At 45.4% G+C, this 71,404-nt stretch overlaps 1 protein-coding gene across 1 annotated transcript; it reads right to left on the minus strand.

The window, feature by feature from the left end:
* Positions 1–8,470: 8,470 nt before the first annotated feature.
* trim44 (tripartite motif containing 44) lies at positions 8,471–59,658 on the minus strand. Its single transcript, XM_080002802.1, has 7 exons — positions 59,521–59,658; positions 58,136–58,463; positions 57,695–58,054; positions 54,324–54,401; positions 47,173–47,466; positions 37,695–37,717; positions 8,471–10,396 (listed from the first exon to the last, which is right to left on the minus strand). Exons 2-7 carry the CDS (start codon positions 58,424–58,426, stop codon positions 10,312–10,314), a joined length of 1,131 nt encoding a protein of 376 aa, XP_079858928.1. The 5' UTR covers positions 58,427–58,463; positions 59,521–59,658; the 3' UTR covers positions 8,471–10,311.
* Between the last annotated feature and the right edge of the window lie 11,746 nt (positions 59,659–71,404).

Consider the following 71,404-nt stretch of genomic DNA (forward strand, 5'->3'; position numbering starts at 1 on the left):
GTCACGGTCCGTTAACCGGATACATGAAAAATGACGGGAGCGTGACCCGGTAACAAGAAACCGTCGCGACGGTCGTGAATGATAAAATAGCGCTGAGCAGATGTGGCGGCTCACCCCCGTCTTAGGATGTAGCTCAGCGCCAATAATTTAGCTCCCCAATTTACCTAAAGATCCCGGGCTTCAAACTAGATGGTCGGATGATGTCTTTAAAGATTGCATTGATGTGAACGCCACATTATTGGATTTGTGCTTTCGTTCCGCACATTGCGCAGACAACCAGAATCCCACGCAGGAGTAGTCGGGTTTTGCAGGGTTTTGCAAAAAGGTTGACCCCGCAGCCAGATGCCGCTGCGAGCATATGTCGCAGGAACACAGCGGCAAGTGGGCTACTTCGCCTGCTCACCAAGCTTTGGCGCCGGTAACTGCTACTTCATTTTTGCGATACCCTCGAACCTCCTTGTGTAGCTACCTGGAGTTACAGGTCGTAACTGATCACAAGCAATGTCGTGTAATTCTCGTCTAATTGACGAATTTGGATGTTCATGGTTTGATGAACATCCAGGAGGTAGAGCTGGTGGTCTAGTGATCCAAAGGTCGCTGGTTCGATCCCAGGCTCCTCCTGCTAGCATGCTGTAGTGTCCTTGAGCAAGACACTTAACCCCTAATTGCTCCTGATGGCTGCGTCCGTCGGTGTTTGAATAATTGTAAGTCGCTTTGGATAAAAGCGTCTGATAAATGACTAAATGTAATGTAATGTAAATGATGAGGCTGTAGAGATGCTGTTAGGCGATTAGTTGTAGTTTGTCAAATAATTTTGAAGTAAAATCCTTATTAAATAACGTATTCAAGGTTTAACAGTTTTAACAGTTATAGTCAAAATACGGGGACTCAATCCACTCAACGATGACAAAAAATGTTGGTAATGTTCTCAATGTATGGATCATAATATTGAGGCTCAGAGGTGAGCTTTATCTCCGTGCACTCAAAGTTTTCTTGATCCGGGAGTCTCATTTGGCAGTTTGCATGCACACAGGCAACCAAAAGCTGATGCATGGTTGCCAACTTGGCGACCACTTCTAAAAGTTGGAGTCGGGCTCTGTGGATGTTGTTGTCGTCTTTGTGATTTATCTTGGATTTTTCAGAGTCAGGGATAAAATGACACCGCACCTTGCCGTTATTCCAACTGCATTCTTTCCTTCTAAATTTCCTCCTCTCTCTCTCTCTCTCTCTCATCTATTCAAAGCAAGTGCAAAAGCTGTCACTTCCCCTCGCCCTGACATTTTTAAACATCGCACTGTATATAGAAGAGGCATCGAGATAGATGGAAAATACGAAGCCAATCCCCCAAAGCTGCGACTAAAAATGACTTGAGAAATAAAAACATTTAAAAAAAGAACAACCGCAACGTCTTGAGTTGAATTCAAAATAGCTTTTAATAACTCTTAAAGGCGCCAAATCATCCATCTGCACTGGGCAAGGAGCCTGGTGCTTGTTCAGGTTGAATTTTTGGAAACACGCACACACTTTCTCATCCTTTTTATTTTTTTAGTTTCGGGGTGTGCCGTACGTCACGCGTTATTTATCCTTTCTCTCACCTTCGGATGCAGTTCTGACTGTTGCTAAAGAGTCAGCGACCCCTCGAGACAACGCCTACAGTGCCAACAGCGTGAAAGGCAAGGAGCAGAAATGAAACATGCTGCATGTAGCACCTTTCACCAGCTTAGAAAAGTAGAATGTACTGTGTCAAGCTTTGTGAATGTCAGCCTTGTTAATGTCACCTTGTTATCCACATACTGTACGCGACCAGGTTGAAGACCCCATGTCTACGAGCAGAATGACCCAGGTCAGCTAAAGCAATCCATTTCCTGGCGTAGAAGTTCTGTAGCAATGGCTTCCCACGGCAGTGGTGATGGTTCAGTCCGTCTCCATATGTGCTGGTAGTAGACGCACATCCGCCGGGACCAGAAGGTGACGACACATCAGCAGGCGTAAAGAACAGACACTCAGGCCGTAACAGACAGAGAAAACAATAAATAAATAAATATATATATATATATATTTTTTAAGTATTTTGTCGTATTGCCACTCTTCTCAGAGTTAAAGCTCTTAAAGCGTCTGTAAAGCAACAATAAATGCGTTCTGAGTTTGTCACACCGCAGAAGAATCAAAATTGTGGGGAAGAAAAGGGCAGTTCCCTCTGTTCCGAGACGCTCGGGTGCGTCCACTGAAGACGCTGAAACCACGGCCAATGGCGGGAGAGGCGCAGCCTCTCAAGCGTCAAAAACCGCTAATCCAATACATACTTAAACACATCCAAAACCAGAAAAACCAATAACGGGCGGTTTCTCGTTGGTTTTGATTTTGTTCTGAAGTTAAAAATGGAACATGAGATAACAGGATGCTGGGATATAGGGAAAATGGCTTATTTGTTGCGGGGAGCGTGGCGGCTCCCCCAGCTCCGTGCCCCCCCTCTGTTCCAACTCCGTACGCCCCCGCCTCCCGGACAGCGGGGCTCTGTTCCGGCTCCTTGTGAGCGGGGCCCCCGGGGTCCACCGGGGACAGCGCCCCGCTACGACAAAGGTGCCATAACACACATAACAAACTGGCCGTAGTGACTCGTGGAGATCAACCACTGATACTGATGCACTCTACTCTTATATAGTTCTAGTTAGGGGAGGGGCCATGTATGCCTGCTCCACGTCATCGAGTCATGATTTAGCCTTGCCCCAAAAAATCCAGGACACAAAAATGGTGAGAAACAGTGAAACGGCCCAACTCCACAATTCAGTACGACATCGTTCACGGTCTTTTCACATTATTAGAAAGAGAGAAGAGAAGAATCTTTAATTATCACGCAACACACCACCACTTTATATTAAATTTACAATTCACAATATAACAGTTTGTATGATGTGTTTAGAAACAAATCTGGGAATTGGCTTTACAGACGTTAACATAGTGATCTTCCAAAGCTGAGCAGAGAAAAAATGTAATGGGTTCAAGATTATTGAAATAGGAAATTACGTTTAGTCGATGTCCTCTCATCGACCCTAAACTGAACGAGCGTCCGGTGATGTCCAATCGGAGCGCCATCTTGTTCGAGCAGCTGCCACGGAAGGACGGCCAAAGAAAAACCTGTGAGTAGGTGGGCGAACACAAGAGGAGAGAAAACGCTCCATGACAGAGAACAACCCCTTCGCAAATTGACCTTGCCCTCTCCATCCTTTCCATTTGGAGTCACATAACTCATCGAAACCCAAATGGTGTAATTTGGACTTTGCTCGTTTATTTCCAATCAGCTGCAGGGGCTTTGTGCACGGAAATGTCCATCTTACTTAATGGAGCATTGAATATAGCGCTCTTCAGTCAGACTGCCCTGCTTTGAATCTTACTGCATTTCATAAATCTTGAGGGTGGGGGAGGAGAAAAGCCAAGGTACCAGAAGATGTTGTTCTATTTCTGTGACACCCAAGAAGGGAACAGGCTATAGGAGTTGCAATTGCTGTGATTCACTTCTCATCAATTAAACCACTGACGAGAGGTCCCTTGAATTTCGAGGCAGATTTACAGCGCCGTTTTTTTTTTTTGAGCCTGTCGCTGCTCTCACAGCTGCTCTCACAGGAAGGAAATGTCGTCTGCCCGGGGCTTAGGGCGCCGTCTAAATCACGACACGCAGAAATAAAAATCACCCAGTTCAAGTACAATATACGCTAACGCACTGAGAAACTCCCAAACGCTGTACCTCACCAATACAAACTCGAGCCTGCTCTTTTAGACCTAGAGCAATGATTCGATGAGACTTAAAAGATAAGTTCCCAATTTTGGCAAGCCGGTCCTTATTCACATGCTGGTTCCCATCATTTGTCACGGTTTACAGCACAACCTCACCTCTTTACTCACGAGAAACCGACCTCTCTGCTGCAGCTCATCACCGTGCTTCAATGCAGGTCCAATGGGGCAAAAAAAGCCTTCCTGTCTTCCAAAATGAAAGGTAACTTTTTTTTTTTTTTTTTTTTTTAAGGCTGAAACATCTGCCCTGTTGGTTTGCATTTCAGCACAGTGAGAAGCTGCAGCAGAGTGGTAAGTTTCTCGATAGTGAAGCCTTCGGCGAGTTTGTGCTATGAAGCTGGAAATGATGGGATCTGACATATCATACCAACCATAACAACCATACCTACCATATCAACCATACCTACCATACCAACCATACTTACCATACCAATCCATACCTACCATATCAACCATACCTACCATACCAACCATACTTACCATACCAATCCATACCTACCATATCAACCATACCTACCATATCAACCATACTTACCATACCAACCATAACTACCATAACAACCATACCTACCATAACAACCATACCTACTATACCTACCATACCAACCACATCTACCATACCAACCATACCTACCATAACAACCATACCAACCATATCTACTATACCTACCATACCAACCACATCTACCATACTAACCATACCTTCGATACCGATCCATACCTACCATACCAACCATAGCTACCATACCAACCATACCTACCATACCTACCAACCATATCCACCATACCAACAATACCTACCATACCAACCATTCATACCATACCAACCATACTTACCATACCTACCATACTTACCATACCTACCATACCATACCTACCATACCAACCATACCTACTATACCAACCATACCTACCATATCAACCATACCTACCATACCAACCATACCTACCAACCATATCCACCATACCAACCATACCTACCATAGCTACCATACCAACCATACCAACCATACCTACTATACCTTCCATACCTACCATACCAACCATACCTACCATATCAACCATACCTACCAACCATATCCACCATACCAACCATACCTACCATACCAACCATACCTACCAACCATATCCACCATACCAACCATACCTACAATAGCTACCATACCTACCATACCAACCATACCTACTATACCTTCCATACCTACCATACCAACCATACCTACCATATCAACCATATCCACCATACCAACCATACCTACCATAGCTACCATACCAACCATTCATACCATACCAACCATACTTACCATACCTACCATACCATACCTACCATACCAACCATACCTACCATACCAACCATACCTATTATACCTTCCATACCTACCATACCAACCATACCAACTACACCTTCCATACCAACCATACCTAATATACCTACCATACCAACCATACCTACCATACCAACCATTCATACCATACCTACCATACCAACTTATCCTTCAAAAACCAACCATTACCAGCACAAAGGTTGACAATATGTCCCCACCATTTAATTATTAGGCTCTCATCTTATGCCATCCCCACCCCGGGGTGCAAATGGAGCATTTGATGTGACAAATCGGGTTTCAGGTGAAAGCTCTGACGCCTCCTCCCCTTTAATCAAATGAGGAAGAATCCATCTAATGCGGTAGCAGGGAGATCAAGGCCGCGGGGCAGACCCAGAGGACGGGTGGCCGCAACCCCCCCTCCCCGAGCCGGGCCAGAGCAATTACCGCCACGCATCACACACGGACCTGTGTCACCGCGGCAATTAACAAGCTCCAGAGGAGCCCTGGCAACCGGCAGCGGACAGACCGGACACAGCATGAGTGATGAGCGAGGGAGCCCAGAGAAACCAGAGAAGGAAAACAAGCATCGAAAGGAGACCGCGTCGTGCCGACAGCTGGCGTAGGCTAATCACCAGATATGTGTCGTAAACCGAACTTCTTGGCTGACACGCGGCGTCAAGTTTGTGTCACTCATACACAATGGCGGATATTTCCTCCGAGAGCCAGTTACAATCCGCATGCGCCATGAAACCGCGAATGTAATTTCTCCTCTCACCTACGCCGCGTGTTGCAAAGATGATTCATCACCGCCGGCGGCGGAGGGAGAGAGAGAGGGAGAGCGGCGCCGCGGCTCCGAGATGGAGCGCCGCAAGATTGTTATCCGTGGAGGACGCTCATTTTATTCAGCGACACGTTCTGCCATCAACTTCAAGGAAGCCAAGCATCCCTACTCGTTGCCACCGCACACACCCACCCCATTACGCCCCGATCCCCATCTCCATTACCACGCCCGGGACCGTTTCTATGCCACACTATCTTCGGGGGGTGCCTCTCGGACGTCCCTTCTTATCACACATTTCTGTGCGGGCCGTTCCCAGTCACAGATCCTGCCGCTTGCCGTCCACGTTCAGACAGCACAAATGGCAAGACTCGGTCGACGCCGGGACAGAAGAGTGATCGATGCCGTTCAGGGAGGGAAGATGGATTCTCTGGCCCCTCGTGTCTCCACCCAGTCATTGTTCATAAGCTGGGCCTGCCAAGATACCAGTCTGTAGCTGTCAGCCCTGACAGATGCCTGCTGTCAGTCAGCCTGGGACGGCCCCGCAACCTCCAACACCTCCGCGCCGGCTCTATCTCATAACCGCCAACGCTGGTTGACCGTTCATCACTCTGAAGTGTGAGCAGCAGAGACCGATGCATTCAGTCTTGGCGCTTTCTGGAGTTGCCCCAATGGTCATTGGCTTTGACTGTAGGCTAAGGCCTCTTGTAAAATAACCAATTTTATACAGCTTTACATTTTTTATTTTTCATTTTTATTTTTTAGCTTTAACTTACCATTCAGATGACACCACTTGTTCAATATCAGGTATTGTAAGTGTTCTTTAGGTTCGGTAGTTGAGCGATTCCACAGAAAAGGCAAATTCTGAGGGGGCCATATGCAGGGTGTAATATACAGTACAGATATAGAATACGGCAATGGCTGCTGTGTGTGTGTGTGTATCTAAGTGGGGAAAGATAAAATGGTGCAAGAATACAGTACTTTCCCTTGAACGGTACGGGATCATGCAATCTAGCTGAGATGGGAGGGGTCCCTACAAATAAACTGCCATCTTTCCCAAGCTAATGTGTATGTGCGCGCGCACGCACGCACGCACACACACACACACACACACCTCTAAAAGTCAATTCTGCAGTCTGCTCTCACACACTCCCCTTTCTCTCGCACGGCTCTTGCATGCCGATAAACAGAAAATTTGAGGAAAGTCGCAGTGGGAAGGTGGGGAGTGGAACCGCTCCATTCCTGTCGCCAGCCGTTGCATAAACGGCGGCAGGAAGAAATCGGCTCTATTAAATACCGCAATCAAAGCTGCACCGCCATTAGCAACCATGTCACGTAACTAATTCAATCTCACAACCCATGGAGCAATTAATTCCTGTCAATACAAACACACATATTGTCTCTGTCGCCCATCAGGGACAGGAGGTCTTACGGTTGTGCTTGTATTTGTTTGTTTGTGTGTGTGTGTGTACCGATGGACACACACGTCCATCAGTGTGTATGTGTGTGTGTGTGTTTGCTCAGCGAACTGAGCAGAACTTGAGACAGCAGGTGTAATTGGGTGTGGAAAAACGGAAACCTTGTGGTCTTCCCCTCCTCTAAATGAGATCAGACAATCTTCTGCTCCCCATTTCCTCCCGGAACAACAGGCACATTGTCTCTCAGGTTTGTTATTATTTCTTTGATCGTGTCGGACATCGGGACGGGGGGAAGACGCAAATGAAAAGGATAATAATTATGCCGCCGAGAGCCGGCCTTACTCTTCATCGCGTGATAACCCTTTTCCGCAAAATTCTCTCACTCATCGCCGGCTTAAGTCAATTTATCCACGGGTGTGCACACGCGCCACGAGAACTGAACGGCCTGGTCCACCGACAACTGCAGCGCCTTGGTGAGCGCCAAGGGATCAATGGCTCCTATAGTAAGTCATTAAGCCCCATAATTTCTTTAAGAGAACACTGGAAGGGAAAATGCAAACGTGTGTTACGACCCAGATCGCCAAGACCACCGGCCAAATGAGTTTTCTCGGAGTCGATATCTCAACGCAAAAAGAGCCGAAACTGCTGAGAAAACACTGATGGCTTAATGGAGCTTTAAGGGGGGTTAAAAGGCAACGGCGCAGCCTGGTGGGTCCATTTAAGGAAGGCGGGGACAAAGAAGCACAGCGAGGTAAAGTCTTTCTGATTGCGGCTGTGGGAGGGGTGCGAAAGTGGGCTGCGTCTTTCTGTGGTGCCGGAGCAGAGATCCATCTCAAAGCACGTCACATCCCCCTCCTCTCTCCAATTTCGTCACCCCCCTACCACCACCATCCTATCTAGAGGGTTGGGGAAGTAGTCATGAATCTTGATGAGGGAAAAACTGGCGATTCCTCCTTTTTTTTTTTTTTTTTTACCATATCCTTTCCAGTACATCTTTTCCTGTGTATATTTTCGAGGAGTTGTTATTTGGGTGTCCAGGATGATAGGTGGCCCGCGGGAGTTGCTGTTGGTTTGGGGAGAAAAAACAAAAAAAACAACAACTTAATCATAGAAATTGCACTCAAAAGTACAGAAACAGAGTTTATCTTCAGCCTCTGATCCAAGATGTTATTATTTATTAATAGTTTTAAGACAAAAATAGACAAGTGGAAGTTAGCGACGACAGCACAGTTCTGAATCGTGTCAAGAATAGACTCTCTCACTGGAATCATTCCAATGGGTTGAAGCAACATTTCAATCGGGTGGTTAAACAGCTCTTAGTGCAACGCTACAGTACAGGAGGATGATTATCTCACTTTCAAACGGGAATTTAAGGCATAACAATAATTCACATTTGTACACGTTAAGGAAATTGTGGCAAAACTACAGCGTTAAGCCACGACTGGAAGACGTGATCGACTGGACCGTCGTAGAAAGTGCATGCGCTCGTCTTTGCTGCTCTCCACCCAACACCGTGGCTCGTGAGCCTCACACACAGCGCTGGAACCATGGGAGCCTTGTTTTGAGGAGTTCAAATTCCAGCTTACATGGACCAATCAACCAATCAGCATTAACCGATCCCCGGCACATCAAGGTGACTTCTGATGTGACCTGACTAACACCCTTGTAAGAATGCATCCAAGGGTGGAAATGGAGATTTACACAAATGGCAAAATACGTTTTTAAATGCCCAATAAAAAAAACTACAGCCAGACCGATGCCACATTTTTGGGTCCGATGCCAATCCCGATATTACAGATTTCTAAGGCCAGGGATTACCGATGCTTTGACTGATATTTGTCAAAAAGCGCAAAATTTTCAAATCAGTTTGAAAAACATGACCATTAAGAACATTCACCTAATAAGCAAAAAATTTAATAAAAATGAACAGACAGTTGATAGAAAGATACCTTCAATATATGAAGAGAACATTTACCTTTAATTATGCAATGAACAAGCAAACAAGTAAATATAAAATACACATGAACTGAACTGAACGTGATAGGACAGCTGCACATATGGTCCCTCCTCTAATATTTTATGTTCTCTGTATAACATGGACTTATAATGCCTAGTCGGACTTCTGCGCTTATTCTGATGCGTGACTTAAAATTGGTGTAATAAGTAACTTATTACCTTACACGGAATCTCTGCAGACAAGCCTTGCTGTGGAGAATATTGGATGAGTGACGCTGACACAAGTCTTGTTACAGAAGTACACGTAAGCTGCTGTGGAGCATTCTAGATAGCAATTACAACACTCAAACAGACGAGCGCAGGATAAATAATGTATTTTTGTTTATTATACTTATGTAAAAATCGGGACACATCAGCTGCATAACCGCCGATCCCGATGTGGTCCAAAAAGTCGAATAATGGCCGATATATTGGCCATTATTTGATACATCGGTTGCGCCTTTGATATATCGAGCGGGCTTTATAAAATACCCTTGTAAGGCCTCTAAATGATGTGAGGTATCATAACTTCTGATAAATCTTTCCTCTTCCTTTTATAAAAAACGTCTTCAAAACACAACACAAATGAGATTTGCGGATAAATGGAAAGCAGAAGGGCGTTGTCGTATTTCAGAACCTTCCTTTTTTTTTTTTTCCTTGCTTTTTGACATCTGTCGGGCTTAGCAGATGCTCCGCTCGGCTGGCTACCCAGAATTCTCTCCGAGTCCGCCAGCCAGCCAGTCAGCCTCTGCCAGGCAGCCAAGGATCTGACTGGCCATGGAAATTGAGCCTGATGGTAATTGATTGCAGAGAACTTGCGCGCCTCAATTAAAGAAAGTTAGCGACGAGGGAAGAATCTGAAAGTCTGGGAGACGGAGAAAACATGTGGCCACCCATTTGTTGTCAGTGACGACTCCTTTTCAAGGTCGGCTCGCGACTGGAAGACGGAGCAGCCTTGAAGTTCCGCTGGACTGGGCGACGGACGTCGGCCATTAATCCGCGCCCATTAAGGGGCGTGACGCATGGACGAACCGGGCTCGTCGTCCTCCAGATCCCGCGGGTCGGCGGGGCCTCGCCTCGGCTCCGGTAACCTGGAAGGAAACAAAAACAAAAAAGAGGGAAAAGATTTTGGCGAACGCTCACCCGGGCTGCAACAATTTGTCATGCAATTTGTACATAAACAAAACTGAAATTGTTTGCAGGCACAGTCACTCTCCCACGCCCACAGACTGGAAATAGAAATATAACTCCTTGTGAAATGTAATCAAGTTCAATCAGAGGCACGGCCTAAGTAGTCATAATCCATTCTGGTTGGTTTTATATTAGCGGCTCAGGAGTGACGGAGACAAAGCGACAGCTGAATGGCGGGGACCCGCCGCGATCTGGTCTGATGGATCGCATTTCACCAGGGACAGTCGGCGCTGATCACAGCCTCTAATTGGACAACCTTGGGAGACGAGGGACGGGAGCCGACAAGTGTTTCTCTCTCTTTCCCGAACTCATATTCCTTTATAAGGATCGATCACCCGGCAACAACACCCCAGCGCTAACAGAGAACGTCTTCCGTAGAGAAGTCTGATATCCAAGTTCCTTATCCGTCATGTCGGATCAACAAAGGAGATCAACGTGATCGATGGCTTCTTTTTAACTTGAATCACGGTAGATGTCTCTAATGGATAAAAATGACCTGTCAATCATAGTAAACACAGGAGGTTTAGTGTCATTTGTGGGTCTAATGGTCCCCAAAGAAGGAATTAGTCAAATCTTTTAATGCCATAGTGATGAAAAAGACCGATCTAGAATTTTTTTATTATTCTTTTCTTGGCTTGGAGCTCTTCCCCATACTTAGCTCTCGGTTCATTGCGTTTATATAAAGATGTACTTGGAACCGATATATTGAATATTTCAGAGTCCACAGTCGGCTTTTTCAATTCTTTCGGCTGAGCGGCTGCCGAGCGCTTCTGTGTGTCAGCACACTTCAAAAGGTTGGATTCTCCGGATTCCACCTTTGTAGTGAGAGTCTCACTCATGTCGGAAAATAAAATAAAATAATGCATAGCGCGTGGACAGTTGCGGTTTGATTTTCCAACCAAGAATATATGCTTTAATGATGCGGGCCGCGAAAGTTTCCACACAAGGAAATTATCAGTCAAGGCCAAGCATGAAATTAAGTCGTAGCCATTTAATAATCCAAGTGTGCAGTCGAATATGATGTTGATAAGAAGATGTGACCCAGAATGTCTCATAACGCAAGGTTGAAATACTGGAGGAAGTTTGCTTGAAAACTAGTTTCTGGTTTGTTGTTGCCCGGCTGCTCCAGGCAACCAGATTGGTTGCCTGCGTGATATACTGTATACCTCGCCGTTTGTTTAGAAATCGACCTATCGGCCTGTCTATCGATCTCACTCAATTATAAAATCACTCAAATTCTTGGCAACCAAAAGCTGATGCATGGTTGCCAACTTGGCGACCACTTCTAAAAGTTGGAGTCGGGCTCTGTGGATGTTGTTGTCTTTGTGATTTATCTTGGATTTTTAAGAGTCCGGGATAAAATGACACCGCACCTTGCCGTTATTCCAACTGCATTCTTTCCTTCTAAATTCTCTCTCTCTCTCTCTCTCTCTCATTAATAGGCAGCAGCATCTCTTGGAGCATTCCTCCCTAAGCATCTCTCGCTGACACACTTTTGATGGCAGAAACAAAGAGCTGCTTCCTCTCTCCCATCATGCACCTCCAGGAGGAGATTCACAGTTCAGCATCGCAGAACAAGCTCACGCAAACACGGCGTCTCATCAAATGTGTGGCGCGCGCGCACACACACACACACACACACACACACACACACACACACACACACACACACACACACACACACACACACACACACACACACACACACACACACACACACACACACACACACACACACACACACACACAACTTGGCATCCAGTGTGATTTCTACATGAACCAAACATGATGATACTGGATACAACATGGTGATCATCTAGGTGCTGTATACTTAGCATGTAATGGCTGCTCGGAGATTAATAATTCCATAGACTGCTCCCAATCCACAATGTTGTTGCCATGTTATGCCATATTTTTTCCTGCTATGGCCAGTGTGCTCAGCATTCCGGTTGTCGGCAGCATTAAGACGCCCGTGTTCTCATCGGTGGAAAATAAAATATCCCTGTTGAGCTAAGCACGGATACTCTCACAGCTTCCTTATGCCTTGAGATTTGCGTTTGGGGTAAAAGCGTGGCAGACTTATTTGTGTAGGGCAATCTCATCTCGCATCTCCAGTCAAGCAAAACAGTCACCCTGCTCCTTGTGAATAAATATAATTACAAATATATTCACATAGCACAAAGCGAGGCCGCTCCTATGGAGGCAAATGCACGATTTATATTCATGTGGTCCTTGCTAAGCCTTAGGACACATGGATGTAATAACTTATTTATTCCACCCACAGGAAAAAAAAGGCCATTACTTGAGAGGGAGAGACAGAATGAGGGGCATTGGGCATGTGTGTGTGTGTGTGTGGGGGGGGGGGGGGGGGGGGGGGATAAGGAGGCGGAAAGCGACAGCATGAAAAGAGATGATCCAAAACATGCAAGGGAATGTCAGTGGGAGGGAGATACAGTCCCTTCAAGTTAAATCCCTGCTTTGTTCTCGCCGTCACCGCTTCTGTTGGGTCTTCTTTGGCGCAAAAATAAAAAAAAGAAAGAACGTGTGTGTGTGTGTGTGGCGCAACGTTTGTTACAGACAGCTCTCTTGGTTCTTTCAAGCCATGACTTATTCATCGCTCTTAATGCAGTCAATCCATTATTGATCAGGACCAATCATTGCCTACTCCCCTTGGCGTGACCGTGGCCCGTTCGGAACGGGGGATGGGAGGGGTGGACCCGGCTCAGAGAAGACCACCACAGAGAGCGCTGCCAGGGAGAGGAGGATCAGGGAGAGGCGCGAGCCCGGGCTCCACGGTGATGGATGGACGGCGGCCTCGGCACAGAGGACTTGGCCGAATGCGTGAGAGGCAGCGAGAGAGAGTAAAGTTTCCCCATAGGCTCGATAGAGAAGGATGAAGCCAATTTTCCTAATGCGTCCCTCTCCGGGAACTTTCTCCAGCGGACCCTTAAACTAAAGCCATCGCTCATGGCCCCTTTGGATTGTGACGTCTTCCCCCTCTCTCTTGTTTATTCTACCTCTCCTTTCTGGGAAGTTTCTTCGGCGCGCCCTCAAACTAAGCCATTGCTCACGGAGCAAAACCTCCGACGGCTTCTTCCACTGGAGACAGCGGGCATAGCGGCCTTTAGATTGTCACGCTTCCCCCTTTGTCTTGTTCCTTCTACCTCTCCTTCACCCGAGGCTCTCCTCTGTCTTTCGAAGGAGGAGGGAAGGGCTTGCGGCGCTGATTAAGTTTGAATTTCTTTGCTCTTGGCAGAGAAACCACGGGGCTCCCGAGTCATCGCCGACTCGTTCCCAGCTGCAGTATGAATAATTGTACCGCAGTCGCTTCGGCATGCCTGGTGGGTGGGAGGCGAGAGACGATGACGGGAGGAGGTGGGGGGTGCGGGTGTGAAGGTGGAGAAGACCTTCTTGACTAAGCCGAGAGGTCGAGCGAGAACAACTGTGTACAGAGCACCAGCGGCGAGCATTCCCCGATATAGGAAATAAGAATTACAATTTCGCATTTCTACCGGTGGCGATGCCTTCCAGGTGTTCTCAATCACACAGGGTGGCAGGGCCCATTTCTCAAGGCCCGGGGACCCATGAGGTGCTGGCCTAATGAGAGCGGATGCTTAATGGATATTGATAGAGCCCACAAGGACAGACTCTCAGCCCTTGCACTCCCATCTAAACGCCACACTCCGTCGGGACTTAATGAAGTAAAACTTGTCACTTCTCAAAGAAGATTTAACACCACAACCGCCGCCCCACCCCCCCCACCGAGAAGCGATGACAGAGTGTGACAAAGAGAAAGAGACCAAATAAAGGAGAAACAAAAGTCAAAGAAGGTAGTGGGGAGAAAGTACAGATGGGGTAAGAAGTGGAGAGCGGGTGGGGACAATCGGCGGGTGGTGATCATCTGTAGAAGAAGGACGAGCAATATAATTGCCTGCTATGAAGGATAATGTGACATCCCCCCCGCGCCAACGCTCCGCTGAATCTAATTGGCTATTGTCCTGCAGAGTTCTGGAAGCCTCCTTTGCCCCCCTTTCCCCGCCTTCTCTCGGTTGATTTATTCCCTTTCCTTTGATCTCTTTCAGGAATACGAAATTTAGAGATTCACCTTTCATTAGGAGACGCCTCCCCCCGCAGCCCAGGATGACCCTCCCACCCTGTGATCTAACGGCACTTTGCACCGTGAGCCTCCCGCCAGCCGGAATCTGAGATGAGGATACATCGTAATGAGGGGCGGAAGAAAAGAGGGAAGCCAAAGGGGGCGACGGAGTGCCAAAGAGAGGGGTGAGGTGACACAAAAGAGAGGAAATAAAAGGCGCTCGGTGCCTTGCCCGGAGGGAGGGGAACTGGACGTGGCGAGCGGTAGGAAGCGATGTCGTTGTCAAAGTGAGTGGTGGGTTTGGAAGCTGAGCGATAAACTTGGCAAAATACGGGACCTAGCACGCATTGTCCAAATGCTCTGGAGTATTAGTTGCTATGGAGTTGCAGTGTGCTAATGCAATCTGGCGTGAATAAGGAATAAGCGCTCGTCCAGTTAATCCTTGGTACATGGCTCCTCTTTAAACTCCGCAAAACACACACACACACACACACACACAATAACGTCTACATAAACAGCTAGTGCATTTTGTTTTGCTGACTATCAACTCTCTTGAGAAAAGAATGGAAAATGAGTTGGTGATGCAGAGGAAAAGATTGGACGTACAGTACATTGAATCCGTGGTAAAAATGGAGAAACAGACTTTTGCATTTTTTTTAATTAGCTCAACACAGACATGCACACAGAAAGACATATCAGACAAACGTCCCGATACTGCATGAACAAAAATACTTGATATTCCTCAAAGTCATTGATGTTGGCAATTTTATGGGATTCTAAAAGTTTTGTTTTTTTTTATCAATTCATGGATGGATAATTTGAAACAAGAAAAATTTTAATATATTCTAATTGCATTTGAGTTTTAATTTACTAGACCTCCCATTTGCTAACACACTTAAAAAGTGCAATTTGCATTTCATTATCAAGGATTGAACGTTTTCATGTTTTGGTATCTAAGTTAAATATTTCAAATTGGAAAATGCAATCCCTCACTGGCAAATTATATTTCTAGACAAGGACACATTTTTGGAGTCAGTAATGAATTGTGAAATTTGCATTAGCAGACCCACCAATAACGCCATGAATTAACATTTTGATTGACGTTAACAACCGATCAGCCAGTAACTCAATAAGGAAATTAGGAAATGTGGCAGGACACAGTTGAGAGTTTATGCCAAAAAATCTCTCAGTATAGTCCTGTTCTTTAGAAGAATAACATCAGCACAGGAAAACTATCAGCAAATTAGCTTTATTTTAATGCAACATCTAGTAAATTGTGGCGGATCTGGGGGGAGTTTTCTTTTATTTTACTAGAAAATCGATACTATATCTATAATGTTGCCATCCCTTTGGCTTTGTTTCCACTTGGATTTATTAACTACGACACAAATGTTTTTTTTCTATTTTTTGAATACAAGCATGACATATTTCAATGTGTGGATCTGTTTTTATTTCCTCATTGTTGCAAACAATGAACTTGTAATGAAGTTGTAAATTGGCTCTTTCCCTCTTCGAAGTCAGAGTGCATCGCTAAATGGCTAAATAAACCAAAATGTTATTAATCAGTCGGAGGAATAAAGAAAAACCCGCTCGGATAAGAGGATTAATCACCCTAAAGAGCCAATCGTACCCCGGTTCATTTCGTGATTTTACAATCATAGTTGCCACAGGGGCAATTGAGGAATTCATTGAGGAGTTACAGACCTCACATGCATGGAGGCCGCAGAAATCATCACTTCTTAATAAGAGTGTGGAACTAAGATTTGGCAAAAGATGAAAGATAGGAGGCGTCACTTTGGTTGTTTGATTAGTTGGAAGAAGTCCACAGCCTTAATCTGATCTCACAATACCTATTACCATAGGCATTGTGTCTTTACAAATACCTTGATATCAATAGTTTGATGATTAAGTATTTTGGGATGATTGGTGCTTTCATAGGGTAGTTATGGAAATCTATTCTCATATGACAATATTATATTATAGTATTATAATGATAGTTGTTGCCCAGCCCTAGCTCAGCTGCAAGTCACCAATAAATGATTGCCCTGAACGTAACCATATCTGACCTCCACCTTCTCCACCGTCTATGGTTGGTAGTGAATTACTTAAGAAAATCCTAGGAAGGAAAATAAATTGGAGGATAAAGGAAACACGCTAATGATTCACTTTCCTTGGTTAATAAAGAGGACCGGAGGAAGAAAACGAGAATGTTTTTCTTTTGTATTCCGGTGTGATCTTCAGGTGACACTTTTCCCTCTGTTTTGTGCCTTTATTTTACTTTCCATATTACAAAACAAAAAAAACAGAAGACACTATAGTAGTCATCTGTGAAGCCAACTGATACAGATCAAGGACCTTAAGACCCTTTGAAAGCCCCAATAGGCTTCACCAAAACAGGTCAAAAGGTCAACTAAATCTCCGCTACGCCGGCCAGCTCAGTTTTTTTCCGAAGGAATTCAAGGATCCACTGCCCGAGGATTTGTGGAGGGGAAGGTTCCGGAGCTTTGTTTGTGACAGAGGTGCAGGACCTCTGCCTGGAGGTTTGATGCTCACAACCTCCCACATGATGACTGGAGTCCAGGCCGCAGAGCCCTACTGGCGCTGTGACAGGTGTTTGGACGGTGCAAGGTTTTTCCCAGAGTGGTTCACCGAATAAAATGGACTGGATGGAGCCAATCGAGCCAATTGCAGTTGGGGTCAAACGTGAAAGTGCCTATGGAATACAACTATGATTTGACTAGTTTACGATTCTACAGCTAATACATAGTAGCTTCTAAAGCTTACATAGGTTTGTGGAGAAAAGTGTGGTTTGTAGGGACACACTTCTACCACGTTCGAAATTATTATGCAAGTTGGATTTAAGTGTCGTAAACATTTAATTTGGATGGTATTGTGTCTCAGGGCTCTATGGATCACTGAAAACAAGTTCAGACACCTGTGATAATTAGTTTGCCAGGTGAGCCCAATTAAAGGAAAACTACTTAAGAAGGACGTTCCACATTATTAAGCAGGCCACAGGTTTCAAGCAATATGGGAAAGAAAAAGGATCTCTCTGCTGCTGAAAAGCCTCAAATAGTGCAATGCCTTGGACAAGGTATGAAAACATTACATATTTCATGAAAACCTAAGTGTGATCATCGTACTGTGAAGAGATTTGTGGCTGATTCAGAGCACAGACGGGTTGGTGCAGATAAAGGCATAATGAGGAAGGTTTCTGCCAGACAAATTCATGGGATGAAGAGAGCAGCTGCTAAAATGCCATTACAAAGCAGCAAACAGGTATTTGAGGCTGCTGGTGCCTCTGGAGTCCCGCAAACCTCAAGGTGGAGGATCCTCCAGATGCTTGCAGTTGTGCATAAACCTACTCATTTTCAAACAGTATTGTTTACTGATGAGTGCCATGCAACGCTGGATGGTCCAGATGGATGGAGTAGTGGATGGTTGGTGGATGGCCACCATGTCCCAACAAGGCTGCGACGTCAGCAGGGAGGTGGCACGGTCATGTTTTGGACCGGAATCATGGGGAGAGAGCTGGTAGGACCCTTTAGGGTCCTTGAAGGTGTGAAAACGACCTCAGCAAAGTATATAGAGTTTCTGACTGACCACTTTCTTCCATGGTACAAAAAGAAGAACCGTGCCTTCCATAGCAAAATCATCTTCATGCATGACAATGCACCATCTCATGCTGCAAAGAATACCTCTGTGTCATTGGCTGCTATGGGCATAAAAGGAGAGAAACTCATGGTGCGGCCCCCATCCTCCCCTGACCTCAACCCTATTGAGAACCTTTGGAGCCTCAAGCAAAAGATCTATGAGGGTGGGAGACAGTTCACATCAAAACAGCAGCTCTGGGAGGCTGTTCTGACATCCTGCAAAGACATTCAAACAGAAACTCTTCAAAAACTCACAAGTTCAATGGATGCAAGAATTGTGAAGGCGATATCAAAGAAGGGCTCCTATGTTAACATGTAACTTGGCCTGTTAAGATGTTTTTGATTGAAATAGCTTTTGATTTCAGTAAATATGACCTTCTAATGCTGCAAATTCAACAAATGACCATTTTCAGTTCTTAACAACCTATAAAATGTTTTGAAACTCTGTTGTGCATAATAATTTGGAACAGTGCATTTTGAGTTTTTCATTAAAAAAAAAAATACTGTTATCATTGGGAGGTTTGTTCAATAACATTAGAATTATACCTTAACTGCTGATGAATTGCAAATTATACTGATTGTCATTTGCATCGACTATTTAGGAAAACCAGAGAAAAACATAATTTGCATAATAATTTGGAACGCGGTGTATATAGTTGTTGCATAAAGAGCAGCTCAACGGGTTCCAAAGACTAAAAGGCTACCAAGATGTAGACGCTTGAACATTTTCAGCACTTGAGTTCCTCCATTTTTTCCCCCCCACTCCCCTGAAGTGTCTGTTATTTACTGATCTTCCCCTACTCATCAATCCTTCATTTGAGTTATTAGCATTCTTGAGGCTTTTTTTTTTTTTTCCCATCCTCGCACATTCCCTCCCCTTTTCCCAATACATCCATTTGGGCTCTTTATTGTCACAAGAGGGGGGCCATCAATCTGGTGTTGTTGAAGGGGATCCCCTCCCGCTCTGATGTGCATACCTAATCATGTGAGCGCTGAGCTGGCTTTGTCGCAGGGCCAGACAGCCATTATGAAAACTGACTGGTCACAGCGTCGGCCCACAGAGTTGGCGGCCTGGCAGCGCTGCCGCCCGCCTGCCCCCTTCCAATCTCAACATTTCACCTCTCAATTTCACCCTCCTCCCTGCTCTGACCACAGGGTACCGGCGCCACCAATGTGCCCAGCGGTGCCCACAATTCCCCACATTTCTCTTTTTTGAGATCAGAAGTTTAGGGTTGTGCCGGTTTATTTTGGTGGACGGACGTCAGAGACACGTACGGACTCGAGCCGAGAACGTTTGCGTGAAAGTCTGTGGACGTGTTTTCAGTTCTGAACAGAACTGGGGAACAGCCCGCTATTAGGCAAAGCCTTCTGTCATGCCAGTACCAATCTCCTACCCTGCGCACAGCTCACCCTGCCCCTGCTCCCAAACCCTGTCATCCAATCCCTCTCATCCAATCCCTCAGTCTGAAGGACACCCAGTGAGACAGCTCCGAAAGCCCGGGCTCCAGTCTGTCACAGCTCTCATCTCGCCTGATAAAAGATTCAAACGCTGCATCCCTTTGGATCTCTCTTTGGATCCCTCTTCTTCCCTCTACGGAATGGAAAACACACAGCCCCCGAAATGGTGTCTTTGCCCCCAAAAGAACAACCGCAAAGTAGTGCACACTAAATGGTGAAATCTATAAATTATGATCCTGACAACCCACTCCTGGAAGAAAGTTGGAAAGTATTATTTTTGTGTGTTTCAATATTAATGCATCAGCATCAGACGTTATAGCTGGCTATGCATAAACCGAGGCTTGTTGTGATATAAGTTTAAAAGGGGAAGGTGGTGCTGGTGGTGGTATTGCCGTGGCGGCGGTTGCTAAGGTCCTAAAGCAGCCAGAGCGGCTTTACATGCGACGGGGCGAGACAGTGAAATACAGTTACAGGCGCTCGCAGCGCCGGCAGGCTAATAAACTTTTACGTGCACTAATGCATTCAGTAAAACATCCATCACTTAAAAAGCTGCCATTTGCTGAAGGCGACGTTCCCCCATAGAATTTCATCACAACAGAAGATGGAAAGGCAATTTAGGGGAATGGGAAGACTGTGCATCCTTGGCAGTGAAACATAAAAACATCACTCATGGGCGACCACGGGACAATATGTGTATTAAACTCAGTTTACATCGGAAGTCAAGGAATCCGAAAATGGAGGCAAGATATAGTCATAACACCAACACCAGGCTTAAATAGTAGGCATCACACAATATCCCCAATACAACCCACGATACCAAGAGACTTATCAAATACACAAAAGATCAAAGAAAAATGCTTTGTTGGGGTATCTCTTGCATTGAAGATGTCAGTAATTGATTATGTGAGATGTCAAAAATTGAAACGTGATGTGTCAATTATTATGTTCTAATGAAGCATTGTTACCAATGTTACTTACAGTATTTAGTATTTGTTAAAGAAATGGCACTTTCTTCCTTTTCACATGGAATTCACTAATCCAAAATATGGCTAAATGAACTACCTCCGACAAAAACATGTTTTAGCGTAGTTGTCAGTGAGACCAGGAGATCATTTTAAGGCAAGTTTCTCACCATATTGTACAAGTTTTCCAATATTAAAAATCGAAAAATATGGCCTATCATCAGGAAAAATTGTCAGGAGGTAATGTAATAGTAAATGGGCCAGAACTCAATTTGACTCCTTTAATAGCATCAGCACAGTAATAGCACGTTGATTAATTACGTAGACGAGTCACTGGATATAGATCTACGGGAAACTCATTTTGGGAATAGATTAAATACGAGACCCTGTTGGAAAAATAGCAATATATGCTTTATGGCCCGTTGCGATACATCTTTATGCCACCGAATCTTCCCTGGGCGACGCCGATGGCGGGGCCAGAGATTTCAAATGCCAGAGGAAGACATAAATCGGCACGGGGACGACAGCGCCTGTTGCATTAAACATGAATTAAAGATGGCGACAACCTTCCCAATATCCCCACGCCGTCGGGGAGAAGGAGTGACCCGGACACAGGGGCTGCGTCCCGACTACCACGAACTGCCGCGAACCGTGTGACTGTATGGAAACAGGGTAACGCTGGCTGGAAGGGTGTACGTGTGTGTTTGTGCGTGTGTGTGCGTGTGCGTGTGGACAGTGGGATTCTGCCTCTCCCTGCTGACAGTTCACTTCCAGGGCCAGAGGGGCGATAAGGCCCTGATTCATCATCCCTCGGTGCATCATCCTGGCTGAAATCAGAGCTGTAATGCAACCCCACGGCTAAACACACTGCGGTGTGTGTGTGTGTGTGTGTGTGTGTGTGTGTGTGTTCACTTTTACAGTAACTGAATTGCCTTGTGTTTACCTTTAGTTTTAGAAAGAATAATTCATGTTTATAGACAGTGACATATTTGGACTTGCTGTGCTCAGTTGCTGAGTGTGTGCGTGCGTGTGCATACAGTATATGTCTGTGTGTGTGTGTGAGCGCACCGTCTTGTTTTTACCTGCGGTATTTTATAAAGAATAATTGATGTTTATACGGAGTGTGACAATCTGCCGAAAAAGGAGAGAAAGGCAGCAACAAAAATGTACCACACTCCGACTTATTTTGACATGGAAAAGGGTAAAAATGGCAGGTCGGGGGGGGGGGGGGGGGGCGATAAAATCGGCGATCACTTGGTCGTCCTTACTTTCCCTCGAAATATCCTCGAGCTCAACCAAAAAAGGCTTGTCAGGGACGGCTCAAGTCGAGGGCTGAACGGGAGAGTAGCGACTGCTTAATCCCCTGACCGCCTGTGTTTACGCTGCGCCTCCATCTTCTCCTGGAGGCTGCTTCGTGTGGATCCGTCGCCGCGGTAACGAGGTCCCTCCAGATGGTCGTGGAGGCGCCACAGAACGAGGAGACCAAACAAACGAAATAAAATGAAAAATAAAAACACGACCGGCGCACAGACAGAGAGAGAGAGAGAGAGAGAGAAGGAAGGAAGTAAACATTATGGTTCAGATTTCAAACTTTGTTTTTGCCTCGTCAACTATTTTCTTCCATCTGTCCCCTCTCCATCTCAATCTCTTCATCTCTCTCTCTCTCCCTCCGTCTCTCTCTCAATCGATATCCTTCTCCCTCCATCTCTCCGTATCTCTCCCCCTCCATCTCTCTCCATCCCTCTCTTTATCTGTCCGTCTCGCTTCCTCTCACTCCGCCCCTCCCTTCATCTCATCCCTCTCTTTCCTTCCATCCGTCTCTCACCTGCTCTTCTCTTTCTCTGTGTCGCCATCCCTCTCCCCAACCGCCCCTCTCCATCCATCTCACTCTCCCTCCATCCATCCATCTCTCTCTTCTCTCCTTCTCCCTAGCCCCACAGCTTTCTCTCCCCTCTCCCCTCATAAATCTATATATCCACATCTTCCTCCCTCCCTCTCCATCCAACTCTCTCAGCCTTGCCTTACATCTCTCTCTCTCTCTCTCTCTCTCTCCATCTCTCGCTCTGTATCTTTCTTTCTCTCTCTCTTTCTCCCCCTATCTCCATCCCCCTATCGCTCTCTCTTTGGTTGGTGACATATGTGTTTTCTCACTCCACCGCTCCCCTGCAGCCGTCGTCTTTCAGAACCAACAAAGGAGCTGATTAGACGGTGACGGCTCGGGAAGAGAAAGCCCGATGGGTAATTTAATGAGCAGGTGCGCACGCAAACAATGAATCAGACGGGAGGAGAGAGGAGGAGAGCAGCGCGGGGAAAAAGGAAACAGCGCGTCGAGGTTTAGATTCCTAAATAATGAACCGGACGAAGGGAAGCAAGACGTTTCGCGATGAGACGCCGGCGCCGGCTCGGCGCCGTCCGTCCGTCCGTGCAGTCGACGTGCCTGGAGGAGCGCCTCGAAAAGCCTCCGAGCGGGGGCGTCGCGGAAACGGATAGAACGGGTGTCCCACCGGGAGGGATGCTGAACACAAAATATCAACCATCGCTGGAAACCGAAATATCCAGCGGACGGAGCAGATAACGAAATGTTCGCGCCGGAATGTTCTATCGCTCTGCAAGCCTCAACCGGTTGTTGGCGTCCGGCGCTCCGGAGGCTCCCGAAATATCGTTGGCTCCGCTCCCTTTTCATCTCGCACGCCTCTTCCTTTCTGGATTCCCAAGCCTGTCCGGAAAGCGTCACTGTGCCCCCTCGCCCCCCTCCCCCCGTCTCACCCCACACCCCACACCTCTCTCCGTAACCAGACAGATTTTCATCGTTTCATTCCTCAATCGTTTCTTTTGGAAAACTATCGACCAAATGACTCCGCCTTCATTCTTATTTTTTTTTTCCTGTTCATTACTAAGCTGCGCGGCTCGCCCCGAACTTTCAAAGGCGTCTTTCATTCACGCTGGCAAAACCTGGTCTCCTTGATAAGACGGGGGGGGACAAAAAAAAAACAACAAAAAAAAACAAAAAACAAGTAAAACTTAAAACCCCCCTCGAGACAGCGCTCCCTCACCTCAGACGGAGATTCAACAAACATGAATATTTAAAGCGGCGTCTCGCGTCTCTGTTTAAAAAGGTCCAATCTCTCTCGTTTCCACTTTTAAGCTGAGCAAACGTGACAAGCGCTCCTTCTCGCCCCTAATCGATGGATGAGCAGACTATGCAAAGCAGAGCGGAAAAGGCTCTTCAGACAAAATACATATTAACAGACACATGAAAGAGGGCTGGCGGCGGCGGCGGTTGAGGATTGGGAGAAAAATGAAGATAGACAGAAAGAGAGGGTGAGGGAGATGTACTTTGCACACATGGATTAACAATCCATTATTCATAGGTGCTCCGGGCTCAGGGCATCAACACAAACAGAGCAGAGACCCGATTCGGCAGCACTGTAATACTACGGGAAGCGTAGCTGTTACTTAATGCCTTTTCTTCCCCGTCGGGGGGTCGCCGACGGTAACGCGCAAAACAAAACCACAGCCGTCGTAACTTTAAGAAGACGTACATTCATACTGTGATGATCTTTTTTTTTTTTTGGGGTGGCAGAACCCGCCACCGACAGTGGAAAGAGGGCGTATAGTGGAGCGCATGCATGACGCAAATAGGCTGAATGGCTGTTTCTTATAGAAAAAGGGTTAAAAAAAAAAAACCTCAAATACGGGATTTTTTCTATTTCAAAATAAACTTGCGGATTTCTACTTTAAACACATGAAGCTCAGTACATAGAGCTAGTAATGAAGCCCTGGCTTCTGATAGAAGCGTAATACACATTTTGATTAGGTAAGAGTTTCCTGATGTTATAAATCAATCACAATCGAAAACAACATCATCCTAATGTCAAACCCCGTGCCAGTGTTGCTTTTTTTTTTTTTTTATTATTATTAACCAAGTAATGTAACAGGTTATCACTTTAACCTTCATAAGTGTCTTTGACCGGACAGGAGGAAAAACATTAATTGTGTGAGAAATTGACTATTGGAACCTGGACTAGCAGAGTGTAAATACCTACACAATAATAATAAACTCATCAAACTTGATTTGCGAGCGTTTAAGCGACAATGGCTGCTTTGAATCTCTTGGCCGTCGGCACGGTCCGGTGATTTCTGGCCCGCTGTTTGTCGACCTCAATTCATTTAGGTGGCCTCTATTTCCGCGCGCGCAACTTTAAACTGGCGTTTTGCATTTAAAGGCTCAGGTGTCCTTTAAGTAGCGCTCCCGTACAAAGGAAAAGCAAATGAGCGACGGAGAAAAAAAAAAAAATTGGGGAAAAACGCTGCCTCTGTCACAGGAAAATTACCTTATTTATATTCAGGTGAAACCGCGAGGAGCAAATAAAATAACTGCTATTAGTCATCACAGGAGACAAACGATCATCTCAGAGCTGGCGTGCAAGCGCACACACACTCATTCATTCGTTTTCATTCAGCCATTCTGGACAAACAGGCACAAAGACACTGTTTGCGATTACTGAGCATGTCATGTCTGTACCCCCTCCCCCCCCCCCCCGCCCGCCCTCCAAGAAACTAAAATGTGACGTCTCAAAATGTAAGAGCACTGAGCATGTGGTATGAATTATGCATGCCTACGGCCTTTTATCATTTGAATATGAAGTGTGTGCGTGTGTGTGTATTTGCTTTGAGTGTGTACTTATTTCAGACTCGCGACCTGAGCTCCACACCTCTAGTGGGAAAGTGGCAGAACGAGAGAGAGAGAGAGAGAGAGAGAGAGAGAGAGAAAAAAAAAAAGCTAATCTAGCAAAGCAAAGGAAGTACTGTAGCTGGACCCTACACACACACACACACGCACACAGTTATGTTTCCAGCTACAAACTTAAATAATTAAATGAGGCCACGTTGAACACACACACACACACACACACACACACACACACACACACACACACACACACACACACACACACACACACACACACACACACACACACACACACACACACACACACACACACACCAGAGAGGAGGAGGCGAGAGACCCCGTTGCGGCTTTCTCCGCCAGGGAATGTAAATATTTTATAACAGAAGCGCCAGCTCCCTCCCTCCCTCCCTCCCTCCCTCCCTCCATCGCCATCCCCACATCTCCAGGACCTGTGTCCTCTACCAACGCCCTGCCCCCCAACTCTCTTAACCCATCCTCCGTTACTCAGCCCCTGGGTTTGACCCAATAAAGGGCAGGACACTACTCAGATAGAGGATCAATACGTTTAAAAAGAGTCGACTTGCAGTGGCGTCACCGAGCGACCGGGGGGGGGGGGGGGGGGGGCGCCAGAGTGCACTTTACTTCCCCTCCATCATCATCATGGAGAGCCCCGTCAGCGCGGCGGGCTCCGTCTTTACAAAGGGACGCAGCAGGACGTCGCCGACGCCGGGCTCTCACTTCTTATGCGACGCCCGCGTCACGCCAGACATGCGCGAGGGGAAGCAGAGTGGGTGTCGCACTCTGAAGAGGGTGTTGGGCTTTCAAAACAAGACTTGTCTCAAAGAAGGAGTTAAAAAGCTCAAAGGACCCCCCGCCCCCGCCCCCCCCTCCTGATTACATCTAATTATTGCATATTTGTCACAGTTAATGGTTTCAGATCTTTTGGGAAATCGTATTGGGAAACGCATTTTTATTTATTCATTATTTCTTTGATTAAATGAAAAATGTTATCGGACGACCATAGCACCAGGGTGAAAAAAGTAATTGCCCCCTTAAACCTCTAAACTGGTTTCACCACCTCGAGCAGAAATGGCTGCAGCCAAACGCTCCCTTTAATAATGACATCACTCTTTCACATCCAGGTGGAGGAATTTTAGGAATTTTACTCTTTTTTTTGCAGAGCTGCTTTACACGTCCATGTGAATATACACGGGGTGTCGTGCATTTTTAAGACCAACTTTAATGAAACGTAAGACTGATATTTGGACTCATCTCTTTAATTCAATAAAGTATTGCAGGTAAGTAGAAAGGTAAGCACCATTTATTTGCTACAGGGCTGAAGTAAGGATTAGGCAGAAACAGACATACAAGACTGAAGAATGATTCCAGGAACTGTTACAAAAACAGCTTCCTTTAGGTCAGATACTTTCTTTCACCAAGACATTTCGGACAGGTAAGTACAAGGATCCTCTTGGATTTCTCTCCATAGGCAAGTATGAAGGGATTTGGCAAGATCTAAAAAATGAAGAACTCATGAAGTCTCTGAAGAGACTTTCAAGGCCTAACATTTGGAAAACTGAATCAAAGGTCCTCTTAGATGTTTTAAGACCTCGACACCCAATCCAAGGAGAGACTATGACTGACTGTTCAGCGGGTCTGTTTCGTGCAAACAGCGAGACGTGAGCGGTTGGAGCAATGAAGGGAGGGACCCTGTAACGTAATTAGAAGAGCAACGCTCCCCGGTGAGTCCTTATTATATTTAGTGCGATTACAGTGCGTGATTGATAAGCTCAGGAGGCCGCCCCCGTTGCTCCTCCCTGCGAAGCAAATCGTCTCATCGCGGCATGGATTTGAATTTTCATTGTTTATTTTGGGAAGCAGACGGTGAAGGAGGAGTGATATTGACTGAAGGAGCATTGAGCCAGCGGAGTTCTGCCAACCCTCCCTTTCCTCCCTTCCAGTAGTGGCCTTTTCATCATTAAAGAGAATGACGACAGCACCCTGGGAGCACTTAGGAGGATGTCATCGACTGCTGGGGAGTGATTCCGTCACGCTCTCACTTTCCCGGTGTGAGGGCCATCAGGGCCCCCCCCACACACATACACACACAGACACACACAGACACACACACACACACACACACACACACACACACAATTGTGTTATTTTTAGGGGGCGGGGCTCAATATTTTGATTATTGGATTCAGAAAAGGTACAAATAATGACTTAAAATTGAATAATGAATGCTGAGTAAGCGTTCCAGTCAGATAAAGTACTTTCTTAGTAGCACACCAGCATTTGGGCAGGGATAGCAGAGGTCAGAAGTAGAGTCAATCTGCTTTTCAACACCTGAAATTTACATCTGATGAAGCTGTTGACTCACTTTCTAAACTTCCTATACTTGCCGAAAGCAGCACAAAGAGAGACGGACAAAAAGTTCTCACCAATGAGAGAAAAACAACAAACGGAGAATTAATGAGGGCAGAGTTTTCTAACCAATAAGATAAAAGAACAAATAGAACATTAGTGAAGGAGGAACTTTCTATCCAATACAGAGCTCGACCTTAACTTTTAAAAGTGGTTTCCAGGATGGCAACCAGGCATCAGCTTTTGGTTGCCGAAACTGAAAATAAGGTTGCCATTTTTAGTCATCTTATATTTTGAGTAATCAGCTTATTAATGAAAATGTAATGAAAATGAAATTTCTCTGCATTGACCCATCCTAGTATCTGACGTATCAAGGAGCAGTGGGCTGCTATAAAGAGGAGCCTGGGGAGCAGTTTGGGGGTTAACATCTTGCTCAAGGACACATCAGCACGCTACCCAGGAGTAGCTGGGGATTGAACCGGCAACCTTCCGCTTAATAGACGACCCACTCTACCCCCTATGCAAACACATGTATGGTGCAAAAAGAGCTACCCGAAGTCCCATTACACACCCAGTGTTTCCCACAGGGTCTGAAATACACCGATCAGCCACAACATTAAAACCACCACTTATAGCCACTGATGTTATGTAGCCCCCCCCCCGTGCCACCAAAACAACTCTGACCCATCGAGGCATGGACACCATAAGACCTCTGAAGGTGTCATGTGGTATCTGGCACCAAGATGTTAGCAGCAGATCCTTTAAAATCTGTAAGTTGCAAGGTAAGGGACCCCTATGGATTGGGCTTGTTGTTCCAGCGCATCCCACAGATGCTCGATCGGATTGAAATCTGGGGAATTCGGAGGCCAAGTCAACACCTTTAACTCTTTGTCATGTTACTCAAACCAATCCTGAACAATTTTTGCAGTGTGGCAGGACACACTATCCTGCTGAAAAAGGCCACTGCCATCAGGGAATACCGTTGCCATGAAGGGCTGTACTTGGTCTGCAACAATGTTTAGGCAGGTGGTAGGTGTCGAAGTAACATCCACATGAATGCCAGGTTTCACAGCATCACACTGCCTCCACTGGCTTGCCTTCTTCCCATAGTGCATCCTGGTGCCATCTCTTCCCCAATGACGCACACGCATCCGGCCAGTCACATGATGTAAAAGAGAAGGTGATTCATCAGACCAGGCCACCTTCTTCCTTTGATCCACGGTCCAGTTCTGACACTCACGTGCCCATTGTAACGGTTTTCAGCGATGGACAGGGGTCAGCATGGGCACTCTGACCGGTCTGTGGCAATGCAGCACCATACGCAACAAGCTGTGATGCACTGTGTGTTCTGACTCTTTCTATCATAGCAGCATTAACTTTTTCAGCAACTTGTGCTACAGTAGCCTTTCTGTTGCATTGGACCAGCCGGGCTGGACTTCGCTCCCCACGCGCATAAATGAGCCTTTGGCGCCCATGACCCTGTCGCTGGTTCACCCGTTGTCCTTCCTTGGACCACTTTTGGTAGGTACTAACCACTGCATACCAGGAACACCCCACAAGTCCTGCCGTTTTTGAGATGCACTGACCCAGTCGTCTAACCATCACAATCTGGCCCTTGTCAAAGTCGCTCACGTTTGCCCATTTTGCCTGCTTGGCGCCGCCCCCTGTGGTCATCTGAACGAATACTCTGAGTAAATTACGCACATTTTTGTATTTTTTTTAGTTTTACGACATCATATCCGTCAAAATTCATCTGCAGTGATCTCCTACGACTGCGATGCACTCATATAAAAAAAATTCCCTGAAAGAACAACTTTGGGACACTTTATCCGCTGATCCAGAGTGCCCGGTGGAAATTTTACGTGCCAATATTATCAACAAAGACAACAACAACAATGGAGACCTCATTGACCCTTCTCGTCAATGTCCAGTCCCTGAAAAATAAGATGGATGACCATCCGGCAAGGATCAGATTCCAATGGGATGGAAGAAATTGTTGCATTCTCTGCCTGACAGAGACAGGGCTGAAACTGCTGGTGCCGGCCAGCACGCCATACGTCCAGCTGAGTCCTTCTCCGTGTTCCGCACAGACAGATCGGGGGATTTGGGGAAATCCAAGGGTGGCGGCTTCTGCCTCATGATCAACAGCAGCTGGTGTGACCCCAACAACATCAAGACTCTCTCCTGCTCCATCTTGCTGAACCTGGAACAGCTGACCATCCCATGCCGCCCATTCTACCTCCCCCGGAAAAGGACGGTCATCATCACAGCCGTTTATATTCCACCGCGAGAGGACACCGACACAGCAATATCGGACCTATATGATGTGTTGTGCAGAACCCGACGCAGCTGTGGTGGTGGTGCGGACTTTAACAGGGCGAACCTTAACAAAGTTCTGCCTAATTCACATCAACACATCACGTGTGCCACCAGGGGAGAAAGAACTTTGGACCACTGCTACAGACTGCACAACAATGGATACAAGACCGTCTCGCTCCCTGCAAATCATACTATGCAGCCATCTCGTTGCTTCCTGTTTACGTGCCTCGCATCATACATGGAACCGTAGTGACGAGGGACGTAAAGCGGTCGTCGGACCAATCAGAGGCCGGGCGCTACAGGACGCTCTGAGTGATGTCGACTGGGACATGTTCCAGTCGAGTTCCGGTGACGTCAACCGCTATGAGTTTCACAGCAACGTCCCTGCACTGTTTTTAATTCGGGGTGATCGGGGTGCACAGCGAGCCTTGTCCGCATCCCAAGGATTCAAACATACAAAATATATTTATGATTCCCCTTATTTATAATTTCCCATTGAAATGTTGTCCCTGTGCATTTTGTAAGCGTCTATCTGTTTTATCCTGTTATTGCAATGCACACTGACTGAAAAAAAAAACAACAAAAAAAAAAAAGACTGCTCGACTTTCAGGGGGTAGCCCGAAAAAGGTAACGTTTTTATTTGTATTTATGTGAAGTTTCTTTTTAGACAATATCCACATTGTGACTCCGTTCCATAGTTCAGTAAGTTCCTCTGTAATAAAATGCTGAGCAGGGCTTAACTTCAACCCCCTCCTGTCTCTGCATGGAACAGGCGGACGGGTCTGTCTGTTTGAGCAAACCACCATGATTACAGCAATTCCTCTTGGGCAATAACAAGCTCCAATGCTGTGCGTGCAGCCATGTTTTGCTGTCTAGTGCTCTTCTTCGTTTACTACTTCCTGCTTCACAAGCTACTTTCTCTCTGCTGCCACGCGTGGCATTTGAGAATACTGCAACGGAGAATGTGCCAGATAGAAACGCCCTGTGCTCTCTGAGCGGGCAGCGGGCAGCATGGCGGCCTTCCCGTGCCAAAGTAAAACCACGGCTTTAGTTCTAATGTCAGAGATCGAGTCAACTAGTTATTCGATCGCGGGTGGCGCTGTTCTCTCGGACTCTCACACTTTTACTTTCTCTGACTGTGTGGAAATCTCATAACATGACAAAGAAAGGCGTTAAAACCTTAATCTTACTGGTAAAACATAAGACTCATGTAGGCTGATATAGGAGTTTAGTGTGGCGCTGAACTCAACAGCCAAATCAGATTTGACTGACAAAATTCAGAGTCGGGTACAGCCCTACTATATAACTTAATAAGCTCAGACGTCAACCTCCAAAGTGTTACTGTAAATTATCCTATAATAAGTTAATAGAACAGACGTTACCTCGGGCATGCTTGATACGTCCAGATTGACCTCACAAGATTTCACAAATTTCCTTTTTGTGTTTCGTACAGGTTCATCTGGTTCTTTGTCAGTTGAATCAATTTGCACATTAGTTTGTGATGTCGAACTTTTCACGGCACAGTCAAATAACTTAATTTGCTTCTCCATTGTCTCTAAAAGAGGTGCCTATGCGCACCGGTGTGCACCCGCGTAAACGCATTAAAGCACATGCAGCGTTCTGGTTCCAAGTGTAACAGCAATATTTAAATATCACTGATGGGACAAGTGTATTCATTTTGGGGTGCACGTTTTGCTGTCCATATTTTTAATTATAAAAAGTGGTTGCCAAAGGGGCCAATCGGAGGCCAGAAAATGGGTGGCTATTGACTCAATATAGCTGCCGAGGGCAAGACTTACTGTCCTGCAATAAGATAAACAACAAATGGACAATATGTGAGGGCAGAACTTTCGAACCAATAAGAACAGAGAATAAATTGAGAATTAGTGAGGGAAGAACTTTGTAACCAATAAGAGCAAAGTACACATCTTCCCACTAAGAAAAAGCAGGCATCAATATACTCCAAAATGTTCAAAGAAAGAAAAAAATACCATATAATATACACCAAAATATATTAAATATTTTTATAAACTAGTGTTCCATATAAATAATAATTTGAATAATATGTACTGTATGTACTGGATTACGAATGTTCTTTTAAAGAACAATCACTTCCTGTTAAGCCCCGCCCACTTCCAGTTTCTCACTCAATACAAGACAAGTCATTTCAGCAGCCCAACAGATACAGATCGCGGCTCGGACGCACTCCCCTCGTTATTCAGTCCTGCAGCTCATTTTCTCCCCCCCCCCCCCCCCCGCTTATTGTTTTGGACTGAAATGCGAGTATCAAATAATTACTTTACATAATTTCCCGACGTGATATTATTTTCTCTTTTCCCCTTTCCGCTTCTAATCTCTTCCACACGCTAAAAACTAGCTGTCGCCAGAATAAACAGAGTTTAATGTGTTTGCGAGTTTGTGAAATGAGAGGCTTCTGGTTTTCACACGGATATGTCGGTTGGTGAAAACAAAAAAAAAAAAAAAAAAAAAAAGTGTGGAAGCCAGAGCCGGAATATGCTCGCAGGTAACCGCACTGAACAAAACAAAGCCATATGGCGAGCACCTTGAAAACAACGGACCCAACGATGCCGAGCAGACGAGTCTGAGAATTATTATTAAAAAAAAAAAAAATGGGGGGGTGGGTGGGTGTATTGGAATGCTGATTTCCTTGCTTTCGGTTGAAAAACAAAACAAAAAATCTCCCCACCTAAATGGCCCTGTTATTTTGCCGTTTTCATCCTCAATTTTTCCTCCCATCTCATCACAGTGGGATACACACACAGAGCCGCGGGGGAGAAGCCAAGGCTTACATCAGCCGTGAAAGAATAAAAGAAAGACGGTTCCAGCTCCGCCGTGACCTAAACGTTCGATCGTCACTCATCATTTGACCGCTTTTTGCCAACGTTCATCCTCTTACCGAATGGAATCCGCTCGAGGGCGTGGAATGCAGGCGTCCATCGTATGTGTCCACTTGTCGGTCGGCCTCGAAAACTGCAAATATCTCATTCCGTTGGTTTCGATCGATTCAATCGTGACTTTGTCGTCGACTCCCGCGACGCTTTCAAGCGCTTCCACTGGGCGAGGAGGCTGTTGCTCCCTCGGGAGCCGTCACGACCACCTGATCGTAATGTTTTGAACATGAATCGCGATCATTTCATACGGTATTTCTCAATGGTCCTCAGACCACCAGCAGTAAGTGTAGTATAGACACTTCTCGGAAGGGGGTCCCAGAGACAAAATCTTTAGAAGACTAGTCAAACTGAGGGTTCTTGATATGGAAACAGTTGGGAATCACGGATATGGTGAAATCGTTAAAAAAAATTCCACACTCTCATTAAAACATTAGTGGAATTTGAAGCAACTGTAAGACATGATTCAACAATTGAAATGCTACTTTGGCACGCTTTCGTCACTTGAGTTGCAGCCCCATTTTTATGTTCCAATGTTCCGCGGTAATAAATGTCATCTTCATAAGACGGATGTGCTTTATTGCTTACACTATGATAGGGACGTAAAATGAACGAAAAAGACCATTACATTGTTAATCCAAGTTATTCGCGCGACAATTTATCGTCAACAGACCGTACGGCCCTCCACCTCCATCACAACCTGACGGACGTGAACCCTGTGTTTGAGGCACAGGGGTATTGATCAAAAAAATAATAATACCATTTCTGGCTTCTTCCACCAGCCAAGTTTGCTATGCTCGTCTCACACAGGTCACATATTGGTCCACTGATGTCAAGACAATGGAAAAAAGGATCAGTTTTAAAAACAAAAAAAAAAAAAAAACATAATCCAGCATCATCAGGACCTGCGGTTTAAGGCTTTTACCCTGTCACTGGAAGACAGAGACGCCACGAAGGCCAAATCAATCCTTCCATCTCCCAGATCTCCAAATGGAAAACACGCATGGGCTTAAGGGCAAATGTTTTCTCTATGTTTAGATAGTTCTTTGCAAAATCTAAATTGTATCCGCTGACTGGAATCTCTTTGTGGAACCGTCTCCCCGTCTCAGTCCCTCTCTACCGCGCAAGAGAGCCGAGCTCCCGTGAGACGACGGTACGTCGGCGCTGGGTCCGGGCTTTGATGCAGTTTTAATGCCCCTTCTCCTCCTCCTACTCTGACTTTCGTCTCTTATGCTTTGTTTATCGGTGGCATTGGGTGCCTTTGGTACCAAAGCGTCACATATCATCGCTGAAAGGCTGATTAAAGGAACTCGTGTCGGGACGGGGGAAAAAAATAAAATCAATGTCACCTCTTTGCAAGAGAAGGAAAGAGATATTGTATGAATATTTGCATATTCTATGCACTCGAACACAACACAGGCAACAAACACACACACACTAACAGGCGCTTTCTATTTGCCCATTTCTCTATCTCCACACACACACACACACACACACACACACACACACACACACACACACACACACACACACACACACACACACACACACACACACACACACACACACACACACACACACACACACCACTGCCGGCAAAAACATGGTAGTTCATGAATAGGCCACAATTGCAAAAGTTGATCCAGATGATAAATACAGTATGGTTCCGATTTTCGCTCAACCACAAACGCACGCACGGACGGACAAGGGCGATGACATTTGCAAGGGATTTGCGAGAGTTCAAGGAAGAGCGTGGCGCGTGGCGGTGAGGGAGGAGGGGAGGAAGAAGAGGAGGGTTCAGCTAAGGAGAGGGGGGAAGGTGAGTTATTTTTGGACGGCGGACCACGCAGGCGTGGAGACATTCCCACCTCAGCTTTGGGAGAAGGTTCGGTCGCTGCTACTGATGAGACGAGGGACGGTGACGACGCTGAATATACTTCAATAAATATATTTACCAATGTATCAAAGTCTCTTCTCTCCCCATTTCCATTCAGGGACATTTATTTTTATTCGTTAGTCAGTTTTTATGTTTCTTGAATATAGCATTTGGCCATATACATTTATGTTCAATGTTTATTGCCATTTCTTCCTATTTTAAGTTCATTTTTATTTATTTTTTGCCATTGTTGTATATTTGTTCTCGTTTTATTACCTAAACAATTCTGTTGGTGTATGCTGCTGTGACATGAAGAATGATGAAGTGAAGAAGTGTTGAATAAAGTGTCTATTCATCTATCTGTTTATCTAATTTCCCTTAGTTTTCTACAAGAAAATGAAAATGTTTTAAATATCTATAATAGCTCTTCAATCCAATATCGCTTAACTGTTCTGGAACGTCCCCATGACCCTGTCGCCGGTTCACCGGTTGTCGTTCCTTGGACCACTTCCGGTAGGTACAAACCACTGCATACCGGGAACACCCCACAAGACCTGTCGTTTTGGAGATGGCTCTGACCCAGTCGTCTAGCCATCACTATTGGGCCTTTGTCTCTCCACCCCTCACAAATATGTCCCACCGAATTGACAGGTGCCAGGAGAACTAGATGCCCAATGTTATTCACTTCACCTGTCAGTGGTTTTAATGTTGTGGCTGATCGGTGTATATTAATAATCCAAAGACGAAATGTAGACTAGTTAGTGAGATGAGTGGACTTTTTGAGGGGGGGGGTTTCGCAGATGGGGTCTAATCTAAATCGGGACGAATATAATCCTAGTGTCTAAGATTAGGCCTGATTGGTGTCTGCAAAACCACCCCGTTATTTCTTAAGATCCAACCATTTTAACAGTCTCTCAGAGAATCATGTCTCATCACCAGAGCCGGGGAAGTCTTTTTGTCTGTGTGTGTGTGTGTGTGTGTGTGTGTGTGTGTGTGTGTCTAGAGAGGAGGAGAACACGGAGTTGAAAGCCGGGAGTGACGGGCGGTGGGCGGCGGAGAGGGGACGGATGAGGGAGCTTGAGAGGTTTGTGTGTCAGCAGATCAATATGTGTGAGACTGGGACAATAATATCCATTCTGCCGCGCCTGACACAGTGAGATGGAGAGAGCGAGGGAGGAGAGGCGGAGGAGGGTGATGTAAGTGTGGCGGGGTGCAAACAAATTGAATCTGTGGCAAAATAAATAAATACATGAATAAATAAAAAATGACATGAGAAAAAAAAAAAATAAATAAAACACAGGAGACCGAGCTTCCCTTCTGCCGTCCTGAACCGCTTTCAAACCTGGATCTGGGTTTTATGGCGCTACAAATGTAAAGACTGTAAAGCGGACTGGAGGGCGAGAAACGACCCCAATAATGACACCACGGCTCGGGCAAACAGACGCCTGCGAGCCAAGTGCACGGAGATTTAAACACACACACACACACACACACACACACACACACACACACACACACACACACACACACACACACACACACACACACACACACACACACACACACACACACACACACACACACACACACCTGCCAGACATCGTATGTGTTCCTCCAGTAGGAGCAGAGAGATTGTCACCTTGTCTGGTTCTAGCCGCCACACACCAATGAGAGATACTAATTGCCCCGTGTGGCCGCCAACGTGACTGGCATCGGTAGAGAGAGGATCGGAACGGGAGGCTGGCGTACATGGATGCAATATATAGCAATAGTATTGTAAAAACACTGTAATAACATAATGTAGATCTACTCATCCATAAATATCCATGGCTGGATTAGTGTACATATTTGTTCATCCTGAGCAGTATATGCATCTGTATTTATATTTATACCCACAGCCATACCAGCAACCATACTGCCACTTAGCCCTCTACCACAGCCTTTTAACTTTATTCATCCTGTGTATAGAAGCACATTTTTGTTAAGCTTTTTTATGCTAATAGTCTGTGCAGCAACGCACACATCCTCACGAGACAATGCCCTTGTATATGAAACTGTACTCGGCTGAATAAACACATTCGGATTCTGATGCGTTGTTGGCCTTAGAAGTGTCACAATGATTACATAATTGACCAATAGCCATTATTTGAGCTTTTAAGATTCTCCAACCCTATGTTTCCACCCCAGGTTCGTAGGAATCTTGAGCCGGCGTTGCAATAAATAGAACGCTCCCATCAGTTGGGTACAGGCAAATTAACTGTCTAACCCAAATTGTATGTGCCAATTAAAGCTGTGTTGATCCACATTCATTTGGTGATTTAGTGATAAATTTGGTAATTTTTGGTTTAAATATGAATGTTTACAAGCCTCAGTCTCGGGGGGGGGGGTAAAAATGTGAGTATTCGTGTATTTCACAGCGGAATTTGTGATCAATTCGTTCCAATGTTCGTGGCTTTTCTTTCTCAGGTGGATGTGTATTATTACACTATCACAGTGGTATGACTTTAAATACGAATTCAATTAATAATCACAATGACTTGCTTGACAATTAACCGGCAACTAAAACCCCATTTACTGTATGTGTCAGCCCTAGTTTGCATGTGAGTGAAAGTAGAGAGTAAAGAGTGAGTGAAACTAAAAGAAAAGTGAAGCCAGGGAGATTGAAAGCCCGCGTGTGCGGCTGCCTCGTGTGCTCTGGGTTTCATTTGGCCGTTTGAAAGGTGCGTAGTTAGTCTCATAGGCGGAGGAAACCACCGCGGAGGTTTTTACGACGTCCCTCGATCCCCGCACGGCCAAGGCTATAAAAAAAATAAAATAAATAAATAAATAAAAAAAGGTGACCATGAATCACGACGGCTGTCTTACCTTGGCCTGGCCTCCATGTCCAGCTGGAGACAGAGAGAGAGAAACAGACAGAGGAAAAAAAAAGAAACAGTTGATGTTTGACTAGAGTATGGATTTAGTTATCTGCGTTTTCCTTAAGCATTCTCCAGAGGAGGGGAGGTACATAAATAATGCATGTTAGAGCGTTGAACATAGGAATGGGACATCGCCGCGGCCATAAAACATGTGATTTGGTTCCAAATCGAAATCAAATGGTAACGGATAACAAAAAACAATTATTCAGGGCATGTTTCAAAACCTGTCAAATCCGTTCACTTTCATAAGCCAGTTGTGGTCGGTTCAATTCATGAAGGAGAGGGCAAACTGTTAATTGACATGACCTGCCCTCATAACTTTTGAGTTCAATTGGTTTCTCAACATCTTTATTGGTGTAAAATAGCACGCATCATGAGTTTGAATGTGTTTCCTCAGGTGATTATCGCCACTGAAATAACTTGCCTTCCACAAACAAATACGTTTCATGCCACGTTGACAATCGGTCACAGCAATATTTCTAAGGTAGAAAAACAGAGAAGGCTGCTGGTACAACAAAGGGATGGTGATCCTTTGGCTATATTTCATCACATGGCATTTAATTTGGTTGCAGGAAGATCACTTGCATATATAACTGTTACATTTTTGGTTACCTCCTCTATTCCCACAAATATTATTTTGTGGTCGGCATTGGAAGTGGAATTGGTTCGATCTCTGCATTGCTTATAAACGGAAGATAATTGGTCAATTAATTGAAGTTACAGCATGATCCAAAAGCTGCAAATGCTCGTTTATTACCTTTGGGATGAATATATAAACTTCTAAATCGATATATGTATCCTCGGTGTATATGTCCCTGACACTAATAAAAGTTACACTGCACAAATCCACAATCCTGCAATGGAGAAAAGCACAAAAGACGGACGGACAGACAGACAGACAGATGGATAGACAGACAGATCATCAGCAGTTGGTCCATATAAGAACACCTTGAGCTCAGCGTTGGTTCTTTTGCCAACAATAATATTCCGCCTGACGCTGATGGCAGCACTGAACCCTGACCAGCAGAGCGGAATCGGGAGGAGCAGGTTCTCTTTAGGCTAATCTCGACTAACGATGCCTGGTTGAGGGGAGCTGTCTGGCGTGACACAGAACATGGGAGTGGGAAATGAACAGTAGCGCAACCGTTTCCTGATTGTTGGAGACGGTCTGAAAGTCGGCCCTGAATTTAAGTAGCTTCTGATCTGTGCAGGAATATACAGGTACAGTATATGGAAAATATTTTAAATTATTGCATTTTCCCACTGTGTCAAATACTTTATTGGGCTGGAAAGTAAATTTGTGAGAGTGTGAGAATATCCATGCCTTTATTATTGTTTACATATTTATTCATCCTGTACAGAAATATCCCATCTATATTTATATTTTATAGCCACAGCCAATACTAGCAACCATACTGCCATGCAGCCCCTGCTATTGCCTTAACTTATCCTGTGCATAGAATTGCATTTTGTATATTCTGTATATATTTGTATATTAGGCTATTGTTTTCTTTTTTTTGGGGATATTTTGGGGAAATTTGGCTTTCTATTTTTACGTTTCTATGTGTGTGTTTCTATGCAAATTTTCTTCACAGCAAAGACAGATTCCTTGTATATGTAAATATACCAGGCCCGATAAACTGATTCTGATTCTGTTTCTGAAAAGTGAATTGTTTGTTTTTTTTTTGTTATTTGTTACTTGACTTCGGGAGAACATTAACATGCAAGCACAACATTTTCTATGCACGTGGCTTACACAGGCATTACGCATGTAGTAAAGGCGGGGAAATCACAACATATATTTTGCATGAAATGTTGAGGTGTATGGATTCCACGCCGTGGCGTTTTAAGCAGCCGTAACGAAATATTCAAGTAAAAAGAATGATCAATGAGACACAGGGATGGTCCGTCAATGAACCAGTCCGGCTGTAGTTTATCTTTCATTACAGCACCGCTGTAGTTATCCGTCCTTGCAAGAACATAAATGATGCATGTTTGTGTGTTTAACACGGGGACATTCTCAGGGCCATAAACGTACCATTTAGTTATTAAAAACCCAAATTGTAATGGCTGGGTCTAATGCGGTCTGATTAAAAGACATTTTTATGTCCACCTCTCGCCTGGAAAATCCACGCATGAAACATGGAGCCCCAGCAGTCTAATAACACCAGTTTAGCGCAATTTTTTTTTACCTTTGTCAATATTATACTTAGAGAAAGCACTTCCTTTGAAGAAGCACAATACTATTTCAGATAATTTCATTTAAATATCGCGTGGGGTGGTTTAATCATCATGCGCAACTGTAGAAACTGCCCTCTCACTAAAAACAACAACAAATGGGACTAATGTGTCATCGCAATGCTGAATGAGGCAGCTGCTCCATTCATAATAAAGGCCGTGGACGGATGTGCGTTCGAGCTTTGAAAACGAAGTGGGTGTATTTTCTGAATACCTCATTTCACTTCAAACCTGTGTAAGGATTGTGACTTCTCGCACTGCATCTCCAAAAGGGCCGACGTCCTATACGTGAGGGCTTGTCAGCTGTGCCCTGAAGATTTATCAAATTCCACTTACAATACATGTATAATGGAAATGAGCTCTTGTGTTGCAAAGATTAAAATTGCAAGGCTGTAGTAATCTATATTAATAATAATGCAATTCATCAATACCAGCCAGAACACCAGCAAGTTCCACAATGAAAGCGTGAGTGGTAATGAAGGTCCCTTTTTCGGCTCTTTTCTTCACTCAGTAAAAATATTTTGACTCTCCGACGCAGGGTGGTCGAAGGAGGAGGTCCGTCTGTCTGTATGTACACCGATCAACCACAACATTAAAACCATCACTTATAACCATTAATATTGTGTAGCTCCCCCTCGTGCCGCCAAAACAGCTCTGACCCGTGGAGGCATGGACTCCACAAGACCTGTTGAGGTGTCCTGTGGTATCTGGCACCAAGACGTTAGCAGCAGATGCTTTAAGTCCTGGAAGTTGTGAGGTGGGGTCCCCATGGATCGGGCTTGTTGTTCCAGCACATCCCACATATGCTCGATCTGATCGGACCCTAACCCCGGCCATCCACATGATGTAGAAGAAAACGTGATTCCTCAGGCCACCTTCTTCCATTGCTCCAAGGTCCAGTTCTGATGCTCACGTGCTAAATGTAGGCGCTGTTGGCCGTGGACAGGGGTCAACATGGACACTCTGACTGGTCTGTGGCTACACAGCCCCATACACAACAAGCTGTGATGCACTGTGTGTTCTGACACATTTCTATCATAGCAGCATTAACTTTTTCAGGAATTTGTGCTACAGTAGCTCTTCTGTGGCATCGGACCAGACGGGCTCAACTTCGCTCCACATGGGCACCAATGAGCCCCCACTTTTGGTAGGTACTAACCACTACATACTGGGAACCCCCCACAAGACCCGCCATTTTGGAGATGTTCTGACCCAGTTGTCCAGCCATCACAATTTGGCCTCAAGTCTCTCAGATCCCATTTTCGTGCTTCCAACACATCAACTTCAAGAACTGACTGTTCACTTGATATTCACTTCACCTGTCAGTAGTTTTAGTGTTGTGGCTGATCAGTGTACAGTATACAGTATGTCCTTTGAATATCTCGAAAACCGCTCATCCGATCTACTTAATACTTGGTGGGTGTGTGTGTGTGTGTGTGTGTGTGTGTGTGTGTGTGTGTGTGTGTGTGTGTGTGTGTGTGTGTGTGTGTGTGTGTGTGTGTACTGCCGGGGACCTAAGGACATGCAGTGTCAAATTTAGTGCAATTTGGACGCGTGACACGTGTTATGTTCAATAAACTTTAGATGAAACGCAAGCCAGCGGGGGGCTTCAGGGCTCTGCGACTGACTCACAAAGAGTGTCTTTCCCCGGTGTACGACTTTAACCGGCAGTTTCATCTTCACGGGAACACAGGGCTGAATCACTGACATTTTGTTAAACTGTGGCATTAAAATGTCTTAGAAAGTCTTTAATTTTTTAACAGGCAAGCACTAGTGCTCATAATTCCGAACCCCTGAATACAAAAATAAACATCTTGCAAACCTGAATTGGAATGTTGTCATGAATAACAGCTGGAGCTGGATATGTGAGAGAAAATAAATATGAAATCTGCAGGTAATCTCTCTTGAATGAGAGAGGAAAAAGTATGGAATTTCAGACCTGTAAATAGATGATCTGTGCCTTTTATTTGAACAGTTGGAACATTTCCAACTGAGGGAAGATTAGGATGTTTAGTGCTCTGTCGACGCTATGTTGAGACAGGTAAAGATGAGCAACATGCTCATGTTCAACATGCTCGCTGCGTCTGCATCTCATGAAAAAAAAAAAAAAAAAAAAGTGCGTTGTGTAAGTCATCTTAACAGCCTTTAAGCCAGCGAGCTTTCAGCGAGGCTCATTAAGGGAAAAGGATGTGTTGTCCCAGATCAGTGGCCAGAGTGCTTCCCGTGACCCGGGTCTGGGCACGGGACAGGCCCGGGTCATGGGCAGCCACGGGAGGCCAATGGAATGCATGGCTAATGAAGAGCCCTCAGCTTTGTTCTCAGGCTGGGAGTCATCAGGGCTCACACATCGATGCGCTCCGTGCTACATTTGTACACAAACGCATTCAAAGAGAAGCTCAGTTTAACATCGACGTTTGGGTGAACGCAGGTCAAACGCAAAGAGGCGTGCAGAGAAATGCATACGTATCCATATGTGCACAAACATCTCGTAACTCTGGTAAATTTAAATGTATTTCTGTGCATTTGTGCATTTTATCCGCCTGTGTTCAAGTTTTAAAGTTGTCACGCGGTACAGAAAACTGTGTTTTCCTCTTAAAAGCAACAAATTATAATTGAAGACACAAAAAAGTCTTATATTTTCAACTAAAACCAGCTATGCAATAGGGGTTGGACAAACACTGCAACACAGTATATATATATATATATATATATATATATATATATATATATATATATATATGGAAAATGTAAAAAGTTCACACTAGAGTGATATTATATCATGAAAGTAGGGCATTTAAGTAGAAGCATGCAATGGTGATTTCCTCATCTCAAACAATTTATTGAAACAAAAGCGAACAACAGCGGTGGGTTTACCACAACAAAAAATGTCAATGTCTCAATAACTTGTCATGTGCCCTTGAGCATCAATTACAGCTTGACAACGACGTCTTATGCTGTTCACAAGTCGACTTATTGTCTGCTGAGGCCTGGCCCCCCACTCTTCTTGAAGGCCCTCAGGTCATTGAGGTTCTGGGGGACAGAGTGACGAGCCTCTACACGGTGACTCAACTGATCCCATAGGTTTTCTATGGGATTCAGGTCTGGAGAAAGTGCAGGCCACTCCATTTGAGGTGCTCCAGTCTCCAGCAGCCGTTCCCTAATGATGCCACCTCCATGAGCTGGAGCATTGTCGTACATGAAGATGAACTTAGGCCTGTGTTGTTCATGCAGGGGCACAATGACTGGATTAATGATTTAATTCAGGGAGTATGGGCTTGTCACTGTACCATTCACAAATTGAGGGCAGTTCTGTATTGACTAGACACACCTGCCCACACTGTAACACCACCACCACCAAAGGCTCGTCTGGTGACAACAGTGGCTGATGCATAGCACTCTCCTTGACGTCTCCAACATCGTTGGCGGCCATCATTTCTGCTCAACGTGAATCGACTTTCATCAGAGAACAGCACTGAGGCCACTGGTCCCTCGTCCAGCGTAAATGCTCCCTGGCCCGTGCAAGACGATGATACCTGTGCCTGGTGGTGTGGTCAGGTACCCTTGCAGGTCGTCTAGCACGCAGACCACACTGATGGAAACGGTTTGGAATGGTCTGATGTGACACTCTAAGCTCAGTGGCCACTTCCCTCTGAGAACATCCTGTTTCAAGCCTCACAAAGGCGAGGTACTGTTGATCATTTGTTAGGTGTCGTCTTGGTTTCATGATGTCAAAATGTGAACAGCATGATGAAGAGGACTGTTTAAATACCAATTCTAATTGAACCAGGAAATGTATTGGTCGATTCATGGATCAAACACCTGTTGTGAATTTTGCCGTTCAGCTCCTTGTTAGAGAACAGCAAGTTGTGCAAAAAGTACTGAAACATTGAACAGTTGGACATGTGCATTAAAAAGTTTAGAGAAGGTCAAATTAAGTTCACCTGTAAAGGTTATAGTGCATTTTAGGTTCACCCTGAAATTTCACCCGAAAGCTGAATATCCCTAACTTTTTGTGAGTTATATTTATATATATAAATATATATATATATAGTTATCGGAATACAGCCAAAAGTATTTGAATTATACGACTATGCAATCTATGGTTTACCTTCTGTTTAAAAAACACATTGAAATCAGACTGCACTAGATAAATAGACAATATGATTGATTAATGTTGTTGAATATCTATTTAGCATATTTATCCTTCAATTATTTCAATTAGAGATATCCTGATGAATCATCATGGATCTTCTTGTGATAAATTCACGTATTGTAGAATCCCGATACCGTCGTTATTGAGGGACAATGTATTGCGATAGTATTGGACCCTGAGTTACCTGGTGAATCCTGCCCCTACTGTCCAATTTGATGTCAATGATATATTATATATTATATTTTCTGCACGGTGTATGCTTACCTGCATACAGGGTCAGGGTGAGGGTTAGGCTCTGTTGTCCATTATTGTTCACCATTGCGTGCACGTATACAGTATACTGTAGATGTGTGTGTGTGTGTGTGTGGTGGGGGGTTACACCTGCAAAGTATTAATTATTAGGCGGAGAGGGATAATGAGCAGAACCAAGAGTAATTTGTTTTTCTGACCTCGATCAAAAGCAACTCACGTAGAATAATGGATAATAATCAGGGAGGATATATTTAATCCCCATCCTCCTTTTCCAAACTAACACGGCGATTTTACGTGTGGGCTTTTGGAACACAAACTGTCTCTGCAGCTTGTGAATAGACAGAATCAACGCAATACTGTGGTGGACCAAGGGGCGTGGAAGGAAGCTGTCCCAAATCGGACCAATGAGCGCTCAAGCGGCGCTGATTGATCCGATTGGGGACAGGGAGCTTTCTTAATGTTTGTCCGTCCTGCAGAGGCGATGGGCGCAGGGGGCTCCAAGCGGTCCTTCCTCCTGCGCCCTGACTGATTGTTATTATTGTTATTGTTTACCGATTGGCCAGCGAGCCTTTCTGTTCCCTTACGTAATAAAAAAAACTCACACCATGTCGGCGCCCCAGTGCCAGAAAGACTCCGTCTCCCTCCCTAAACCCCATACCGGTGGGTAGAGACTCCCACAGATATATTCCATAATGCCAGAGGCTGGAGTCGAGCTCCCTGGGGAATAAGGTCTTGGTGTGTGTAAATAAGGCTGATGTGTTAGAAAATAATAAATCGGCAATGCTAAAGAAATTGACTTTGCTTCAGGATATTCTGTATTTTAGTCTTTGTATGGCACTTTAACTAAAAATGTAAGACAACCGTTATTAACACCTTCATTTATATTCAGATGCACTTTTGTTATTAATGCTAAAGTACGGTAGTAATGATAGGAACTGTAAAATTAAAGCAAAACCACTGTCGCTTTAAAACATCAGAGTGTTTCTTCAATTATTTAAATTTAAGGGTTACGCTTTGCTAAGCATTTGAATTAATTAAACTCCAAACATCAGGTAATTGCATTGAAGGTTGCAGCACGGTTATAGTCATGCATTGTCACATCAGGTGAAGGTGTCGAAATACAACCTCTTCAGATATCCTGAGGATATGCATTGATAGGATTTCACTGGTTTAGCTTCGTAGAAAATTCTCAAATCATAATTAAGGATGATAACATTTTGATGCTGTTCTCGCTCAGAATAGTTTTTTTGTTTTGGTTTTTTTTTTTACACATTTGCGTAATACCAAGAGATACGGAAAAATATATATCCATGCTCAAGGAAGCAAGGCCATTAGCGCCAGGAGGATGAGTAATCATCCAAGTGCTATTATTTTATTGTCATTTATTTATAGTGTGCCTGAAAATGCACTGGTCTTTTGCCAACAGCACTAAGCTGGAAAACAATCTCTATTGTCTCCCTGCCCAAAATCTATTTATCATGTCAGACATAAAAGGCTTTTTTAATAATAATAAAAAGTAAAAGAGGAGTCACAGAATTGGAAAGCCTAAATTACTAGGTATGCTTAAAAGATAAAACTAACCCGACTGTTATTGTTATTGTTAATAATAATAATAATAATAATAACAGTAATGTAAAAATGTGTCAGGATTTATATTACTGAAGGAGGGCATGCCTCCACACACACACACACACACACACACACACACACACACACACACACACACACACACACACACACACACACACACACACACACACACACACACACACACACACACACACACACACACACACACACACACACCTTAAAATAAGCAAAATGAAAAACAATAAGCAAATTGGTTGATAAGTGATAATAATGACAGACTGGGGGAACGAGACTGAGACTGGTGATGAGATGAGATGTATACAGTGTATATAGTGTGAATAGTATATATAGTATATATAGTGTATATAGTATATGCAGTATATAGCGTATATAGTATATATAGTGTATATATAGTATATAAAGGGTGATGCACTATGAGATGCTTGATGCTGAGATGCCGTGACTGTTCAGAGAGCTGGTCGTAAGTCCCAACAGTCGTTAAATAGGTAGGTTGTTAAGTGAGGACTACCTGTAGTTATGTCACCAATTGTCGTATGTTGTGAAATTATTGATATCGAGGTATAGGTTCTCTCGATACCTCCCCAGCCCTACCTGCTTCTTTAGGGAGAACTCAGATCTCCCCGTCTCTCTGGCCACCTACTTCCCTGACCGGCCGCGTTTGGAGACTCCAGCAATGCAGTAGATAGAGTTATCCGGAGGGATCTTTTTATTCGGGGCGAGCAGGCTTTATGAGCCTCATGTGGAGTGCAGTGCTGTAGTCAGGGTGTAGGAGTTAGTATATGCAGGAACTGTATGGGAACTTAACCTTGACCCGGGGATTGGAATGCGAGAAAGAGGGAACGGCGTACCCAGCAGCTGGGAGTATGTACTGGCAAATGGCCAAAGGACAATCACAGTAACACTTAAGCCCCGCTCCTCAAAAGACTGCCGGATGTGTCTGCATCTCATTAGATGCTTCACAGCTGACTCATGAAAGTGAAAATGTATTGCTCCCTTTAATCAACTGTTTACCCTGATAAACTCCAGCCGGAGAGTAATACCAGTAAGACCATACTGTAGGCATGGTGTGTTGCCGACGGTCCGCAACCTCATGTTTCAGCTATCGCCATTAACCTTGGATGTGGAGTATTCAACGGGAGGATAATTATGTCCGGTAGAAAGGGCTTCTTACTGGCAGCCTTGCTCCCGGATCAGGTGCATGTCCCGGAGGCCCATTCAGGAGCTCGGCGGAGGCCGCTCCCTCGGCTTGGTCCAGCAGGCCCAGTTGGTAAGTGATGCTGGCCATCTCCTCCTGCAGACGCTCCGTTTGGACGGTGATCTCTGCGATCTTCTCAGCGGCGGAGGCCGTCAGGAAGGCCTCCTTGAGGTCCACCAGATGGAAGGTCCTTTTCTCCTCCAGATGCACCAATCGGATGAGCTCTTCGAACTGGCTGTTCACGTAGGTTTCCAACTCGTCCGGAGACATCTGGCGAGAGGAGAAGAAGAGAGACAGGCGGACCTCTCAAATCAAGTCAGCGTCGACATGAATCATCGGGACATATCAAAAAATAGAGACGCACAGACTGACACGCACCCATAAACGAGGAGGCAGAAAATAGACATTGTAGGATTGGAAAAATGAGCGAGGTAAATAAACTTGAAAAAAAGCAGGTGAAAGAGGCAGAGTTAAGAATAGACGCAAAGTACAACACATTGAACATAAAAACACTGAATGTCACTTTAATGAGGCCATTGGTCTCTCTCTCGTCATGCTGTGGCTAATTGACAGCGTGAGGAAACTCCACTGGAGGCCATATCTCTGCACCGAGACCTCAGAGTCTCCTTCTATCAGGACGGCCCATCTGTTAGGCTTTCAAGGCAGCTACACTTCCAACCAAGACTCACATTTAATACACATCTCTGCTCCCTGACATTCTTACTTTCGGTCGCAATGCCTCGCAACAAGCCATCTCGGCGCGCAGACCTTTCCCCCCAGCATGGCAGTTGACGTGGTTCCACTTGACAAGAAACCCGCTCCCCAAAACCCCTCAACACTTCTACCCCAGAATAAGTTCTCACTGGAACAGTCCACCTCGGCTGCTTCATACGCCCTTCCTGTCTCCCATAAAGAATAGAACCGTTGGCATCGGAGGTCCCCCCCAGGGACAAGTCACGTTATGTATTTGGCTCCACTATGCTCACAATCAGATTCCCTGAATTGCACATTAAACAAACCGAAGGAACTATTTAATTTCACCTCCCTCGTAAATAGGCTACACAAGCCACTTATAATTTGGAATGAGAGCGGGGGAGAGTTATCTCCTTCTTAGTGACTCCTCGTGTCTCATTAACTCTTTGCTCCACAACAAATGTTTACGTCCTTAACAACCATCAGCGAGCGAGTTTTTGTTGTAGTCAAAGGTTTTGCTGATATAAATACACCTACACAAACGCTTCAAGTCTTCACTCTTTCTGAGGGTTATGAATGTTACACAGCTCTGTGGGTAACTGCGGTGATAGATTCATTTGCTGGTAGGAATTGATAAGAACCACGTTTGGATTGATATTGTAAAAAGGGGATTCCGGAGCAGTGATTCTCACACTTTTTGAAGCAACTACCACCCCTGATCACGCCAAAGCACGGAGAGTACCTCCTACGAGCCACCATCCCATAACAGAAACCTCTCATTTCCTCATCACATGCAATCTCGAATACTGTTTTTGCACTGAAATTAGCAGGTATACCCCGTTATTTATTTTTTATTTTTTTAAGGCAGGTAAACCCGCTAAAATAGGCGAGTGACGCCTTTCCCATTGCCAGGAGAAATGGCGTTGTTTCGATTTTTATTTTTTTCTGGTGTGTCACATTCAACATCATGTAACGCGCCTCATTGGAAAAAAAAAAAACTGAAAGGAGACAGCAACTTCAACAAATAATGACATCGCCGAGCGAGCCTCGGTTCCCTTCGTTCCTACAAAAAAGCTGGATCGCTGAAGGACCGGTGCGTGGACCTTTGGCGGTGGGGAGCGAAGACGCTCCTCCGGTTCGCGGACCGGCTTGGGGCGGGGCTGGAGTGGCTCGGAACCTGGCGGGGAGCGTGAGGCTTCTCTGCTGTGCTCCCCACGGTGCGATCCTCACACTCAAAACATTTCATGGTCCCACATGATGCGTGGAAAAAAAGTCAATAACTTCTGACATTGATTTTGGATTCGAAATGGGATTTGCAATGATGTAATGATACACAGATATTCTTGTCTATTTTCGGGGCAATGTCCAGAACTTTGACGCGTTCCGCATCGCGCTGTTAAGGGGCCAAAATTTGCGGGTCAACTCGGGTGTCATGTTTACATCAGAGCTGGAGCCAATCAAAACCTGGGTCTGTTGCAGGATCGTTTGACCCGGGACTGAAAGCCGAGTGTAACCTTTCCCACTAATGACAAAGGCCGGATTTTAGTGGGTGTTACCAGGTTTTTGGCGCAGTGGGAAAGGGGTATAACAGTAGTAGCGTTGAGATCGACCAATTGTTCAAAATGTAAAGTCTGAGAATAATAGTAATACCTTTGATTGACTTCACACTCTTCAAAAGTCAACCCCGAAAAGGTGACACAGCAAGATGTCGCCAAGGAAAACGGGTACACAATGTAAGCAGGTCGACTGTAGCCGTATTCATCACAGTTGTGTCAAATCAATAACTCAATAAGTAGGCATAGTATCCGAGATGAATTGTTTTGTATATAAAAACTGAACCCACAATCTGTCGCATCTTTGCTGTGGAGTGAGCTTCGAAATCTGCTCTGGTCTATTGGCCAAGCGCGGCGCTGATTTTCCATTGTGCTTCTGGTGTTACCCAGGGGTCGGTAAGCAAAGAAATAATGGTTTAGTGTCATCAGCCAGGCTCAGGGACGGCTTCTCTCACCACCTCCTTTTTTAATCAAGTTCCTCCAAAAAGCACCCCCCAACGCCCCCCAGCATAACCTCCAAGGCAGATGGGGCCCAGGCTCTTGGATCACTGCCTCTGTGTTTAGAGAGCAGGAGCCCTATGCCCTCTGGGCGCTTTGTTCGGGAACAGAGTTTCTCTCTGCATCTGTCCTGCGGATGAGCAGGGGGTCATTCATGCGAGCTAATCTTCATTTACATGGTTGCAAGCCGAGGCCTCCGACTGGAGCCACCGGGGCCACAGTGCTTACAAGGACACGCAGCGAGAGAAATGCCAAAACAAGTAGGCGAGGGCGGGTAGGCTGGGAGACCAATCTAGAGAACGTATAATTCCTCTTTTTAAAAAATAGTATTATTACCATAGAAGACTAAAAACCCAATACCCTCAGGTTGGAAGACAAGAAAGAGAAATGTTCAAATGACTGAAGTGCCAATTCGGAAGATTTTAAGTGGCAATGCCCAAATGTAAGAGCATAAATATGAAAAGGCTACTGAAAAATATATCAATGTAGAGTTCTCGTGTGCGGCAAAAAAAAAAAAAAAAAAAAAGTTTTTTTTTGTTGCAAAAGCAAAGTTCCGAGACATTCGACCTACTTTCCACATGACCACAAAGTACACATGCTTATGGAATTAACTTCATTGACAATGCTGTCCTTTGTATAAACATAAGTTTTAAACTCTTGTGACTGAGCTTAGATAACGGTGTTAAACACTTTCCTGCCACATATCAGGCCACGCTTAAACAAACAAATTCTCATTTTTCCCCAGAATGCCCAGAAATACCCGACCCGCTGCCTCCTCACATTAAATGTTTAGGGCAATGCTTCTTGTTTTCTTTTTTATTTTTTAAATGTATTGTTTTCCCCCAAACGGCCCCTTAAAAAGCATTAATAGAACATTAGGAGTAAATGGATTTGATTTGTCTTTTTCCCCCGCCCCCCGCCCCGCCGCCACAGTGGCCCTGTTCCAAATGAACACTTTAATCCATTTAGTACTCTCTTGCACTCGTTTCCCCCTCTTTTATCTCTCCCAGAAATCTGATTCTGAGACCTGACCAAACAACGCGGGGGATACGTAGAAATTAAATTAGAGACAAGCCATTTTCTCTGAGTCAGCTGAGTAAAATGTATTCCAAAAAAACCCCCAAAAAACAAAACAAAACAAAAAACCTGTAAGAGGCACGCAAAAAGCCGAGAGGAGGGGATGAATGAAGGCGTCGTCGCCATTATAGCGGCGGAGTTTAGATTTCCTGGGTGTGAGAAAAGCAACGGCAGCCGAGGAAGTTCTAGCCGGGCATGAACGAAGTATATTGGACTCGTTGACTGAAAAAAAAAATTTAAATAAAAAATAAAAAAAGATAGGAAAGAGAGGGCTCACGGGCCCGTTTATTGTCTAGTATCTACGTATAGGAAAGAGACTTCATTTCAATGAGCGAGGTGAACACGGCGACTACCTGCCGTCTCCGTCGTAAGCCCCCACCCAAGCGCCACACTCATTGTTTCCCCACCGTTTAACACTAACTTTAACGAGTATTGACAGCACGGGCTCCAACGATCGGGACAACAGGAGGCTACGCGCATGTGGAGTCGACCTTCTGCTCCCGCATGAATATGTATGGAGTCTCATCACTGTTTTTATGCATTTTATTCCGTTTTCCCGGTGGAGTTGGGAGATCAGCTCAGAGAGATTAAAATCCGGATACCCGCGGCAAAGAACATAATTAAGCAGACGGGATTTAATAAGCAAAACACAAGCTAGGGGTTAAATCTTTTTAATCAATCACCCTATACAACACACGCGTGTACACGTCGGAAAATACACATTCAAAGACACTCACTTCTTCCCGTACCCCTTTAGGACGAAGCCGCGGTTCCAACTCCTCAAACTACTTGCGTGCACGCACGCACGCACGCACGCACGCACGTGCGCACACTTTCCTCGCCGGGAGGCATGACATGCATAATAAGAAGTTCTGACATTTCGGAGAAGCGGACAAATCCACATAATGGTGCCTGACATATTTCCCAGCGAGTAGAGAGGAGTGGGAGTGAGCCGCACCACTCTGGCGGGACGGCGGGACCAAAATGTCCGTGAAGGCCCGGGGGTAAGGCTGATATTTCAGTATGATAATGGGGGTGGGAGTAGAAGCCCCCCCCTCACCCACATCCAAAACAGGCATTACCGCCTGCAAATCGTATAAATTAACCTTTTACATTATGCCACCGCTCCATAGGTCACGCTGGCCAGATTTTGAGAAACGTGCCCCATCTTCCACAGTAACTAGGTGAGGTCTGGTCAGGCAGCCCGGACCCTGTCACATACCCACACGGCATAAAGTGTGGTCAGATTTGATCTGGAACTGGGGCGATTTGCAGTGGAATTACAATGTTTGCCTCTTATCAAAACTTTGGCCGAACTTGTTATTTGTTTCTATATATTTTTCACCCCCCCCCTTTATCCCCTTCCGGGAGAAGCAATGTTAATGAGTAGCTTAGCTGATCAGAACACGGTAAGATCGTCCTCCGGAGAGGGGAATTGGTGCCGGCCACGGATGTATAATAGAGATGCTGTACTCTTGACATTCCACAAGTCCTCCAAAGGACAAAGTTGTTCCAACTGGTTGTTATTATTATTATTATTATGTTATTACGAAAGAAATATAGACAGCGCTTTTAATCGGGAGCTTCCACGTCATTCTTCACTTCTACCACCGATTGAACGCCTCGTCATGATGACACCTGTAGTTTTCGACATAAAAAGGTCCCTGTAGAACAAGCCATGTATAAATCAAGTTTTGTCGAAGAGCAAGGGAAATAAGCCGTTTGCCTGTTTCGCCACAAACTCCGCCGCAGTGAAGACACAGCCGTGCGGAATGCGATAAGGAAGGATTAGAAAGAGATTATGTCATAAAGGCGTCGGATAGTAAACACGAGAGCCAATTATTTAAATCCATATAATATTCATTCATTGTGCCTCATTCACAAGGCCTGCCCGCTGGTTTCTCTCAGCTCAGATATAATTCCACGAGGAGCTTAGCATTGCCGGCGCGGTCATCAGAATGCAGTACGGAGTCGTTCCGTCCCTGGCTTTAGTTGCTGTGGAATTTATTTGACTCAGCGGTTCCTGCCGAAAGTCGCTGGTTTGCGCTTCGATTTGAGAAACCGTCACAGGCAAGGTTTGCATTGAAACTAGGAATCGAGATCCCAACCCCTGTTTCCCACAGAAATGGATTGCATTTGTGGCGGTGCGAGGGTGCAAATCACGCCCCGGTTGCTCCCTCAGGACACACAGAGGACCCAAAACGCACTTTGGATTTTGATCACCGATGTCATATTATTTCGGGGGGCTTTAATGCACAATCGGAATGAACAGAATGTGACATTGACGAGCGCCGCTGCTGTTTGGCTCTCGGCCAAAAGCTAGAAGGCAAGTCGCATGGGAGAGGAAAGGAATACGGAGGATTTCAAGCGGCGCGCTCCAGTTTCGGCGCACCGCAGGGCGGATATTACGATCGGCAGCTCGGGCTTGGCACCGAAATGAGACACCGAAATCGGCGTTGGGATTCGGTCCGGTAGATACCGATTGTATAGGGACCCGAGCGCTACTGGGTTTTCGGTACAGCACCGAAGCTGTTCAATGAAATAAGATTAAAAAAAAAAAAAAAAGTGAAAATCAATATGCGGCTGTCAAAAAATCTATGTATGGGAAACACTGCTAATCTTTTTCTTTGAAATGGTATGACAGACTAAGAAGTTAAAATCATGAATAGTACATAGCTAAAATCTCTGTCGATGGAAAATTATTGGTGATTCGGTATTAAAATTATAAGGAAAAAGATGACTATGAGATTTCTGTTTTATGGCTCAGGATCAGTCATTCTAATTTTCCTTCACAGAGGTGGGTTCATGTTATCCTGCTCACTTTGTTACTCCAACAGTCATGAGTCAATTCACCACAACCATTCTGTTCAATCTTCATTCAGTATTGTACAATTCTGGATTGTACAGCATTGTAGAGCATGTAGAAGTCATCAGGAATGTATCATATCAGCTAATAAGGGCAGTACACAATATTAGGTAATCAAATCTAAAAATCTGTAATAACACGTTAATATTTTGTATAAACGCTGCAAGGATATGATGTAATGTTCTATTTCATAGCGCCAACTACACCTATGTTTACATTTACGTCTACATTGCACTTTTAGCGAGGGTTTCTAAATTGGTTCTGCTTACTTCTTCCTAATTTTTAATTAGTGGACTCGAGCAAGTAAACATATAGTCCATTAATCCCGGAAATGACATAAAGAAGAGTTCCTGTATCCGGCGATTTCTATGGCAATAGCGAGCGAGACACTGATCATCTTCAACCAAGCTTGCCAGGGTCTGCAGGAGACGGGCACTTACCGCAGGATCGTTCCACTTGCTCTTGATCTTCTCCCCCATCTGATGTGTGCAGCCCAGCAGGTCGTACCCCTCCCTGTTCTGAGAGTGGGGCACACAAACGTTTCAAAATCAGCTCAAATATATTAATAATGCGACGCAAAATGACTTTGCGCGGTGAGCATGTCATGTTGGTTGACGCCCAGTGAGATAGGCTGGGCTGTGCCTCACAACTGAGATATGCACCTGCGCTCTGCATAATGAAGAATAACTAAATACGTGAAATAAATAACTTGTGCAGTAGAGGTACTGCACTCGCTATTTATTACACGTATTAAGTTATTCTTAAGTGCTTTTCCTACACCTTTAGAGCCAACAAACTTGTACAGTCTCTTCGTAAATGAACAAAGACTGACATGTTCGGTGGGCTGTTTAAAAAACAGGGCATTAGGTAACGATAACAACCTCCACATTGGGAAGCCACGTCGATATTCCGGGAGAACTGGGAATCCTTTCACGTGGATCAATGCGATCAAACAGGATATTCCATTTCACTGTCCACAAGTGGACTCAATGTAGGCCTGGTGTAAATAATGTGGCTCCTGGCAGTCTGGGTTTATACACAAAGACCTATATGTACTGTAGCCATGATATAGACCAGAGTCTCACTGGAATGTTTTTGTCTTTTATTAGAATAAGAACCCCCCGTAACCGTGAGTGGGTTCTGGCAACACACAAAACAAAAGTTAAACACATATCCAGGGGTCGTAACGAACATCGTTTTCAGCTGCCGCAAGATATTTTTGGGGCGCGAGCTTCCTCAAAAGAGCCGTCAGCGAAACCCAGTCGTTTGTGCCGAAGCGGCAGCGAAGGGAAAAACCTAAAACCTTGATGGGAAATAGGCAAACTTTGATCCCGTCACATTTCCATTCCTAATCGGCGCCCTCTGCTCTATATAACACACTGTAAACACGGCGATAACCACAAACCCCACCGTCCGCTGAGATGAGCCCGTGCATGGGGATGATGAGGGCAAGGAATCCTTTCAAAGGACTTGAGACGGTTACGAGAACAGAGAGCTCCACTTTGATATCAGCTCCAAAAATCTTTCTTTGATGAAACTTTTTTTTTTAATACTGGGAATACTGACTTAAAGGGCATGTAGTTCTTTAACAACAAAATGTAAAAAGCACTTTTGAACTCGTAGAAAATGTTTGACGTCATTTTTAGAACAAATACAGTACAGCTTTACCAATAGTTTTGATGATGAGCCACTGGAACGTTTTAACTATTGAAACTGATTTATTGTTTTTGTTCATTTTTTTAAATGTGTCTAATTTGCAGTGGTGTAAAGTTACAAATTAAAAATACTTTGTTACTGTACTTCGTTTTTTTTTTGGGAGTATCTGTACTTTACTTGAGTTGGAGATTTTTTGGGCGGGGCTAAATCATGACTCGATGGGGGTCATACTCGGCATGGCCCCTCCCCTAACACTTTATAAACACCAGGTGTGAATGGGAGCATCAGTGGTGACATAAGCTAAGCTAACAGCCCGGAGTTTAGGATGAAACACTGTTTTGGGAATAAACACCTGGAGTAAAAGGCGTCTTCAGGGAGACCGTGACCATCTTGGCGCTGATAGCATGGGTGCGTCCGGGTGCCCCCCCTTGGCGTTGCGCCCTCAATGTCCCACAGCAGAGATCATCCTGCTCCGCTGTGTCTGCCCCGGCACCCACCGGCGGGAACATTAATCGGAGCCTATGCGCCCAACATATAAAGAAGTAGATAAATATGTCCCATTGGTTTGACTACGTGGGGTTTGGTTACGTTAGCATTAGCTGCATGCTAGCAGGCCGCAGGTTCCTGACCTGGCATAGAGGAGCCAGCAGGGGGCACCGGAGCAGCCAGACAGCGGCGCTTTGAGGTGAGAAACTAGACACACAGGACTGGGTTCAGCACAACATTGGAAACATGGAAGTTACGCCAATGTAAACTATTATATATATATATATATATGTATGAAATTATTATTATATATTACGCGGTTGGGCGTCCTTTTTTTACGATTTTTAAACCCAATTTTTAAGGCTGTCAATCGCTGAAAATATTTCATCGTGATTAATCGCATGACTGTCCATAGTGTCCAATACTAATTATCAACATGGGAGTGGACAAATATGCCTGATTTATGCAAATGTATGTTTACTGGATATCAGTTAACAACCCAAAACAATGATAAATATTGCCCAGAAAGCCAAAAAGGTACTGCATTTAGCATAAAAAAAAAAAATGCTGAAATCATTACATTACAAACTCATGCCCAACAAATATCTGTAAAACACTTTAATGTCTGGGTTTTCAACATTTACAACTAAATTGTCCCGTTTTTCCACCACAACTAAAATAAAATAATATAATTGCTTTCAACGCTTACATAGACGTTTATCATGTTCTGTCCCACTCAAACAAACAAACAATGCACCGCGCGTCTGAATTCAACACTGATTGGTCTGTATGTGTGTCAATCAATCAACGTGTCGTTGTCGAGGCTGTTGCTAGTCTATCACAGGCGCTGTGAGCCACAAACGCTCTGTCTGACAGAATCTGTCTATCTGCCGTCTGTGCCTGCATCAGCACACATACCTGTCAACACTCCCCTTTTTCCCCGGGGATTCACTCATATTTTTAACCTTTCGAATCGATGTGCGATCGGAGAAACAGGGACGGAGGCTCTGGAAAAAGAAAATACTTGAGTGTCATTAATATCAGCTACTTTAAGACTAACATAAGTAGCACTCATAAGTCCGAATTATATTTTCCAGCTGGCCTGGGAACGCCTCAGGGTCCCCCCAGGAGGAACTGGAAAACGCTGCCGGGGAGAAGGGGGCCTGGAGCTCCTTGCTCAGCCTTCTGCCACCACGACCCGGCCCCCGATAAGCGGTGGAAAATAGGATGGATGGATGGATGGATGGACAAGTAGCATTCCAATTAGTGACTTTCACTTTAACCAAGCCGTTTTTTTAATAAGTTATCTCTACTCTTACTCAAGTGCGGCTTGAGTACTTTTTCCACCACTGCTAATTCGTGTTTTTGTTTTTACTTTCATGCGTGCATAAGTCATAATGTGAATTGTTATGATGATGGGAGTATCAATTGGGTATCTCCTCAAATGTTATGATCAGGTACTTATTTATAATTATTTATTAGGGATGTCCCGATTCCGATTCAAAATCAAAAATCGATGGAAATGAGGGAGAGGGCGAGAAGACGACAGCCTCCACGTGGCCTCCCCTGCAAGTAACAAGATATGGTGCAAGACCAGCTTGTGAAAGGACTATGTCAAGCTATGGGCATTCTAGCATTGGCAATTACTATTAAACCTCATTTAACTCACCTTCTGCCACTGGTAGGCCTCGTGCAGGGTGATGATCTCGTGGTCTCGGTGGTCCCCCTGCACGGCGCAGACAACGCAGATGATCTGCTCGTCCGTTTTGCAGTACAGGGATCCTTCCTGTCCATGCATGCCGCAGCGCAGCCTCTCCACTGTCACCACCTCCCTCTTCCCGGGCTCTGCGGCGGGCTCCGCAGCGGCCTCCGCGGCGCCCTCGGCCCGCTCGCTACGCTCAGCCTCCGATGGCAGACCGCCCTTGCCCTCAGCCTCCCCTCGCTCCTCTGCTACTCCGGTTCTCGCCGTTCTATCTTCCCCAGTGTCCTGAACTAAGGCCTCCTCATTTAAATTAAGTTCACCAATTTTGATTTCCATCCCCATTCCCATTCCCATCACCGCCCCCGCCCCTGCCCCTGCCCCTGCCCCTGCCCCTCCCCCTGGCTCTGCCTCTGCCTCTGCCTCTGCATCAGGTCCCGCATCGCCCCCAGAGCTTCTGTCCATCCCCAGCCTCTGAGTTTGCTTCCCTTCATGGTTATAAAGGGCTAGCGGATGATGCGTTCGGAGTTCATGGCCCGCAGCATGCACCGGGCAGAAGGCGAAGCTGCAGATGTCGCACAGCTGCGTGGCAGGCTGGGCTTCATCCGGTTCGCATGCATCGCATGACCCGTCCATCTGCGGCAGGTCATCGGGTTTCTGCCCCATCCCCTCACTCCGGGGTTCACCCTGGTCGGTCATCATCGGCAATAGAAATTCAGGGACTCTGGAATGGCGAAGTCTATTGGATGAAGTGAATAAAAGTACACTTTATGTTTAATTCTGACCATGGATCATGACCATGGCCCATTTGTGAACGATATCATCTATACCCTTTTGTCTACATGAGAGCATTGAGTCGAAGGGGAATTTGTTCTCTGCATTTTACCCATCTTATCTATCTACAGTAGGAGCAGTGGGCGGCCACAGCACAGTGCCGGGGACCAACTGCAGTTCCAGAGCCAATGCCTTGGCCATGGGCACCAGCAGAAGTGTCTAACCCTGACATGCCTGTCCTGAGGGTGGGAGGGAACCCAAGTGAATGGGGAGAACGTGCAAACTTAGAAGAAAAACACGGAATGGGCCCGGATGGGTTCAAACCCAGAACCATTTTGCTGTGACGCAAGTGGCAACAGCTCTAACCGTTTAGCCACCACGCCGTCTTATTTACAATTATACAACAATGCAAATGTGGGACACAATCCCAAAACAAAACATCATCTGGTTCTCCGTGCTGTAAGGACAGTGCACTGTGGCTGGCTGTCATCCGTGCAAATAAACAACCAAACAAGAAATACTATATTACCTCGTCGTGTGGCCCTGACCTTTGCACATTTGCTTCACTTTATTGCTGCTCTACTGAGGATTTTAGAAACCGGGTCGACTGTCACACGAAACCCACTCAGGAGGATCTTCTTCTCTGTTTCCTTTTTCCTATTTCCCATTTGGATCCTTAGGGGGCTTCCTTAGTTCCTACTCAGAGCTGTTTGTGTATTCTTTGCCTGTGCTGTGGACAGAAGGAGAGGACTGGCAGGTTGTCCCCATCTACCCTGGCCTGGTCCGGCTGCTGACCACGTCTCTACCATCGCCCAGGTGGGGCTTAATACAAGGGAATGCCGTTGAGAGCCCTTGAGACTCCACAGTGAGATAGAAATAACACTTGACTTGACCACTGACCCTTCCTCCCCTGCTCCAGCTCAGCAATCTATAGATGTTAGTTTTATTAATCTGCGTGTACATTATTGGCAGTGATCCGCACACAAACGCAAATAAAAACACACATACGCATCGCCTCTTACCCGGTGCGCCTCTCACTCCACTGTGGACTTGCCGCCTTCCCCTTCTCCCTCCTATCTACCGACCGGGGGTTGATTCAAGGCGGTGGCGCAGGATTTAGCTCCGCACGGTAGCACTTCCTTAGCGTCGCTTGCGTTTCACGTCCCGCTCCGCTCGGAGTTTGTGTTCGAGCACCAGCGGCGACGCAGCGGCTCCGCTCGCACCGCGGCGCAGTCACTTCCGTGTTTTCGTCGCTCACTTCCTGCTTCGAGCAAAGTGCGGTGCGCGGCCCCCTCCGCGGTCGCGGTCCTGGGCCAATGATTACCAACCGTGTTATTGGCACGAATGAAAAAAACAATTGTCAACAATTGTTAGAAGATAGAAATAAAATAATGATCGTTTTGTTTTACATCTTCTATACGATGTTATATATATGTACTACAACACACACACGCACACACACACACACACACACACACACACACACACATGCTTTGGATGGTGGCCGGTGAAATGGATCCTCTTCATTTGACCCATCCTGGCTTGTCCTTCCTCCCGGGGGCACAGCCAGGAGCAGTGGGCAGCATTCGTGGACGCGCCCGGGGACCTGGTGACGAGTGTCCATCGCTGGTCAGACGATGATGGGTGCATGTTTTTGGTGGGGGTCCTTACTGACGTGAGGTGGAGGAAACCCCATGTGAGCACGGGGAGAACATGCAAACTCCACACAGAAAGGCTCCTATTTGGGAGATAACCCACGCGGAGCACGATGCCAAGAGCGCCCCAGGCGGGAATCGAACCCAGACCTTCTTGCTGTGAGGCAGCAGTGCAATGCACTGTTGCCACATGAAAATATATATATATACATATATATATACTGAAAATGTATATATGTCTATATATACACACATCTATATATAGTGTGAATATATATTTATATATATATACTATATATATATATATATATATATATATATATATATATATATATATATATATATACACTGAAAATGTATATACGTCTATATATACACACATCTATATATAGTGTGAATATATATTTATATATATTCAGATTCATATATATATGTTCAGATTCAGAAACAAAACAATATCTATAAGATAATATTTTTTATGTATGTACTTACTCAGCAGCGCGAATGTTGGTCTTGATATTGTTTTATAATATTTTGTCAAGGTTCTCTGTTGCGGTGAATTTTATTCAGAGATTCATTTCTTGGCAATATCCGCGAGCCATTTTGGCAAATTTTTTTTTCATCGCACCGCATCAATATTGAAGTATCGGTCTAAAAAAAAAAAACAGAAGTGATAGCCTTTTTTGATATTTTTCATTATCGGTCACTAAACAGCTCTGTAAGACAATTCAAAGCAGTGCATACGGACAGTGCGGTGAGATGAGGGCTGAAAAGAGCGACAGATAAGGGAAAAGTCTGTTCTCGGTTGGGATGGCTAAAAAGGCTATTGAGCCGGGTTTAACATAAGCAGCATTTGGCACGTGAACGCAGACTCTCTTTGCCATGGTGCGCCGTAAAACCACAATAGAAGCCAAAGCGTAAATCTCACCCCAGTTGGGCTTTCCATCTCCAACGGGTCCGGAGAACGACGCTTCTCCTGCCAACGCTTTCAGCCATTAAAGGACCAAGAGCTGGAAAAGGAACAGTTCGTGTTCTCATCCCAAGCACTATGCCAGACTGGAATTAACTGTGATAGTTAAACGGGGACAAATCAATGGAAAGTGTATTTCCCGTTCAACATTAAATCTGACTTTACACTTGGGGAGATTGAGACTCATCGGACACCGGAGTTTATCCCTCTTGCAGCCTGTTTCAGGCTTTTGGAAAAGGGGCAGCAACGTCTTGGCAGGATCACATTCAGCAGAGCACCATGTTATCTCAAACGAGAGAATAACATTCCTCCGAAATAGATGGAATGTCGGGTTCAGGGGTTGGTTATCGTGGCCGCCTGCAACTTTAAACACCCTTCGTTGTCCTCCACCTTGCCTCGCTGCTGATGGTAAGAGCTCCAAAAAAAAACCCAGAATGAAATATTTTCCATAGCGGCAAATGTACACAACCCCCGAGACAGGTGAGAGGATCACAGACGTTGAATTGAACCGGCGGCTGAGGGTTTTATTCCAGAACAAACAAACAAAACACGTATACTATTTGAAGAGGGGGTTTCTGAAATCGATTCGGTCTGCGGCAGTGGGGGCCGTGGCTTTTGTAGAGTTCTGCTGGACCTGGCAACACAAAGAGCATTAAAAGCTCCGAGGAATACCAGCCAATGGAGGAGGGGGAGGTTTTTGGCAGAGGAGCGGGGCGGATGTAAAACACTTACCTAATGCCCCGGCCTGAACGCGGCTTTATTGACATGGGAGGTCAGTCGTTGGTCCAGGACAGGGATGGAATGTCCTTCAGGGGAAAAGAGGCAATATGTCTCCAGAGGACGACATCCTGGTGTGGAATGAGGCGTCCAGCAGGCATCTAGCTCTCTCTCCCTCTCTCCCTCTCTCCCTCTCTCCCCCTCTCTCTCTCTATCTCTCTCCCTCTCTCTCTCTCTCTCTCTCGTTCGCTCCCTCTCCCCCTTTGACCTAATCAGGTCATTCCGTGCATTATATTTTTCCTCAACTCCCCGCACCTGCATATCACAGCAGAGCAGTGAATCATAAAACAGAATCGATATAGTCTACTGCTTCAGGAGGCTTTTCTCAGCACACTGATGTGTGTGCACGCGCCTGTGTGTGTGTGTGTGTGTGTGTGTGTGCGTGCGTGCGCGCGCGCGTGGAGCAGAGAACGACAAGCGCAACTGTCAGTGATCTGAGAGATGGAGAGAGCGAGAGACCCGAGAAAGAGAGAGAGGGAGAGAGAGAGAGAGAGGGAGAGCTGCAAGTGGAGCAGTGAGGAGTAAACCCGAGGTCGTCCTGCGGGTGAAGAGAAGAGAAGGAGCGTCTTCTCCAAATCTCATCATCCGAGTGCAGCGTCGGCGTCGGCTCAGTATCCCACCTTGTTCCCCAAAGGATGTACCAAGCACAGCCGACGCCCGAGTGTTTGCGCGTGGGATATGAAACAAATATGTGTCCAAGTATTGCTCATACATACCCGGCCAGAATAGTCGGTTTTTTGCCATTGCGTTTAAAGCCTTCCTATTGGAACATTTGACGCGTCGACACGTTGGGCGGCAGGAATATGAAATAATGTCTTCTGCTTCAAAAAATGACATTTGACGGCAGTAATTCATCTGGTTTCGATTTAATCCTGTGATTCGGTACTCACAACAATGTCAGCAATCAAACTAAAAACCGAAGATTTATGGGCGTTACGTGTGTCGAAGGCCTTTACCTCGCTGTGACGCTGAGGAGTTTTTAAGTATATTATACAAGGGTTGCTGTTATTTATGACTGTTTATCTCAAACAAGAGTTTGATGTTGCTGTTTGTACAGTAAGCACATTGCCTTTCGATATCGGGCGTGTGTATGCTGCCGGTCTCCGTCACGCTGTTTTGCAGTGCATGTGCAAACACGTACAGTATGTGCAGATGTGCTCGGTGCGCTTGCGTCTATGTGGTTCATAATTTCCCTTTCAGAGTTCTCGGTGTGAGTCAGAAAATCCTCCCCCGCCCCCTCCCTCTAGGAACGCACGACGTCAACACGCAGCCGCAGGCGGTGGCGTAAAGTCATGGGGGTTGAAATACTGCAGCGTTCCCCGCTCGACGCTGGGGATAAACACGGGGGGGTGATTATGCCGTCGTCCAGTGTGTTTATCAAATAACAGCACAGGCTGCTGTCGGCCGCGACCGCGCTGAAGGCCACGCCCGCTCGCTCGTCCACCCGGCTCCCGTTCCTCACTTCCGGTCTCCCTCCCCCCGACTTCCTGGACCCGCCCCCATGAGCAACGCAGTAACAATAATCACATCAATGACACAGTTTGAACATTTCCAACAGGGTTGCTGCGATATTTTATTTCACCATTTTTTGGGAGTGTCTTGAGGTATTCGATTTCTATCGACATTTACTTTTCCCTGGCTACATTTAGCCCCAAAATATTTTTTTACTCAAATGCATTCCCCCTGAACAACTTTGTTACTTGCTACAAAATAAAATCGGAGGAAAACTAGTGAAGCCAGTCGTCACAAAGTTAATGTCAATGAATCAAGGGTCATATCAGTAGCAAGCTGAGTGTAAAACAAACACTCTCCAATCCCTGTTCGGAGTTGCCAGGTCTGCAGTTTTCCTGCAGAATTAAGCTACTTTTTAAGTGTCCAAGCAGGCTGGGGAGGGGGGGGGGGGGTTGGCTGGGTTTGTCGTGGAGACCTGGCAACCCTACCCGAGTGAGTTTAGTTTATGCTGCTTATGTTTAAGGAATTGCTGCTGAATTAGCACGGCCGTGTCCCAGAGAGCCCCAACTAGAGTTGGAGAGCGACGGCAACATACGAGGGCCTCCCCCAGCGGTGATGCTGCCCCACCTGCACCAGCACCTGCACCTCCACCTGCGCCCGCACCTCCATCTGCACCTGCTGGACTGATGGAGACCAACACCCATATTCACAACAAATGTTTTCTTATGTCAGAGTTAAAGATGCTTCTTACCCGATGAAGTGCCTCTTATGCTTACCTAAAAATTTGGGAGTATTGACAACCAGAGTAAGACCTGAGCAAAAAATAAACAAAGCTTTTTTTTCTCCACAGCATTTACTTTTACATTTACTTTTGATACTTAAGTACATTTAATACCATATAATTAATTGTAATGCTTAAGTACCTTTAATATCAACTACTTTAAGACTTCTCCTCAAGCAGTATTCCAATGAGTGACTTTCACTTTTACCATTCGAGTTCTTTTTTCACCACTGGCCATGGGGAAGGGGATTTCCATCAATAAGTCATTGAATGACTCCGCCCACGGAGGACCTGCATCCTGTTGTATACATAACCAGAAGGCCTGTGCTGGACCGGAAGAGAGAGCGAGAGAGAGCGAGCGAGCGAGCGCGCGGGCGCGAGAGAGAGAGAGAGAGAGAGAGCGAGAGAGAGAGAGAGAGAGAGAGAGAGAGAGAGAAAACTGGGTCAGAATGAAGCGGCGTGAGTGATGTCTCCCAAACTCAACTGAAACAACTGCTGAAGCTCCTGCACTCGTAGACGACGCGGCACGACAATCTTCTCGTTTTAATGCCTCGCAGCGGCTGTGTCACAAAGACTTCTGATTTCCGTCGGGTACCGGTTTTTGCCATTCCTGCTCCACTGAAGTCTACAAGAAAATTAAACTCTCCCGTTTTCAGCAAAATGAAAAACATCCACTTCACGGTTAGTGCGGAGGTTTTTCGGCATGGGCTGCCCCTGTGGGAGTGAAACCTCTGTGCTCATATACACTTCATATATATATATATATATATATATATATATATATATATATACAGTATGTATATAAACTGTATATACGATATCACATTTCACATATCACAATGCCTATGGGTTATGTATCACTATACAATGTTCATTTTTAAGTCCTACATGAAATGCAGAACAACTGTCTTGATTATAAACAGTTAATAAAACTGTTCCCATGTCCTAAAATACAATTAAGGCCAGAGAGACCTTACGATTATCAAATATATCATTAAAACGTAATAACATATTCTGCAACCCAGAAGCTTTTAATTCAGCGTTTAAAGTTTGAAATTCAATACAACCCTCCCTGTTTCGGTGGCGCAGCAGTTGTACCGATAAGTCACAATATATCCCAATATTGATTTTTGGATTTTATGAGCACCGCCCGATATACACCGATCAGCCACAATATTAAAACCACCTGCCTAATACTGTGCAGCTCCCCCTTGTGCCATTAAAACAGCTCTGACCCTGTGGAGGCATGGACTCCACAGGACCTGTGAAGGTGTCCTGTGGTATCTGGCACCAAGACGTTAGCAGCAGATCCTTTAAGTCCTGTAGGTTGTGAGGTGGGGCCCCCATGGATCGCGCTTGTTGTTCCAGCAAATCTCACAGATGCTCGATCGGATCGAGATCTGGGGAATATGGAGGCCAAGTCAACACCTTGAACTCTTTGTCATGTTCCTCAAACCATTCCTGAACATTTTTTTGCAGTGTGGCAGGACGCATTATCCTGCTGAAAGAGGCCACTGCCATCAGGGAATACCGGTGCCATGAAGGGGTGTGCTTGGTCTGTACAGTAGCTCTTATGTGGGATGGGACCAGACGGGCGAGCCTTCACTCCCCACACACATCAGTGAGCATTGGGCGCCCATGACCCTGTCGCTGGTTCACCGATTGTCCTTCCTTGGACCACTTTTGGTCGGTAATAACCACTGCATACCAGGGACACCCCACAAGAGCTGCTATTTTGAAGATGCACTGACCCAGTCGTTTAGCCATCACAATTTGTCCCTGACTGTTCACTTGCTGCCTAATATATCCCACCCTTCGACAGGTGCCACTGGAACGAGACCATCAATGTTATTCACTGCACTTGTCAGTGGTTTTAATGTTGTGGCTGAACGGTGGACATTGGTAATAGGGTTCATAGACGATCTCAAGCGCTCACACGCCGAACAGACATCCGTTGCATGTTGCGTCAGCAATCCTTTCTGGCAATCTCCTATGAGCTGTCAAAGCCTTTACATGCATTCAGCTTGCAGCGCAGAAGATCCTAAAATAAACGCCATCGCTGATACATATTCAGGCCCTTCAAATATCAGTCACACGATAGATCAAAGCAAAATGAGTTAATGTCCCTGGAAAATACATTATGTGTTATACAATATTAATGGCCGCCATGCATTCATTAATCCATCAGAGACATCATGCTTCCATTCATTGCATTTGTATTTCATTATTTTCTAAATAGTAATTTATATTGGGATGATAGACCTTTGATTATGTTGTTGTTGTTGTTGTTGTTGTTGTTGTTGTTGTTGTTGTTGTTGTTGTTGTTGTGACCTCTTCTTGGAGAGTATAATGAGAATTCACATGACACTGCAGTTATACTTACTGTAGATCTGAAACCTCCCCAAAGACATAATGCAAGCGCTACAGAAAAATATGCATTTTGATCTTACTGTCCAATCACATGGCAAATGCTATGGTTCTATTCCTGAAGGTGTCCAATGCATCTAACATCAAAATCATCGTCATTTAAAAAAAATTGTATATTACCATTTTTTAAATATTTTATTTATTACATTTTTTTTAATTTCTTTATCATTTTTTATTTCCTATTCGTCCTGATGTTCCCTCAGGGGATCTTACACATTCTGTTTCCATCATATGAACCAGCTGGTTCTCGGATTTAAGGATATATTTCAAGTGAATACAAGCTTTGCTTTACATTCACAGCTCAACTGGCGTGGATTGGCTCGCCATCAAGGGGAGCAGAAAGCCGTAACCACGCGAAACAAGGCACTTGGATAAATCTGTTCTGCATGGCCGAAAACCTTGGCCTCCATTCACTCCCCCACCTCACCCCTCCAACCTCCCTCGTTCGACCTGTTTGATCCGAGCCGCGCTCTTATCAGCCTCCTACACATGCACCGTCCCCACGGTAACCGTCTTACACCGCTAGTCCGAGGGCAGCGGTGTGCAGCCGTCAGCGATCAATGATATGGTTCTGTCCACATTTGCAGGGCGGGGGGGGGGGAAATGTCAGAAATCTCAAGATCAATCAAAGGTTTCAATCAGTTGGGTTGAGTCAAAAAATAGTCTCCCCAAAGTTGTATGTTCCAACATTAGAACTCTTTTCTTCCTGAGGTGGATGTGTGTTATTACTCTGTTGAAGCGGCATAAGATGAAAATAAAAGACAAATAAGTGGTTCATCACAATTATGTGTATGACAATCAGGAATGCGAATATCATGATCATGACAGCCTTATTCTCATGCCCTACATGTCTGTTCTGAGATTTGGACCCGTATTTTAAGGCTATGATCTTCAATGCATGTTGTACTGCATCGCTTGTCAGTAATTCACTGGGAGTCTCAGCCCCTGTACATAAATTATTCTGTTGTTTTTTTTTTTAACTGTAGATTCTACATCATTCCTTTCCCAAATACTCTTCAAGTCGATTATATTATTGATTGTCACAATCTTTCTATTCTGCCAGAAAAAAAATAGGGTTAAAAAAAAAAATGCACACAAAAAGTCAAACACAATAGGAGATTTGTCTGAGACTGTCATGTCTTGGCATAATACTTATGATACGGGTGGGTTTTTTTTTTTTCAGACTCTATCTCAAACTCATCTCCAGCAATCATGTCTCGCCCTGCTACTGGGCCTCGCTCTGCTACACAGCAGAGAACCCAGCTCTTCAAGAGGCAGAGACGTGGACTACAAAATTATCTTGTCAAGATCTTTGCCTCTCATGCATTTGCAACGAAGGTGTCAGCTGTGCATAGAAAACACATAATGTAGAGCTATGATTCCCAACCTTTTTCACATCGAGGACCCTGAATTCGTTACGCATTAGGCCGCACCATGGACCCCATTTGATAAGACTTTGTCTCTGAAATCCCAGTCGGAGAAGGTTTTTTATTGTTAATTATGCTTTAGCCCAAACATCCATACCAGGGAAACATGGGAGCTACCTTCCAAACTAGGGAGATAACCAAACAGTCTCAGTATTGTAGGTGATGTATTGTAATGATTTGTAATGTTTGGTTAATGAAATAACAGTGAAGTTTTAACTACTGATCATTTTTCTAGGGACCCCCTGGAAGGACCACCTGGCATAGCAGACCCCACATTGAGAACCACTGATGCAGAGAATGGTTCCTAGTTTGGATCCTAGTTCTTCCCACTTCTTATTAGGGTGTCCTCGCATGGAAACGAAAAAAAAAACAGTGACTCATTGTGTCTAAGGACTCGTATTAGGGATGCTATTTAACGGGCTACGTGCTTGGCCACAGCTGGAGCCACAACCGCCATGTGTATGACATCATAGCGGTGGACACAAAATGAGTCGTTGGCTCCATGCAACAATGCTGTGCAGTGTTCCGCTCAGCGGGCCTCTCCCAGTGGGCCCCTGAGCGTGGGTGCCCGGCCACAATGCCCCTCTGTGCCCACGGACGTACGCCATGCTGGCAACAGTGTGGTCCTGAGGGACTTCCAGTGTCAGCATCCATGCCAAAAGGTTCTGAAACATGGGTTCTGAAAACCCAGGCCAATGTTTTTTCCAAATGTGGGTCCTGAACAAACATGACGGTCGCACAACCTTGACATTGAGAGATGACTGCTTTTGGGAAAAAGTTTTTGTATTTATTTTCCCCCCCGAGCATACACGGATTTTAAAATCCATCAATTTGGAACAATCTATTTTTGAGCTACTGGAGAACCAATTACGCCAAAGTATTACATCAAGAATTTTATGGGGAAAAATTAAAGTTTTTATTGCAGTTTTATTCTCAGACGGCTTCTTTTTTTTTTTTTACTTTTAGAAGCCGCAAAACTACCTGAAGTGAATGTTGAAAGTTGAAAGTGAACGTGGTTTCAAATGGGGCAGACTTTACAGAGAATTTGACTTCATGGCTTCATTATTGTAACGATAATTGATTCGGACCCCATAAAATGAGTGCCATGGCACTGACCCATATACTGCATGTGTGTGTGTGTGTGTGTGTGTGTGTGTGTGTGTGTGTGTGTGTAGACCTGTGCATGTTTCTATGTGTGTGTGAGAGAGAGAGAGAGAGAGAGAGAGAGAGAGAGAAAGAGAGGGAGAGAGAGAGAGAGAGAGAGAGGGAGGGAGAGAGACAGAGAGAGGGGGGGGGGGGGGGTGAGCGTGACAGCAACAAAGAGCCGCATCATGCCAAGGGGATTCCCAACGCTGTGGACAAAACGACAGGAAGAAAACCAATCAGTCGCTGACAGTTTGAGGGACGGTTGCTTTTACTTCTAATCAGGAAAGGGAAATGAAACGACGGAGGGAGGGCTGAGGCTTTTTGAAGCTAAGCCTTTATTTTCGCACAGGAATATATCATCTCATCACCCCCCCCCCCCCCCCCCCCCCAATCCCCCCCAAAAAAAAAAAAAAAAAAAAAACCCTCCACCACCACCACCACCACCACCACCACCAGCCCCACCCGCAGCCATTCCTGAGCTCTGATCAGAGGAGCGGAGCGCTCCGCTACACCTGTCAGGGAAAATGGCGTCATCGCGAAAGCCAAAAAGCACTTTATTTTTCTCTCTCTCTTTTTGTTTCCTGAAAAGAGGAGGAAGAAAGGCAACGGCAACGGGACGGGAGGAATATGTGGGGTGGGGTGGGGTGGGGTGGGGTGGGGGCACAATAGAGAGGTAATTACAGATTTAAAGTGGACGGCTCATGCCTGGCGGCAATCTGAACGGATGAGAGGCCTTTGTGAGCCTCGATGGGGAGCTGAGAAAATACAAGAAAATAAAAGGAGGAAGAAGAAGAAGGAGAAGAAGAAGAAGAAGAGGAAGAAGAAGAAGGAGAAGAAGAAGAAGGAGAAGAAGAAGAAGGAGAAGAAGAGGAAGAAGAGGTGCGAGAAACAGGCGACACAGCCTGCGAGAAATTTGAGAGGAGGATTTTCCGAAGAGGAAGGAAGCGGGTGAATAGTTTGGGGAAGGGGCGGGGCAGGGCGGGCAGGGCGGGCGGGGCGGGGCGGCAGGCGGGGGCAGGGGGTGAAGTGGAGGAAGGCGGGATACAATGAAAATAGAGGGGGAAAAAGAGGAGTGAAGGGATGAAGATTGAATTTCGCCCTCACCCAGAGGAGGGAAGACAAAAGGGAATAGCGAGAGAGTAACGCGGCGGTGCGTGCTCTCTCTCTCGCTCTCTCTCTCTCTCTCTCTCTCTCTCTCTCTCTCTCTCTGTCACTCTCTCTGTCTCTCTCCAGCCCTCTTAATCCCCCTCTCTCTCTCAATCTCCCTCTCCATCGCCATCTCCCCTCTCTCTGCATCTCCATCTCCAATTCAATTGAAATGTGCTGCATGACAAGCATGCTTACATCGCACAGAGCATAACAAGACACAACAATTAGAGCAAATATCATGTCGCACGGAGAGGAAAAGACGTCAGGACAATGAAGAAATTCACAAGTAAGTGAATGAAAAATAACGATAGCACAAACAACAGCGATAATAAGCGAAATAGACAATAATAAAAATGGACAAAAATTGAGGAGACAAAAAAATCAGGTCGGGTCACCGGTGTGGCTCAGTGTCCCTCCGTTTCCGACAGGTGGCCGTGTATTTAGTTGCCACAATTGAGCAGCCTGCCTTTTTCTCCTAAAATCTAGGACATTGCCTGACTCGCATCTAAAATTGTATTTTTTAGGATTGTGTTAAATTGAGTGTTCTGGTGTCCTGATATTTGCGGCGGCTCGTGAGGCCGTGCAGCCCCGGTCTCCACGTCTCCCCCGGCTGCGGTTGGGAGCGCAGCCTGGCCTCTCCGGGGTTGCCAGGTCTGATGCTGGCGCCCCCTTTTTCCCCACGACCGGACCGGGCTCACAGTCTGGACATGGTCAAGGTTTTTCTTCATTTTTTTTTAGGAGCTAACATGGTAAAATATTCTGCGGCAGCCAACTGTCTATAGAGGGCCGAATAGCCTTGAAGCTTACAAGGTTTCACTCTTGACTTTTTCGTTGAGTCTTCGTCTGTCTCCATCTCTCCGTCCCCATCCATCCCTCTGTCTCTTCTTCCATCCGTCCCACAACTTCCTCTTCTCTCTCTCTCTCTCACCCTCTCTCTCGCTTTCCAGTTCTCTCTCCATCCCCATTTCTCTCCATCTCCCGCCAACCATCCCTCTTTCTCCCGCACTCTCATCCCCTCACTCTCTCTCCAGCTCCCTCTCTCCCTTTTTCCATCCATCTCTCTCCCCGCCTCTCTATCTCCATCTCTCTCTATCTCTCCGTCCTCCTTCCCTCCGCCCCTCC

The sequence above is a fragment of the Zeus faber genome (genome assembly GCF_960531495.2).
Source record: "Zeus faber genome assembly, chromosome: 6".
Classification (NCBI taxonomy): Eukaryota; Metazoa; Chordata; class Actinopteri; order Zeiformes; family Zeidae; genus Zeus; species Zeus faber.

Bases quoted from the DNA above. Each gene is read 5' to 3' on its own strand.
- trim44 (XM_080002802.1), bottom strand. From the start codon at position 58,426: ATGATGACCGACCAGGGTGAACCCCGGAGTGAGGGGATGGGGCAGAAA. The intron at 54,402-57,694 runs GTGAGTTAAATG...CCCCACTCTCAG, and splicing joins AGGCCTACCAGTGGCAGAAG to AACAGGGAGGGGTACGACCT. The intron at 10,397-37,694 runs GTAAGACAGCCG...GTTTCCTTCCAG, and splicing joins GACATGGAGGCCAGGCCAAG to GTTACCGGAGCCGAGGCGAG.